The 67,663-nt window shown below is 38.4% G+C and overlaps 1 protein-coding gene across 1 annotated transcript; it reads left to right on the forward strand.

Moving 5' to 3' along the window:
- Positions 1–1,767: 1,767 nt before the first annotated feature.
- Positions 1,768–58,220, forward strand: LOC134383202 (ATP-dependent RNA helicase A). Its single transcript, XM_063104092.1, has 28 exons — positions 1,768–1,866; positions 4,457–4,589; positions 5,220–5,360; positions 19,361–19,475; positions 20,442–20,554; positions 21,156–21,304; positions 23,702–23,748; positions 31,150–31,286; positions 31,781–31,870; positions 31,966–32,127; positions 32,272–32,349; positions 32,889–33,080; positions 39,949–40,090; positions 40,502–40,584; positions 42,310–42,466; positions 44,562–44,662; positions 45,980–46,193; positions 46,372–46,466; positions 46,736–46,809; positions 47,987–48,139; positions 50,023–50,183; positions 51,364–51,475; positions 52,055–52,216; positions 52,321–52,448; positions 53,900–54,129; positions 54,298–54,413; positions 55,254–55,454; positions 57,736–58,220. Exons 2-28 carry the CDS (start codon positions 4,479–4,481, stop codon positions 58,124–58,126), a joined length of 3,855 nt encoding a protein of 1,284 aa, XP_062960162.1. The 5' UTR covers positions 1,768–1,866; positions 4,457–4,478; the 3' UTR covers positions 58,127–58,220.
- Positions 58,221–67,663: the final 9,443 nt, after the last annotated feature.

Below are 67,663 nucleotides of genomic sequence, written 5' to 3' on the forward strand. Positions count from 1 at the left end.
TCTTATTTGATTTCCCAGCCCTCCACCCTTTGCTATTTGAGAAACAGAGGAAGAGCGATGAACCTCCCCCATTTGAAAGATAGGTGTCGGTTCTAACCATCCTATCCTCTTTGCCAGAAACTGCTTCAGTCTGTTGGATTAGCAGAAGTAACAAATGACATGAGAGGCTTTGTCAGCCTCTCACTACCAATACAGGCCACAGATTGAATTTAAGATACATCATTATATCCCTTATTTTCCACCAAACTGAGGAACTAAGTCAGCACTTTCATAAGTTATTCTAGCCCAAAAAAGTAAATGTGAAATGTTAAGTAGTCCAGTTGAAACAGCCCTTTCAGTATTTCATCATTAAGAGTGACCTGTAACCTTAGTTCCAAATTCTTAGGTAGGAAGAAAGTTACCTATTTTCTTATTAAGATTAAAAAATTAAAGTCCTACCCTGTTCTGTCCTGCTTTGCAACCCTCTGTAATCTCCTAGATAGTTATCTACCGGGAATATGCAATGATTGTACTAAAAACTGTCCATTTTCCATACTTCTGGAGCATGTTTTGAGGCTTCATCTGCAAATGTTAAGGAAGATCTTAAAGGATGCAAGTTGTCAGGGACAACCTACAAGGTAATGCCAGTCACGGGACCCAGTTCCCTGGGGCTCTAGGTCTCAGGGGCAAAGCCTAAATTAAGAACTAACTTAATAACAACATTCTCCTTTTGGAGGCTAAAGATCCACCTCTGAAAAAATTTATCATGTTGACACTTTTCTTGGTTCATAATCTACTACAAAACACTCGAAATCCATTTATGCTAGTTGAGTCTCTGTTATCATTAATAACTATCAGGCACATGCTGCTATTAGCACCCTGAAGGGTACAAAAGACATATAAGGTCTTTCCCTCAATGATTTTACTCTCAAAGAGCATAAATGCATTCTGATTTTAAGCACAACAGAGTTTTAAAGAGATTGATCACTATGAGTAGAAGGGTCAAGAAAAACGTAACAAAAGAGGTGAAAGATAAAGGTGGATAGGCATAATGGGCCCAGGTAACTGACTGGTCTGGCTTCTCTGGAACAACCTGAACTTGAAATATTTTGTATTGCTGCCTTCATGGGAAGCACTAGAATTTAAAAGTTTACAGTGACTACTATAATAATTAAGGAAACAAATTATTCCAGAGACTTGGAAAACAAATGGATATCATATTTAAGCAAAAAACCTTGCAGGTTTTATTCATACATTAAACTAGTATTTACTGAGCAGTTAAAATGTTCCAGGCACCGCAGTGAGTGACCTGCATTAGCCAGTCGCACTCCCTGACTTCGCTGAGCTTATTTCTTTCAAGAGATGTTGGTGTTCAGAGTACCTGAGTCACTACAATAACACCACCTGTTATTGTACCAGGTACTGAATTAAGCCCCTTTCACGTGCCATGTCATTTAATCATCTCAACAACCCTATGAAGTTAGCAACAAGACTCTCACTCTGTCTTCGAAGGGCATCTCGTCTCACCAGAGGTCCCTATGACAGAAGCTGTGAAACATTTTGCTGCATCAAAATGGTACAGAGACTAAGCTCCCTAAACTGCTCAGAGGCGGGTGACGAGTTACAGGAAGAGGCGGGACCGGGGCGCGGCGGGCCAGGATCTCCCAGGCGACCCGGCGCGGGGCGACGCGAGGTTGCTGCAGCCCCGCCTCCTCCCGCGGCGCACCCTCGCCCCCGCCCCCCGCTCGCCTTCTGCGCATGTGCGTGCGCGCTGACCCCCGCCCCCACCGCGCCGCGGTCGAAGCCATTTCGACTCCGCTTTTATTCTGTGCAAGGCCGAAGCCACGGACCGTCCTAAGAGGGCTGAGCTCTCGGAAGCGGAGGCCGGTAAGGGAGAGACTTCCTGGGCACCATGTGGGCGGAGGGCCGCAACTCTGCAGCCGGCTTTGTTGCGAAGCGCTGGCGGTGGCAGCAGGTGGGGGCGGGGACAAGTCGCCCGCCGCGTCCCCGGATTGCAGGATGCGTGCGCGGCCCGCCGTGGTGCGCTTGTGCTGTCCGGGTCGCCTGCGGCCTGCGTTCGCTGGAGCGCTGTCGCCGCTGAGGGAAGGGGCGCGGGTCGCCGGCGTAACGCCTAAGGCCTTTCATTCATTCCTGCCGCAAACGTCCGGCACTGTCCGGCAGGCCCCGTGGGTAGAGCAGAACGCGGGTTAGGCACACTCCTTGCCCTTCCTTCAGAGAGGGTGCGGTCGGGTGGGGGTTGCGGGGCAGGAAGTGGGAGGATAAATGCGGTTTTGGAAAAGATAGGAGGAATTAAAGAGTGTAAATGGAGAAAGCTTCCTTAGGGTGGCGAGTCAGGAAGTTTGAGTTGATATCTCGGCGTCAGCTGCGAAGAGGAGGAGAAACAGAGCTGCGGAGGCGGAGGGATTAGTTATCGCCTAAGGCCAGAGACTGGGCAGGAGCTGAAAGACGTCCATGTGACGGGAGTGTGGCGAAGAGGATTTAAGATTTAAGAAAAGAAAGTTCTAGAGTGGCAAGGATGGGAATGGGGAAACCATTTAGGAGGTTGTTGGAGCACTTCAGGTGTGCAGTAGTGGTGGTAGGTGGAGCTGGAGAGAAGCGAATGGATTGGAGACATTTTGGAGGCCGAATTGCATAGTGCGGGAGAGTAGTAATGTGGAGTCAGGCTACGTTGCTTGGAAGTCTGGCTCCTCCAGTTAGGGTCTCTGTCATCTAGGGCAAGTTATTCTTTGTTTCCTCACCTGTAAAAAGGGAATAATAGTAATAATGTTTCTCTATGCAGTTGCTGCAAGGATTAAGTAAAATAGTTTGTATAGGTGTTTCACTGAGAGTATTGTCTGGCCCACAATAAGGGCTCTACTAAGGATAGCTGTGGAGGATCGTCAGGGAGTGGATGACGCTCAACCTGTGAGGTGAGTACTTGGTGGATATTGGTGCTGTTTATGGAGATGGGAATGTAGAGGTAGGGATAGAGAAAGGTTTGGGGAAGAAATTTAAAATTCGGTTTTGGCTGAGATGCCAAGTTTGCATGCAGATGGGTTCCTTAGTGCCACAGTTGGATGAACTTGATTTTTTTAACTTAAAGAGAAAGGACTAAACTTTCAACAGATATTTGGGCATCATTAGCATATAGTTGGTATTGAATACTAAGGAGTTGCATGAGACTCCCTAGGGAGAAAGGAATTTGATAGTGTAGTCCTTCGTGTGTCTTGTTACTCATTCACCCTGAGGGCTTGTTTTTAAAGTTAATTATTCAGGGGCGGAATTTACAGATAGACGTCTTCAGCTTTCCACAGCTTTTCTGTAAATAGGATTTTCCCTTAAGCAAATGACTGACCAGGGTTAGAGTAGCCACAGAATAAACCTAACAGGTTTATGCTTAGGTCCAGTTTGATGACATTAGACTTAGGTGCTAACAAAATGTAGTAAACGTGAACAGAAGACAGAGATTTAATGCTGGTAATGAGATTCCTTCTCACAGCAAACTAAATTGATAGCATATTTTCTGTGGTTCTAAATTTGGTCTCAGATATTAGGTCCCAGATATCTTGCTTATAATTTAGACTCAGCTTTTAGACTCAGGATCTGTATCTTTGTTTTTTATAGACTGGGGTATAAGGGAAGTTCCAACAATTATGGTATGTTACACTTCAAGGAAACTCATATCCTAAAATTTTAATGAATAATAAGGCTCAAAAGAGATTTGGTACAGAACATTTATCAGGTCACTGTCCTCAGTTCAAGAACTGAATGCTTAATGTATTTGGGCTTAATAATATATTGTTTTGAGGATAATACAACTTTGAGGATAGTCTGCTGGCAGTCATAATCAGAATGAGAATAAACTGTTGGATTTAAACACAAAATGGTTGGTGACCATTTCTTTGGTTTGAATTTAGGCCTCACCATGGATGACCTGGAAAAGTTACTTAAACTTTCTAAGCCTTAGTTTCTCCTTCTGTAAAAAGACAATAATAGTGTCAACCATAGGAGAGGTCTTCAAAAAGTTCATGGAAAGATTCATATTATCTTTTAATTTTATTTTTCCATGAACTTTTTGAAGTACCCTCATAAATGCTATTGTTGTAAGGAGTAGATGAGTTAAAACGTTAAGGTGCCCATGGTAGAATGTAGGACATTACATAAAATATTCTTTAAGAAAAGATAAAAATCACTCATAGTCCCCAAAGATAACCATTTGGGGGGATATTTTTTTTTCCAGTATTGATTTTTGCCTATGTACTTTTATGTAGTTCAATTGTGCAGTGTTGTATCCTTTTTCTTATAATATGTGAACTTTCCAATTATGTCATTAAATTTTTTTATAGGCAGTTTTATTAGCAGCATGATAGAGTATCTTATACTTAACCTAGATTTTCAGTAATTTCCAGATAATGGTCACTTTCAGGTTTTACTGTTGTAAATAATGCTGTTTTTAAACTAGCTTTTGTTTTCTTAGGTCTAAAGAAGACACCTGAATCATGGGTGACATTAAAAATTTTCTGTATGCCTGGTGTGGCAAAAGGAAGATGGCCCCATCGTATGAAATTAGAGCGGTGGGGAATAAAAACAGGCAGAAATTCATGTGTGAGGTACTAAAGAATGCTGGGATTTATAAGGCTCATTTTGGGGTTAAAAGAAGAATGTTTTCTGTTTGGAAATTTTAATGCGTTGCATGTCGGAAGAGTAGTTCTTTTGTTGTGACTTGACCACAGTTCTATTTCATTATAAATTGTTTTCAAGTATTACTTTTAAAAGAAAGAATTCTAGTTAGAGCCTGTATCTTTCTAGCTCCCTTAGTACCAGTAGTGAAGAGCAGAAAAGTTGGATCAGCTGTTTGCAGTTTTAGTACTGCCTTCAGAAAGTGGAGCAGCTCTTGATTACTTTAAATCAAAGTGCTTAAAATAAGTACAAATGGAGGGTTTGTTCTTGTATATTATAAAATGAAATTTTAATGTGAAACATTCTGTCATATGAGAAGAGAATATCTGAGCCACTTAGATTAGATTAATATTCTTATATTTGGATTAGTTTATCACTGGACAACACAATTTAAGCTTTTCCATAAGATAGCCCATGAATTTGCTGTGTTATTTTCAGTGTATTTATAGAGTATATCTCCAAGTTTGTTATCTCTTAATGGACTATTGAATTATGAATTTTTAAAATCCCGCAATTACCTAGGTTAGTCTCTTAATACATTTTTTTCTTGGCTGTTAAAGGTTCGGGTGGAAGGGTATAATTATACTGGCATGGGCAATTCCAACAATAAAAAAGATGCACAGAGCAATGCTGCCAGAGACTTTGTTAACTATTTGGTTCGAATAAATGAAGTTAAGAGTGAAGAAGTCCCAGCTATTGGGGTAAGTACTTATGGTCAAGCAGTTGAGATGCATGTTGTGAGTTTATGCAAACCCAATATGTATAGAGTCCCAGGGTGATCATTTTTCACTGTTTTCAAATATATTGTGTTCCTTAGTGAAACTTGGAATCTTGTTTTCTCAGAACACTGGATTAAGTTTCTGAAGATTTGAGTTTCATTCACATTATGTATCTGTCTTATGAGCCTAAGGAATTCCTTTAATGTGTATGTCTTATGGCTTTATATATTTCATTCATTCATACACCAGATTTTTCAGAGCCTATTATGTTCATGCACTTCCAAAGACAACATTTTAAATAGAATATAAAAATTAGTAACACTTTAGACACATTTGCTCCCATTGACACTTCCTTATTTTAGTAGAGAGAAAGTGGTATTTTGTGCAATGGAGCATCATTTTTGTCTTTTTGGTACCATGATTGTTTTAATTGTATTATGTAAATATGCAACGAATACCCCTCTCTAGCACTGTTTTTAAGGAATAAGCTTTATTTCTCATTTAATTAAAAAATAAAAATTTGAATTTTCACAAAAATAGAGGGATTATTGACAAAAAGATTCACACTGATGTACGTAAATTTCTTAGGTAACTTAAAATGAAAGATTTAGTTTTTATAAAACGTTTAGGAATAATGTCTGTACCAGTTTCCACAATTTTAATAGGGTCCTTATTTTCACTGAATTTTTGTATTTTGACTTGTTCATGAAGGTAGAAATACATGTTTTATTTTGTTCTATTGCTTTGACCTAGAAGTCAAGACACTTACTTTCCAATAGATTGTTATAGGATCTTAAAGTCTTTAATTTTATTGGTTTGCACATCTGTAAAATGAAGGGATTGGACAAGATGATTTTGACAATAATCTGAAGATCTGTGAGAAGAATTTTGTAAATATTTTTTAAATATCTGAAGTCATTGGAGTTTACTCAATCTGTTATGACCCATTCTGTATCTTTTAGCCTCTGTCTCTATTATAGTGTAGATCTGCTAGTGACAAATTCTCTTTAATTTTCTTTCTGAAAATGTTGTTATTTCACCTCCTTTCTTGAATATTTTCACTGGATAAACGATTCCAGGTGCCAATTGTTTGGGTTTCTTTTTCTTCTGGCACTTTGAAGATAATGTGTCTTTGTCTACTTCCATTGTTTTCTATGAGAAGTCAGCTATAATCAAATCATTTTCCCCCATATGTAAATGTGTTTTCTCAGGCTGTTTTCAAGATCTTCTTTTCCTCATTTTTGGTTTTCAGCAGTTTGACTCTGATGTGCCTGGGCATGATTTTCGTTGTATGTAACTTGCTTGGGGTTTGCTGAGGTTCTTGAATTCATAAATTTATGTTTCACCAAATTGGAGACTTTAGGCTATTATTTTTCAACTATTTCCTCTGTTCATTTTTTCTCCTCTCCTTTTGGGACTCATGTTAAGCCTTTTTATATTATCCCACAGGTCCCTGAAGCACTCTTCTTTTTTCTTCTTTTTTTTTCCCCCTATCTTTTTTTTCCCCTGTGTTCTTCAGATTGAACAGTTTCTATTGATTATCTTCAAGTTCACTGATGGTTTTCTCTGTCAACTCCATATTGCAGTTAAGTCCATTCAGTGGGGTTTTTTTTGTTTCAGATGTCTTTTTCACTTCTAGAGTTTCCAGCTTTTTTTTTTTTTAATGGATTTCATTTCTCTGGTGGTATTTCTTATCTTTTCATTCATTATAAGCATATATTTGTAATATGAATATGGATTTTCTTTATGTTCTGGAGCATAGTTCTGGTAGCCACTTTAAAATCCTTGCTTACTAATTCCAACATCTGAGTCATCTCAGGGTTGGGCTGTATTGGTTGTATGTTTTTCTTGAGTTTGGATCACTTTTTCCTCATTGTAGTCAAGTAATTTTGGATTGTATCCTGGGCATTGAAATATTATCTTGTGGAGACTTGAATAATGTTATGTTCCTACAAAGAATATTGATTTTGTTGTTTTATTAGGCAGTTAATTCGGTTGGATTTTAACTGCGAGCACTACCTTTTGAGTGTTAAATCTGACTTCGGTTTTCTGATCCTTTGATAGTGGCTTAGAGTGTGTCCTGTTGATGTGTGATTCAAGGATTAGCCAGGGGTTTGGGCAGCGTTTATACACAGAATTTGGGGCTCCTCCTTCCTGGCTCTTTTTTTTTTTTCTGGGATTCCTTCTCACTTTCTAACAGCTTTGGTTTCTCTAAACTCTTATCCTCCAATTCTTCAGGGAAAAAAGACTGGGTTTTCTGGAGTTTTAGCTTCCTCGAATGGCTTACAATAAATTACATCCTTAATATTCCCTGCTTCTCCATTTCAACTCCCCCTCCAGAGTTTTTGTTCACTGTTTAGTGCCTGCATATAGTTATGGGAGTTTTTTTGTATTTTTTCTCTAAAGTTTATGTTGTTATCTGCAAGAGGGTCAGTCTTGTAGGAGCTTTCTTAGCCATACCAAAAGCAGTACCCTACTGTATTAGTCCATTTTTGTTGCTTGTAACAAAATACATGAAACTGGGTGATTTATAAAGTAAACGAAATTATTGTTTACAGTTTCTGAGGCTGGGAAGTCCAGAGTCCATCTGGTGGTGGTGACAGTGACCCAGGAGTGTCACATTGCAGAATGATGGAAGCAGAGAGAGAGAAAGATTCCTTTCTTGTTTTAAAGCCCTCAGAACCATGCCCCATGACCACCATTTTTAATCCATTCACTACCGCATGGTCCTACAATCTAATCACCTCTTTAAGGCTCCACCTTTCAGTCACCGTAATAGGATTTCCCACCCTCTTAACAGTCACAGTGGGGGCTAAATTTCTAATACATAAAAATTGGGGGACACAATTCAAGCTTCAGTGAGGTGGGGGGGGGGTGGGCATAATTCAATCCGGTACACTTACTGTCATTTTTTCACTAACATGCTCAGCTCTTCCCCATTAAATGCCCTGACTGTGCATTTCCTATTTGCTCCCTCACTTCCTTTGTTCCAGCTAACACTGGCCTTCTTGCAGTTCCTCAAACATGCCGTCATCTTTCTGCTTCAGAACTTTCGTAGTACTTAACTGTTCCTTCTGCTTGGAGGACTCTTCCCCTGCCATCCTATTTAAAATTGTAAATTCACTGCCACCCTTGGTACTTCTTATCTCCCTTCACTACTTTATTTTTCTTCCTAGCACTTAATAACTTTTAACTGAGAGCTTCTCAACTGGAGACCATTTTGTCCTCCAGGGATGTCTGGCAATGTATAGAGACATTTTTGTTGATATAACTGGAGGGGGTCAATGGCATCTAGTAGGTAGAGGCCAGAGATGGCTGCTAGCAGCCTACATGTATTGGACAGCCTCCTACAACAGAGAATTATCCAGCTTAAAATATCAGTTGTACCAAGGTGAGAAACCCTGTTCATACCTAATTTAATTATTTTTGTTTCCTGGATCCTTGTATTAGAATGTTAGTTCATGAGGGCAGGGGTTTTGTCTGTTTTTAGTTTGTTGCTGTGTTCCCAGCATCTAAAATAGGTCTATATCAGGCACTTAATGTTTTTTGGTTGAATGAATGAATTAATAATGAATGGATGAATTTGGAAAAAACAATCAGAAATTCATTTTTACTTTTAGCCACCATTTTTATGCAAAAGCCTTGTTCATATCATTTATTTCATCTGTCACTTGCCCTTTCACTGCACAAATTCTTGTCAAAAGTGACCTGTGCAAAGGATACTTTGAAAATTTTTTATTGTGAACAATTTCAGATGTATATAAAAGTAAGAATAATATAATGAATCCCCATGTTCCCATCATCCAGCTGCAACACTTTTCAACATGACCAAACTTGATTCATCTTGATATACTTCCCTTCCTTCGATTACTTTGAAGCAAACCCCAGACATCCTATCATTCATGTGTTAATATGTTAATATCTGTGGTGTCATTTAACATGTTCGCCCCATCTTAGATCTAGAGGCATGATCAGATTCAGTTTGATTGGGAAGGAGAGGTGGGATCATGAAAATTTCAAGGATAGTGTTGTATACTTGGAGGAGGTACATAATGTGATGTTAGTAGCCATTGTTGATCACTGTATAGATAGATTATTTCGTTAGAGATTCAATGGTTGTGATCTTTTTTTTATTTTGGTAAAACAACACATGATAAAATTTACCATCTTAACCATTTTTACATGTATAGTTTAGTAGTGGATATACATTTGTATGTGAAATAGGAAAAACTAAGTTGTTTTTGCTACTCTCAAACCACAAAACACAATACAGAACAATTATGGTTATTAAAATGTGTGTGGGTTTTCTCCATCACCTTGGTGTCCTACAATTTAACTCAATTTGGGTACTACTGTGTGGAGTTAGATCCCACAGGTTAAGGTCTCAGTCCCACAGGACTGCCCCCATTTCAGACGCCAGTCACCGGCCCAGGTTGTTGTATTTGTGCTTCTGATATTGTAGGTTCCCAGGACCACCACCTCAGGTTCAATTAATTTGCTAGAGCGGCTCACAGAACTCAGGATAACTCTTTACTATATATTAACTGTTCATTACAAAGGATATTCTAAAGAATACAAATAAACAGCCAGATGAAGAGATACATAAGGTGAGGTTTGGAAAGATCCTATTCACAGGAGTTTCTGTCTCCATGGAGTTGGGAAGCGCCACCCTCCTTCACATGGATGTGTTCTTGTTCACCAACCTGGAGGCTCTCTGAACCTTGTCCTTTTGGGTTTTTAGGCTTCGTTGCTTGGACAGGATTGAGTAAATCATTGGCCATTGGTGATCAACTCAATCTTCAGTCCCCCTGACTCCCCAGAAAGTGGGATGTGACTGAAAGTTGGTTACCCTGGAAACCAGTGCCCATCCTCAGGCTATCCAGTAAACCCCAGCCATCAGTCTTCTCATTTGCACAAAACATACAAAAAGATAACTTATTGTGGAGCTTCCAAAGGTTTTAGGAATCGTGTGCCAGCAAACAGACCAAATATATATTTTTATAAATTATAGTATTACAGCATTCTTGTGAAACATACCTCCAGAACTTTTTCATCTTGTAGAATTAAAACTATATCCACTTAACAATTTCACTTTTCCTCTTCTCAGCCTCTGGTAAAAACCATTCTACTTCCTATTTCTGTGAATTTGACTACTAGATACTTAATATAAGTGTAATCATACAGTATTTGTCTTTTTGTGACTGGTTTATTTTACTTAGCAGAAGGTCCTCAGGGTTCGTCCATGTTGTAGCATATGAGTGTTTCTTTCCCTTTTAAGCCTACACAGCATTCCTTTGAATGTATATACCATATTTTGTTTATCCATTCATCCATTGATGTACATTTGCTTTCATCTCTTGACTGTTGGTTTCTTTGTTTTTTAGCCAAAATATTTTTTTAAAGAGGAATCTCTTTATCAATCACATAGTCACCCTGATGTATAATGCATACAGGAAAAGCAAGATATGTGTTTGATTCTTTACCTTTTTTTAACAGTTAAAAAAAAATTAGTTTATACCTAGCATCCTCCAAAGGTGATCAACTAGTTTTTTTTTAATTTTTTTTTTTTCCCCACAGAATCGTTATAAACTCATTGTTGGGAAAATAGAATAGTTTAATCAGGCCCCCTCACCTCAGGTACGGTTGGGTGTTGTACAGCACATTCTTTGTAAACAAATTGTATGTGTAGGTAGAATTGGTGGGCATGTGAGCCAATGTATCTTTTTAGTTTTGTTGCTATTTTTGTGTGTTCGAGGGTTGGTGAAGCAGCACTGGCCAGCAGAGTTCACATCTAAAAATGGAGCATGTTTACTTTGTTGGCAGCTGCTCAGTTTTTCTTTGGACTTTGCTGGTAGCAGTTGAAGTTTGAGTTTCTCTTTGGACTGCCTATCTCCTGGATGTTTGTGTGCAGAAATAAAGACTACTTTTTCTTCAACCAAGGCTGCAAGGACCTTTCTCCCTGTTACCTAGCTCGTAGACCTGTGTGTGAAGGGTTTGTGACCCAGTCTGGACAGCGGGATTGAGGATTCTGTGAGCTCCAGACCCAGCCCTAGCTCTACACTCTGATTCAAATATATAACATATTTTATTCTGTTCTTTTTTCTATTAATGTTTAAGTTGTCTCATTTTTGGCCAGTGGGACCCTCTTCAGATTGATTCATGAGTCCTTTTAACCTTACCCCATAGTCTTTGATCACTTTCTTGCTTTCTGGTATACAGTGTGTTTGGCTCAACTTGAATTTTCCTATCCCAGACTTGGAATCAGCCATTCCTAAAGGAGCCCTGGTTTTATTTTTTTAGCAGGGGTTGTTTTTAGAGGCCACACATTGAGGGCTAGGAGTGCTCATTACTACTGGATTGGTCATTGTTTTAGCCTTTTCAGTGTACAGAACTTGGGAAATATTTCAAGATGAAATGTTATGAGTTCAAACTGATGCTTCCAATTTAAATTAAAAACTACAGCACTTTTGCTTAACCTCATTATACATCTGTATGTTCTTTTCCCCCAGACCAAAAACCTTGGTTCCTGGCAGTGCCCTGACATAATCCCCTCTTTGCTTTATTCAGCAGTACACGCATAAGAGAGTCTTCATACTATGAATTCCACTACTAACACCAACAATATTACTGAAAAGGTTAATTTTTTTTTGTAATTCCTTTCATACCCAAGTTATATCCCACTAGAGATCCACAATCAAATTACTGTGCTTTAAAGCTCTCTGTAATTGTAAAATTATTGCTGTACATAGGTTCATTTGTTTCACTTTTGCTTTTGATTTTTAGTGATTGCCTTTTTAGTATATATGCTGCCAATGAGCACTGGATTTCCTTTTTAAAATTAGATAATTAGATTATATATTTACAGGGGTTTTAAGTTAAATCTACAAAACAATTATATTCAGAAAAGTCTGGCTCGTATCCCTGCTTCTTCCTTTCTTGTCCATATCTCTTAGTTTCTTATTTTTGTTTTTGTTTTTTAATTTTTGGTCAACCTTCCTTTTCTATTTATAAGCAAGTAATAATGTAAATATGTTAATATCCCTTACCTCAGCTCTCATTTCTTTTTTTTTTTCCCCAGCTCTCATTTCTTACACTAACAGTATCATACACATTTTTCTTCCTCTCCACTTACCTGTTTTTCACTTTCATGGTACTATAGCTTATTCAACTATCCTCTGTTACAGACATTTGTAGTTCGTGGTGTTTTTGTATCTAAAGACTTCATTTTTTTTAGAGGAGTTTTAGGTTCACAGCAAAATTGAGAGGAAGACAGAGAGATTTTTCCATATATCCCCTGTCCCCACACATGCACAGCCTCCCCCCTTATCACCATCCCATATCAGAGTGGTACATTTGTTATAATTGATGAACCTACATGGGCACATCGTCATCACCCTGAGACCATAGTTTTACATTAGGGTTCATACTTGGTGGTGTTTATTCTGTGAGTTTGGACAAATGTATAATGACATGTATCCACAATTATAGTACCATACAGAGTATTTTCACTGCCTTAAAAATGCTCTATGCCTGACCTATTCATTCCTCCTTTTATTTTTTTACCCTCCTTTTTTTTACTATTACAAATGGTACTGAAAGGAATAACCTTGTACATATGTATTTTTACTAGTGTATTTGTGGGAGAGATTCCTTGAAATGGGATTGCTGGGTCAAAGGACACATGCGTATGTGATTTTGCAAGCTTTTGCCATTTTCCTTTTCATAGAAGTTGTATGATTTTGCGTTCCAATCAGCAGTGTTTCTCAGCAGGGGCAATTTTGCCCCCCAGGAGACATTTGGCAGTGTCTGGAGATGTTTTTAACTGTCAGAATTTGGTGGAAGAGGTGTGCTGATGGCTTCTAGTGGGTGGAGACCAGAGATGCTGCTACACGTCCTGTCGTATTCAGGATAGCCCCTTACAACAAAGAATTATCTGGCCAAAATGTCAATGGTGTTAAGGTTGAGAAACCTTGGTCTGTAACCTCACCACTCATGTATAGTATTTTTTATGCATCTGTGTTAGATATCTCGGTGTACATTTAATTTGCTTTTTCTTTTTATTGTGAGCAAAGTATAACATATTTTGGCATTTAAGGGCAATTTGTGTGTCTTTTCCATGAACTGCTGTTTGTATATCTTACCCATTTTTCTTTTGGAGTCTTGGTCTTCTCTGCGTTTAAGTTATTTATATATTAATGATGTTAACCTTCTATCTGTGATATGTCACAATTTTTTTTCTCAGTTTGCCTTTACTATCTTATTTTTGCTTGTGTTTTCTGCCATACCAAATAAATTATTTCTCAGTGTAAAATGGACACTTTCATCTTAGGTTTTTTTTAACCTCATCAGCATTCAGCTTTATTGATCACATCCTCCATCTCTTCTTCTGTCTTCTCTAGCACTGGATTCTCTTGATTATTTTTCTGTCTCTCTAGCTGCTCCTCCGTTTTGTTTTTCATCTTCCCTCACTTGGTAGGTTTTGGGACCATACCTTAAGTATAAATATTCCATACACAATACTACTCTATAAACTTGGGCATTCTGTCAAATTGGTACTCATATATTTTATGAATACATCAATACTTGACTATTAACTAGACCAAGTCATAATTAATCTTTTACTATTACCTGATAGGGGTCTGTATAGTTCTTCATCTTGAATAAGACCTTCAGTTCCAGTAGATCAGCTTTAAACAAACAGGCATTTTTTGAAAAAATGACTGCAGTGAGATTTCATACGACTTCACTGTACAACTTCTTTCTTTTCTTATGCTTGAATTTTTAAGTTATATATGGTGAGCCATTTCTCTGGCCTTGCTTCCTTTTATTAGGTGAAAACCTTTTGGTTTTTGATGCAGATTTGTTTGATTTATTCATGGGAACAATGTGCCCTCTGAAATAGTGAACCTATTTTGTTACCAGTTTTGGGCAGGGGGATGGTCACTTCAATCTGTTGGTGAGTACTATTGAATATCTACAACACATTCTTAATGTAATATTGCAAGATTATCAGAATGCTTCAGTCATTTACATTTCAGTGTATCAGAGACCCTATATTGAGAGATTTAGTTTTTCATAAATGCAGCATTTCTTCAAAATGTTAACTATTTCCTTCCTCCTCTGAATTGTGTATCTTTACTTATCAGTAGTTCATGCTTTACTACCTTTATATTCCTTTTTTTATCTTTTAAATCTTTGTTTTATTAAAACATAATTGATTATACATATTTGTGGGGTGCAGAGTAGAATATCAGTACCTGTGTACCATATGTAATGATCAAATCAGGATAATTAGTGTATTCATCATTACCAAATGCAATCATTCTTTGTGATCCTTAACCAATTTCTCACTAACCACCCCCACCCCACCCCTTCTCCACCTCTAATAATCTCTCCTTTTGAAAGTTTAACATATTTTTGTGATTGTTCTTTTTACTTTATTTTTACTTATTATTTTTATTTTATTTATTTATTTACTTATCAGTAGTGCATGTTTTACTGTGTATTCTTTTCCAATTAAAAAACCATCATTTTTACAGAGTAATATATGTTGCCGAAATTTTGGCAAGGAAATGATTTTATAAAGAAGAAATAAAAATGAACTATAATGTTGCTAAAATCTATTTTTGTTTAGATATTTAAATGTGTATTTTAACGTGCTAGAATATATATTACCTATGCTATTTTATAACCTGCTTTTTTTAATAAATATTTTCTCATGTTTCTAAATCCTCCTTAGGCAAAGCCAAGTTTATACACTATGGCACTTTTAATACTCTTTCCTCCCACCCATTATTTTAATTCATCATGAAATGTTTAAAAAGGAAATCTTCCCCATCAACTGAAAATAGGAAGATGTCACACTCAAACACCTCAGTTTCTTAGGAAGGAATTTTCTGTTAGGTTGGTATAGGTAGAGAGGAATTGTGGCCCTGGGGTGAATGAGGTGTTGGAAAGAGGAAGAACACGTTAGCCTTATGGCACCAGTGCTGCCCACTGAATTTTTCCTGGGACTTGGTTATTAGGGCTGTCCCCAGAGTACTCTCTGCTTTACCTTCACAGCCCCAACCTTGGAGGAGCACTGTTTCTCGAGCTATATGCTGTCTATATAAAATAGAGAGTATATGGAACAATTGAAAATAAAGGCAGGAATAAAGCTGTACTAGGCAAATTTGGTACAAAATAAAATAGGAGTAGCAATATTAAAAGTCAACCTTCAAGAAGAAAGCAAATATCAGTTCACAGTGTACCAATCTACGTAGTGTTAGAAATGCTATTGTATATATTGACCAAAGCAAAGTGAATGTGAGAAAGTAACGAAATGACCAAAAACCCTAAACATTGGAAATTGGAATGCTTAGATCTAAATGAAAATTTATTTTTTTAATTAATTAGCATATTTGTTATTACAAATCATAATTATTCTTTATGCCCCTTACCCGACCGATCACTCCCCAACCCCTCTCCTTCCCCTGCCATCTCTAGTATCCTTGGGTTTGTTTTCTCCTTCTGAACGCTCAACATATTATGGTCTTTTCTTTCTTCCTTCCTTCCTTCCTTTCTTTCTTTCTTTCTTTCTTAGTGAAAATTTAAATTACAATTATAGACTGTTTAAATAACAGTGTCTATTAAAACTAGAGTGATCAGAGGAACAGTCATTTATTCAAAAGAGCACTAAATACTTTTATTATTGCACAAGAAATAGCTTTTTAAACAAATGAACTAATAAGCTTTCAACTGAAGAAAATAAAAATAGGAAGAAATTAATAAAGTCAGAAATTGCTGAATTTGAATTTATAAATGTTCTTTGTGACAGAAAAAATAGTCTGTTCCATCTAGTTAAGAAAAAAAAGTAAATACTGTAGATCCTAAGCCTTCATCTGAAACCCATGTGGTTAGATGGGTTAGAGATTTCAGAACTTTTTGTAATTTAGAAAAGTAATAAGTCCATCTTCTATATCTTGTATGAAGGTGTTTCAAAAAGTTCACGGAAAGATTACTGTTATCTTTTAATTCCATTTTTCCGTGAACTTTTTGAAGTACCCTTATATAACACCTGAGGCAAACCCTGCAATGAAACTTTTTAATACATCACATTAATGAGTTTATTAGAGAAAAATATGTACTCAGTGATCATCTTAATAAAAGATTTAAGCTCTTATTACCAATAAAGTCCTTAAGAAATGGAGTAGAAAAATACTTTCTCGACATACTAAAAAGTATGATCTAAAGTTAGTAGTAACCACTTTAATAAAAATGAGCCCTAGAGCAGTGTTGTTTCAAAGTGTTAACAGTTTATGAGGAGGTAGGTACAGAAAAGAGTAAACATTTAGAAATATAGTATTGTGACAGCAATTTACGATTTGTTGGATCTAATCATTAAAAAACTTGGGTTTGTATTTTGTGTATCTCTCTATTTCATAGTATATTTTACAAAGATATTGTTCCCAGTCGATTAGTGGGGAGCACTCAGCTGCTTCGTCATTGCAGATAACTTGAGATGCACTGCCCTAGGGAATTTCCTATAAAGTTAGGAAAGGTGTCTGGATCACTACCGTTACTCAGTCTAATACAGTAAAAAGAAGAGGGATACATAGTATGAGAAGAAAAAGAAATATCACAAATAATTTAAGTGGAAAAAATCCTATTCACAATAGCAATAAAAATTATAAGGAGCTTAAGAGTGTGTCATTTGTGGGACCCATAAGAATGATACAACAGATTTTTACCAAAGGAGAATGTCAAGAACGCCAAAGAGTCTGAGATTATTTTTTCTATTCTCGCAAACACAGTTTCATACATACTGGCAGAAGACCCAAGTCTTCCGAGTCTGAGACAAATGATGTTATTATTTAAGGCATAGTAGGCAGCATGAGCTTCATGTTTGCCTAGGTTCCCTGGTGCCCAGATCTCTTGGAGATGATGTAGAGCAGGCCCAGGTGGATGTTGAGAACACAATTGGTTTATATCACAGCTGAGGAACCTTGGGCTTAGGAAGGTCCAGTCTTTTTTTTTTTTTGTCTTTTTCGTGACCGGCACTCAGCCAGTGAGTGCACCGGCCATTCCTATGTAGGATCTGAACCCGCGGTGGGAGCGTCGCTGCGCTCCCAGCGCCGCCACACTCTCCCGAGTGCGCCACGGGCTCAGCCCGGAAGGTCCAGTCTTACAAGGGGGCTCCTGGGAAATCTGCCACCTAGGATAATATCTTTCGTAGTCTGGTTAGGAGTATATCTCGTATTTTCCAAGGCTATTTACTATTCAGACACTCTTGAAAAGATGTCAGACAAGAGTTACAGAAACAAGGTATCCATGGAGAGTTGTCTCAACAGATAGAAGACTTGACAAAATGTAGAGCCCTACCATATTTCTGGATGGAAGGTTGCATTATTTTAAGATGTCAGTTTATTATGAGGAAGGTAGCTCTGAGTAAATATAACATTTTATTTGAGAAATTAGACAGAAAATGTTAATCAGGAAAAATAATTGAAGAATAGCAAGAAGAATTTGAAATTTAAAAGGGAGACTAATCCTATCACTAATAAAGAATTTTAATTATTTTAAGATTATAGTAACTAAATTAGCTCCAAAATAAAAAGAAACCATATATATTAGAATATAATGCAGAGCAGGTCTTAGGATAGGAAAGGCCATATTATGGAGAATCCAAAGGCAGAAACTAGAAAATACCTTTCTAGGGCAATATGCAGCACTAACAAAGGTAAAAAGAAGAGGACAATTTTTCTGCAACTTATTTGACAAGGCAAATAGTACAAAATGTTAAATTCTTAGAAATTAATGAGAACAATTAATATCCAGGTAGACTAATGGGCAAAGAAAATGTAAATTGATGAGATCAAGGTGTCAGCTGGGATAAAAAAAAAAAAGAAAATGCAAATTGCAAAAATAGATTGTTGCTTTAACAAAAAGCAGAGCTGATATTGGTAAAGATGTAAAACCATGCTGTAATGCCCAGAATTGGAGAAGTGGATATAAGGCTCTAATTTACAGTGCTGGTATGAGAATGTAAATCAGCATCCTTTCTGTAGAGCAGTATGGTGCTTTTTTAAACCAGGAATTTCACTTCCATGAATTTTTCCTAAAGGAAATATGCCAAAATACAAAGTTTGTGGCAGTGTTGTTTTCTCATTTGTTAAAATTGGCTACAGTCTAAATGTCCATCAACATGGTATTGCTTGAGTTCTGTATACAGTACATCCATACAATGGAGTAATAAGTCATTAAAGTTAATGTAGATCAGTATTTAAAGAAGTAGAAGTAGTACATAAAATCTTATTGTGCATTCGTCTTGGAACTTGGTGTTACCGCTCTCTGGAATGCTCTTCCCTCGGATGTTCTCTTGGTTGGCTCCTCACCTGCTTCATATTTTTTCTCAAATGTCACCTTATGAGTGTGTTTTCCCTATTCACTTTATTTAAAATAGTTATCTATATCACAGTCCCTTATTTTCTTTTTTTGCTTTATTTTTTCCTATAGTATTCATCACCGCTTGACATATTATGCATTTATTTATTGTATAGCTCTTCCCATTAGAATATAATTCTGTGAGGACAGAACGTCTGTCTATATTGTTCACTGTTGTATCCTCAGCACGCAAAATGATGTCTAGCGTGTGGAAGCTCCTAAAAGATACTTGCTGAATGTTAAATGTATTTACGTATTATTAAGTGGAAAATGTGATTACCTGTTCAGCATAAACTGATCCCACTTTTGCGGAAAAATGATATTTGCATACAATTATATATATAGATATATATATCTCCAGATCAAGGATTATGAATAATTTTTACTGCCTTTTTTCTGCCTGAAATGAGAACTGAGTATTTTTATAGTCACTAGAAACAAAGATGGTAATGTTGTGGGGAAAGAAGGTGTGACACTTAGGTCTCCATTAAGTATTACAAGAATTTACTAATCCCTGTGATGGCAAAAGCACTGACACTGCCTGACTTTTCCTCTTGCAGCTCGCACCTCCTCCACCTCCACTTACCGATATGTCTGACACCGCTGAAAATGCTGGAGGAGGCTTACCAACAACGATGGGAGGACCTCTTCCTCCACATCTGGCTCTCAAGGCAGGTGAGGGACTTGATGTGTACACATGACTGAGAATAAGATACACACGATCTTGTTTGGTCATCATCTCTTTTCTCATTTGGATAAAAAGAAATAACTACAGTAGATTCTTGATGTTAAGATGGACAACCCAAGGCCTTCATAAATTTGCAAATGCCAGCAGATCATTTAATGTTTCTTAGAAAGTGTGGTGCAGCATCATTCTTTGCTGTTGTTAGCCTCTATTAAATTTTTAATCTCTGAAGAGATTTTCTTGTTTCCAACTTATTGCTACCAAATATATAGTAGATTTGTTTGTTTACCTTATAGACCCAAGTCATTGCTGAATTCTATATATAGTCAAAACTTTTATTGGGTTGTTTACTGTAGGGTAGATTAACTAGGATTTTCGTCAAATTGCCTAAGTCTCAGATCTAGTATTTATGAAATAACAGTAATATCTACCTCATAACATTGTTTTGAGGAGTAAGTGGAAAAAATGCATGTAATAAACTTAGAGTTAAATTAGTCATTGCTAACTGCTATTTTTAGTTATGCTGCTTTGTCATCAACAGTCATCACTTTCTTACTCCTCTTCAGCTTCACCTTTTTTCCATCATCTTAGCTTTCTTTTCAGGGTCATAGTTAGCAAAGAAAAATTTTATCATTTAATCTCATGTTACATATGTACAAGTTTAAAACAAAGCTACATTGATCATATATACTGGATTGTCAGTCACTTTGATTCACTAGTGAATTAGCTTTGCCCCATATATCAGCCATGGCAATTGCAATGTAGACCTATACTTCAGTGATGTAACACTTTGCAAGTTAAGCCATGGACTTTCAGGCCCCTTTTCAAATAATTGAAACCTTGAATTTCTAAATGTGGAGTGCCAAAATATAAATTAGGAAAACTCTTTAAAATATTTAGGATTTTTCTTCTGTTTAATTCATTAAGAGAGAACAGTCATTTTCTTTCATTAACAGAAAATAATTCTGGAGTTGGGGCCTCTGGCTATGGGGCTCCAGGGCCCACCTGGGACCGGGGAGCCAACTTGAAGGATTACTACTCCAGAAAGGAGGAACAGGAAGTACAAGCGGTAAGCTAGCACCCTGTGCTACATCTCTGGGAATGTGATTTGGGACTTAGTTCACAGCAAGGTTAGGATATTCATAAGTTAATAATTTAGTGATTCTTTTAAGTGTTTATTTGAGACTGCTTATTCACACAGGTCACCATAAAACAAAACTACCCATAAATTTGCTCATATGAGTTATCTGTGAAAAAACAGTATTTTTCCTGGTGGTAATAAAAAGTCTCCTCATCTGCTTTATAGGAAATGTAATTATCTCAGGAAACTTTGTTTCATGAGCATGTATAGTAAATATGTCTTAAAATAGTGCAGCTTATTTTTCCACTTAATATATTTAAAGTGTGAGAACAAGTATGAAAAAATTTGTCAAAAGTTTCTTAGGAACAGTTTAAATATAATATATTGACTGACAGCTTGATTATACAACAGGACCTTCAGATGCAGTGAAAACTAATTCTGGTTTAGTTTCGACCAGGACTAAAAACTATTAGAAACAGCTTTTGCACTATAAAGGATGGTACAAAGAAGGTATTATAAATTGCTGGACCTTAAGTATGCATAGCTAAACTATAATTAGTGCAGCCTAATTTAATTATTGATTCCACAGACTCTAGAGTCAGAAGAAGTAGATTTAAATGCCGGGCTTCATGGAAACTGGACCTTGGAAAATGCTAAGGCTCGTCTGAACCAATTTTTCCAAAAAGAAAAGATCCAAGGAGAATATAAGTACACCCAAGTGGGTCCTGATCACAACAGGTTTGCTTGTTTCGCTCTTTTCCTTCTATAGTAAGTTGAGGTTGTTTTGGATATTCATTGTTGAATGTATTCTGTTTTTGTACATGGTATTTGCTTCATTGTGTGGATTGGCAGTGAATTGTGAAAAGAAGATATATTACTTTGCACATGAAGAATTGTCATTGATTTGTAATGTGAAGTTTACTGTGGTTTTCACCTGAGTATGATTTTAGCTATGTAAGAAGTTCTGCAAAAATGTGCTGTTTGTGATACTAGACTTAAGCTTTTTATTTGAATCTGAGAGGTAAAAGTCATAGCCGTTAAGTGGTGGTTTGTCCTGAATTGACTTAAAAACCAGCTGGAAGTGGTGATTTTGTTCACTGTGGTATCATTAGAGGCAATTCAAAGGACTGTTTCTTCAGTGGGCCAGGTTGGACACTTAAGTTTCAGATTCTCACAGGTAGATTGTATTGTGTCTAGATCCAAATTTCACTTCAGCTTTGAAAGTTGCCAGCTCCTATGAGTCCTGTTGTTGAAATTTAAGGGCTTATTGTAAAGTTTAGGAGGACAGCCTCAGTCTTTGTGAGATAAATTAGCGTTCTTTTTTCTGTTAAATTTATAAAACTGAACTAAAGGGAGGTCATTTTAACAGTGACAGTATGTTTCTCAGCCTGCTTGCTGTTCTTCCTGAGAGCATTCCAGGGTGTAGTAATTATTACTCCCAGGAAGGCTCATATGGATTAGACTCTTCAGGGGGCACTTAATTTGTATTGGAAGTGGGGGGAAGGTTGTAATGGAAACCTTCTGAATGATTCAATATGCTGTCCTTAATTATACAAAATAATTTTATTCAAAATACATTAAAAATATTTTTCTTGAAAATCAAAGTGCTTTCCCTTGGATGGATTTAGCAACTCTAAAATAATTATTACTAAAATAAAACTTCAGTACTTTCAAAATGATGTTCAGAGCTTACTTTCCCCTGCTTCCCACTGTTTTGTTCAATCCTGAATTCTCAAATATTTTATTTCTGGTGTTAGGCTTTTTAAAGCCCTCGGATTTTAAAGGAAAGATATACATTTGTATATAATTTGTTTTCTTTAATATTTTGTCCTTCTGAACTGATTGGGCTCAGTAGCACTTGGTTACTCTAAGAACAATAAGATACCTAGTGCACCTGAAGCTCATTGTCGGAAACATCTGTTGATATCATTATCTTTATCTTATCATTGGTTTCCAGTACAAAGAAAAGAAGAATTCAGGACATGACAGTGTGGGAAGCAAAGACATTTAGGGGATCTAGGACAGCATTGCTCCTTGTATGTCCTTTATTTAAAGGCATAACAGACAGCGATACCAGAGGTCTGTATTCATACACACATGTGCTGCTGCTTAGGCTGAACTAAGCAATCACATGGGATACTATTGTAAACTGATTTCTGGTGTCGCTGTTCCCCCTAGGTGGAGGAGAATGAGATTGAGTGCTGACTTTAAGCCTGGCTGAGAAACATACTGGCATCGGTGTCATTAATGAAAGGGTGGATGTTGTTCCCCTGAAAGCCAGTGGCCTTTGACCCCTGAAGCCTCTGTGCCTGAAGGTCAGTTCACAAGAGGTATAGGAAGGAATCTAACATTTGTTCTTTTCTTAAGCCTCACATAACCTTTTATTCTATTCACAGCACAAAGTCAAGATTAGAAAGTACCTGAGCAGTGGAAGGACCAGAATGCATAGTTTGGGAAGGGCAGTTTTTCCTTTGCTAAAACCTATATTCATTCCCTAGAATCTGCTAGCAGTTTTAGCTATGATGCTAAAGAATGTGTGTTTTTTCCTCCGAGACGTGATTTAAGTAAATGTGATACAAATAGGCTAAATTTTTCATTATGGAGGGCTGCTTCCAACGGCAAGCAGATATCAGAACCCTGCCTCAGGAGCCTCTGATATGTGCAAAGTGTTTGAATGTGTATGTGTGAGTTTGCATAACAGACTGCAGTCATTAATGGGTGGTCTATGCACAGGAATCTTAAAATAATCATAATATAATTGAAAGAGATTTGGGCCTACTTTATTTTTTGGCTCTAAGCTAAATGGAAAATTCCTTTTCATTGAATGTGTTCTAGCTAATTCAGACTCCATCCTTTGAAATAAGAATAAGTAAATATAGACTTGAAAACCCTAACATTTTCCTTTCATGAACAATTGGCTCATCGACTTTGATTATAGCTGTCTCATGCCATGTTGTAAATTACTTCAAGTTTACATACTTCTGTTTGTTCTAGAGTTGAACAGAAATAAATGTTTATAATGGTTTTTTGCTGTGATTTGCCTTAGCAGTTGGAAAGCCTGCCTGACTTGGGAAACCTGGATTTAGTAATTTCTGACAGTGAAATTCCTAACCTTGTTTGTATATGTTGTTACAGGAGCTTTATTGCAGAAATGACCATTTATATCAAGCAGCTGGGCAGAAGTAAGTGTTACTGCTTCTTTGATGTTCTGAGTCTTTGAATAGAGGAGAAATCTTCACATTAAAGTCTTGAGCCACATGTATGTATGCTGTATTATTGGAAGAACACAGGATATAAGATAGCATCTAGAGTATTTTAGAATATTAGTAATTATATGAATTAAAGGTCCAGTTTCCCAGTTTACATGTGAGAAAAGATCATGCTAGTGTAATATTTCAAAGGTAAGATATGGTAGGATGGTTTAGGAATCTGCCAATGTCAAAGAACTTTAAAACATTTTTTTTTTTTTAATCTTTCTACATTTCTTTCAGTTTATTCAGGTAAAACTAGCTAGGTGAAATTTAGCAAGGTAAATCAATAGTGTTAGAAACCTAAAGGTGGCTGTGTAGTGAAAGAAAGTGAGCCAAAATGCCAGGTACTGATCAAGCTTTATTAAAGGAAAAGAGTCTGCTGGGCTGCACTCAAAGTGGCGGGCAGCCCAGGACTGCCCTCACAATGGAGGACAGCCCCAGATGTGGGGTGAGAGAGCTTGTATAGGGCGCCAAGGGCTGGCTGATACCATCAATGAGGGGCATTATGCTAATGCCAAAGCTTTGCAACCAGGGTGGAGTACTATGCCCTTGCAGAAGCAGAAGGGTTTCTGTTTAAGTCATGAGGATTCTAGTAAAGGGAAGGGGGGAGGTGTTTGGTGCTGGAGTGGAAGACAAGGCTGGCGGCTATTTTGTGCTTATTGTGTGCACAATGGCACTGGTCACTTCCAAAATCCATCATTCCCACCTTTTAAGTATAGGAACAAGGTAAAAGGGGCGAAGGTCTCATTCTTCTGAAGCTACTTCTTGCTGGAGATGAGTGAAAATATGGAAAAAATAAAAGGTTTATGTAAAACAGGTAAGGTAAAACAGTTAGTTGGCAGGGTATTGGTTTCGTGTGGGGAGGCTGTATTCTTCCGGGGAAGAGTTGCTGATTCTGAGGGGCTGATATCCTCGCAGGAACAATTCGGTGACCTTTTGGTTGGTAAAAGCCTGCATTTGTTCCTGCAAGGAATTAAAGAAACACCAAAGAGACAGAGACCAAAAAGGAGGCTGAGTCCCGGCACAGTTAGGGGTCCTAGTAGGGGCATAGTCAGGGGATCCAAGGGTTCAATGACCGGGGCCACCCCCAAGGTGTGTTTGTGTTTTGTAACCCTTTGCATTGGCGATCAATGCTTGCCTTTCAATGGTTTAAGTTGTTTTGGATCACCCTGGACTCATTTATGTAATAACAGCATTCCTCCCCCAAGAAGAGGCAGATGCCTTCCTTCTCCACTGTAAGGAAGTAAAGAGCCCTATGGTTCTGTAAAGCAACTGTCGCAAATGAGGTGACCTGTTGCTGGAGGGAGGAGATGCTGTCTATACTTAGTTCTTCTGAGAGTTTTTGATAGAATTGAGAGGCATAGCAAGGCCCGCTATGCCAGTCCCAGTTGCAGGAAGGACCCCTGCCTCAATTAAAAAAGGTACAATTAGTGCCCTACGGGAGTGGAGGCACTTCCGGGGGGGTGGGGTGAAGTTAGTCCTTGTCTCATCTCCATCCCTCCATCTGTCTGGATGGTGATGTCTGGATAAGCCAAACGAATATGCAAGAAATCAAGTTGGGGGCAGGCAACAGGATAACATAGTTTTACAAAGGAAATATATTCCGGTTTTAGGGCATGGATGAGGAGGGGGTAAGTGAGTGGTAGTGTTTGGTGGTGTTAGTAAGGCAGAGTGTGGGCAGGCCCCACACAACGCTGACAGTCCCCACTGAGGTGAGATTAGAGGAAAGTGAAGAGATGTTTGTGGAAACGTTGCGGGCTCCATTGACAGGGAGCGCGGTGACCACAAAAAGTTTCTCGCAAAGTGGGAGACAGATGAGTTGCTCGGGGACCAGTCTTATTCGATGAGGACTGCATCATCCCTATGGACCTGGAACCTCCATCTTCCAGGTAAGGGGGAGCATTGAGATAGGAGGAGAAGCATGGGAAAGATGCGAAGGGTTAGGGAGCCAAAAGAATTTGAAGGGTACATTGCCACAATGAAATTGCAAAGAAGCATCCTACTGATAGGAGGTAAAGGAGTGCCAGGAGAAATCTTCCTATAATGTTACACTCCTTTAGGGCAGCACTGGCCAATCCTGTAGCAAGTATTAGAACAGATAGTGTAATAAAGGTTAGGGACAAAGGGTGGCATATACTTATCAAGTCCCACGATGGCAAACCTGCAATAGCAGGTCGGGACTAGTCTTGGAGCAGCTCCTGTGTGAAGGACGTGAAGCGGGCCTGCAAGAGTGAGAGGATAATCACTGGGGGAAAGATCATCCTTCTTCTGGGATTGGGGGAAGAGCGGAGGTCCTGGAGATTTTCAGTTTTGTGAGTCCTAAAATGGACAAAGTGTAAGGAGGTGTTGGGTTGGGAGTTGAGCAGAGGGACCCCTCTGGTTTGGTGTCAGCAGGTACTTTGGGTAAAGTCTCATACCAAGGGACCTTTCCTAGTACTTTAACTGCCATGGGAGTGGTGAGAAGTACGTTTAAGGCCCTTCCCAGCATGGTGAGAGGGGCTTTGGGATTCAGGTCTTATATACTATACACTTGCTGTCCCGGGCTCATTTTAAAGTCTGAGGGGGTGGTGGGAAAGGATGAGATAATGGAAGGTTGGCCTGTTCCCTAAGAAGATCCCTAATGAGTGAAAGAGTAGGGAGATACTGGCCTAAAGGCGATAAGCTGGAAGGGAGCGGTGTGAGAGTGAAGGGTCTACTGTATATAAGTTCAAAGGGGCCGAGGCCAGTGAGCATGTGGGGGCAGCTCACAAGTGAGCTAGTGATTGTATTAGAGTGCTAGAGGTTGGGAGAAGTTCAGCTAAGTCTTGGGCTAAGGCCTGGCCAAAGAAGTGGGGGCTATCCTGATGTCCCTGGGGCAAAACTGTCCAAGTAAGTTGTTGGGAACAGCGCGTGTCAGGATTAGTCCTGTACTAAACGGTATGAGCTGTTAGTCTTTATAGCTGGATGGATGGGTGTATTAAAAGGTAAGTGGGTGGGTTATAGAAGATAGGAAGAAAGGAGTTTGTTTATAAGGGGCTTTAACCCTATTAGGTGTTTATTAGCAATGGGATATTGTGGGACATTAGGGGAAGAAGAAGGATCCCGCAGCCCCACAAAGATGGGAGGGTGATGAGTAGCAATGGAGGGTGAGGAGGTATCCCATACTATAGGATTAACTTTGTCAGGGGGAAAGGGGAGGATAGAAGTTTCAGGGCCCAGGTCTGGGGCTGCCTGTAACAGGAGCATAGTAGCTGGAGTTAAAGTGTTAAGGGTAAGAGTAGCTTTGAATTTGAAAAGAATGTCCCATCCCCAGTAAGGGGGTTGGGCATTGAGGCATTACTAAAAATTTAGGTGTGAAATAGGGTGCAGGAAAGGGGTTGAGTGATTCATGGGCAGTATTCTAATCCCATGACACATACTATTGTGATAGAGGATAGGCTTGTTGGTCCAGCATATTCAGGAACGGTAGAGTAAGTGGCCCCTGTATCGATGATTGGCTTACCTGCTTCGAGGTGAGTTACCCTGGGCTCACATGGTGGTCTCTGTGGGGGTCTCAGGCCCTGGGCATCATCAATTCTCCTCCTGGGTGAAGCCAAGTAGCTTCAGTAGGGATATCCGTGAAGCCAAAGGCTGTGGGTTGGGGACTGGGCCACTCCCTCTCTGGAGAGTGGAACAGTCAATCCCCCAGTGACCTGGCTGTTTGCAGTGAGGACAGGGCCCAGGAGGGAGCTTGGGGTTACAACACGCCTGTGCCCATTGGCCCAATTGACCGCATTTGAAGCAGTTCCTGGGTGGCTTGCCCCTAGAGGCAGCCAGCTTAGTGGTATGTGAGCCTCAGGTGGTGTTAACCAGGAGCTGGTATTTGGTCTGATCTCTTTTGTAATGATCCTTTTTTTTTTTTTTTTTTTTTTTCTCCTGTCATTAAAAACTTAGAAAGCTGCATCGAGGAGGTAGTGTAAAAGAGCCATGCCTGCAGGGGAGTTTGGGTCTATTCGAGTGTATTTATGTAAAGCCTCAGAGAGGCGGGTTAGGAATTAATAGCCTTTTGGAGGCCATGATGTAGGTGTGTGATCATGTTATCCCGGAGATCCCAATCCCTGTGGCCAGCCTGGTAGTCCAATTTGAGTCTGTGCAAAGGACTGCAATGGCTCCCACTGGCTATCTGTTATTTTGAGCAGGTACCTCATCTGCCTGTTGTTGGACTGTTATCCAGACCTGTTCTCTGTCCTCAGAGGACAAAGTAGTAGTGAGAATCATACAAATATCATGCCAGGTGAGATACTAAGACTGGTATTCTGTAAGGTATGTGTCCATGTCAGACTGGAAAGATCCCAGTTGTTTTTTGATTTGGGAGAGAGATGGGAAAGAAAAAGGGGATATGTACCTGGATAGTTCACTCTGTCCTAGCCACTTCATGGATGGGAGTGTAAAGGAGCCAGAGCTGAGGCAGGGTTGTTACCTGAAAAGGGGGAGAAGAAGAGGGGGGTTGGGTGGCTGAGGATGAAGAGAGAGAAAGGTGAAGGGGCTGGTGAAGGATTTGGAGCATATGGAGGTAGTCGAGGTGGCCCATACAGGGAGCAGAGTAGTCTGATGGATTAAAAGATTAATCTGAGTCCAGAAGGAGAGGTTGGGCATGAGCCAGGAGAATTTGAGACGTAGGACAGTTTTGACAGAGAGCGAAGGACAAGTTGGAAGATAGAGGAAAAGGCTTGAACGTAAAGAATTTCTCCAGCTTGCTGTTTCAGCGACAGAAGTTGTCTAGGAGAGTATCTAAATTGAGAGTGCCGTCTTGTGGCCACTGGGATCCATTGTAACGAGGCATTTGAGTTTTAATGTCTCCCTGGAGGCTGAGAGATTGGCCAGGAGACAGCCTGGAGGTCTAGAGCACAGAGTACAGTAGAAAACAAGACGTTTAGGTTTAATGTCTCCCTGGAGGCCAAGAAATTGGCCAGGAGATGGCCCAGAGGCATAGAGCATGGAGGTTTGGATTGTGAGGATCCCATTTGGATGGTGAGAAAGGAAACGGGCAGTCCTGGTAGAATAATGCCAACAAAGAGCACCCTCTTTGTTGTACATCTTCTTTTCGAACAAGAAGCCACCAACCGGCTAGAGGAGCATCCTCCAATAGGTGGGGGGGCATGAGAAAGGTTCCCTCAGCCAGGCGCCTGGGCTTTGCACGCGCAAGTCAGGAGAACCCGAGGCGAGAGAAGACTGACCGACTGACTCACCTTGAATTGAGGCCAATATTCAATGCTGGTCTGAAACAGCAAAAGGAGAGAGTCCCAAGTGTACCCAGTTTGGCAGCTTTGGGAAGGGCGGCCGAGGGCCAGTCAACCCAAGTGGGGATTGTCCAACAATGTCAACCAAAACCTTTCCCAGGTTTAGGCACCGTAATGAAAGAAAGTGAGCTGAAATGCCGGGTACCAATCAAGCTTTATTAAAGGAAAAGAATCTGCTGGGCTGAGCTCAAAGTGGCGGGCATCCCAGGGCTGCCCTCAAGATGGAGGACAGCCCCGGATATGGGGGTGAGAGAGCTTTTATAGGGCACTAAGGGCTGGCTGATACCATCAAGAAGGGGCGTTATGCTAATGCCGAAGCTGTGCAACCAGGGTGGAATACTGAGCCCTTGCAGAAGCAAAAGGGTTTCTGTTTAAGTCCCGAGGTTTCTCATAAACGGAAGTGGGGAGGGGTTGGGTGCTGGAGTAGAAGACAAGGCTGGTGGCTATTTTGTGCGCACAATGGCGTCAGTCACGTCCAAGATCCATCATGTAGCATTTAAGAATCATAGATTCAGGAAGTAAAATGTGAGGGCCAGCCCGTGGCTCACTTGGGAGAGTGTGGTGCTGACAACGCCAAGTCAAGGGTTAAGATCCCCTTACCAGTCATCTTTAAAAAAAAAAAAAAAAAAGTACATGTGGGAAAGTTACCCTGAGGAAACACTTAAGAATTAGACTGGGATTATTCATTAAGGAAGTTAGAAGGGTAAGCTATAATGCCTGTATTCTTTGTTCTTACGCAGTAAATTTAAGACAGGCAGTGTGTTATGTTTGAAAGATAAGGAGGTAGCCCTTTGTGCCTGGTTTTGTTATTGACCTTGAATCACACTTTACGTCACTGCAAATAGAAACGGCCTAAGATTCTTACCAACTTGAGAATTCTGCAACTTACTCTAATTATTTAAATTTAATATATGAAAGACTTCTGATAGAATCAAACTTTTGAATGGTTCATCAGGAGATGATAGTGAATTTGTTATCTTAGACTCTAAAAGTGAGTTATTTTGAGTGGATGGGGGGTGGGGGAGTATAAAAGGGTAGAGGATAAAAGCAGTCTAACTTGTCAGCCTACAGATCTGATCATTAAGATTAATCTGACTAAGTTAGCTAGTTAGGCAGAAAGGAATCTTTGTGCCCACTTTTTGCTTTATAGTCATCTCTCATCTCTCTCAAGCTGAATGATCCTGGAGAAGGGGAAACTTTCTATTGGTTTTATTTGTTTTTTTGCTTAATAGAGTATAAGTAACTGCTAGCTTCAGTCTAATGCTGAGGTCAGCAAACTATGACCCTCTGGCCAAATCCAGCCCACTGCCTGTTTTTATAAACAAGGTTTTGTTGGAACACAGCTACACCCATTCATTTATGTCAGGGAATGGCAAACTTTTTCTGTAAAGGACAAGATAGCAAATATTTTAGGGTTTCCAGGTCACATATGTCACACATGGTTATTTCTGGTTTATTTTTACAATTCTTTAAAAACTAAAAGTCATTTGTAGTTCACAGGCTTGTAATTTTTCAAATGTTAGTTTAAGTATTGTCAGTGGCTGCTTTCACAAATTAAAGGCAGAGTTGAGTAGTTGTGACAGAGACTATACAATCTAAAATTTTCCTTTTTCTTTTTAGCCCCCAAAGTCCTACAGACAAATACTTATTAATTGGCCCTTTTTAGAAGATGTTTTCCAACCCTTGGTCTGGATAGCCACTTTGGACCTAATTCCTTTGATGGTTTTGGGGGTTTTTTTGGCTCTTTTGCTTTTCAAAAGTTAAGCTCTCTAAGTTTTCTTATCCTGTTTTTAGTGCCAAATCATATTAATAATGTTGTTGAAATAGGTTATTTGCTTTCATAACAGTGATTTGTATGTGTTTTAGTATCAGCCTGTAATCAGAATGGTTGGTTATTAATAAGCTGTTAGGGAATTCCTTTGGTTAGCAGGTGGAATGAAAAGGAACTAGAACCCATGGCATACTCTGTATTTTAGGGCTTCTTTTGTACCTAAGCCCCTAGTTGCTTGTGATAAGGTATTTCTTTACTCAAGTTTATGGTTTTGTCTTTGGTAATCCTGACCTTACATTATAGGGATTTTTGCACGAGAGCATGGATCAAATAAGAAATTGGCAGCACAATCTTGTGCCCTGTCACTTGTCAGACAACTCTACCATCTTGGAGTGATTGAAGCTTACTCTGGACTTACAAAGAAGAAAGAAGGAGAGACAGTGAGTCTTTAGACTTTAAATCCCAGTGAAGTATTTTAAGATTCAGTTTAGCTTTTTTTTTTTTTTTTTTTTTTTTTTTGTCTTTTTTTGTGACCGGCACTCAGCCAGTGAGTGCACCGGCCAGTCCTATATAGGATCCGAACCCGCGGTGGGAGCGTCGCTGCGCTCCCAGCGCCGCACTCTCCCGACTGCGCCACGGGCTCGGCCCTCAGTTTAGCTTTTTCTTTAGTATTTGGCTAAAGAAATTTAATTTATAGTTCTAGGAATCTTACCTCAAGAAATGAAAATGGCCCTGCTAATCATCTCTGTGGCTGGCTTGGTGCTATGTTCATGAGGAGTAAATAATCATGGAAGTAGTTTTCTCACTGAAGTAATTGACTCTGGGTTTAGGAATATTGAAGATTTATTGTCAACTATAGACTCTTAGCTCCACTGTAGTAGATTTGAGTAGTGTATATGTGTTAAATGATTTTATGGTCATCCTTTTTCTGTAGGTGGAGCCTTACAAAGTTCACCTCTCTCAAGATTTAGAACATCAGCTGCAAAACATCATTCAAGAGTTAAATCTTGAGATCGTGCCCCCAGTAAGTCTACAGCTATTTAGATCACCTTTGATTAGAACTTCTCTCTCATCAGACAAGCAACTCATACTACTTTTTTTGTTTTTATTTTTTAATAGCCCGATGATCCTTCTGTGCCAGTTGCACTCAACATTGGCAAATTGGCTCACTTTGAACCATCTCAGCGACAAAACCAGATGGGTGTGGTTCCTTGGTCACCTCCACAGTCCAACTGGAATCCTTGGACTAGTAGCAATATTGATGAGGGACCCCTGGCTTATGTGAGTGCAACATTGTTTTTGAGATCAAACTCTTGTGTTTTATTCTTGTAGTGTATTTCATTAGTATGTATAGGTAAAAAAAATGGATTCTGTTTGAAGCTGAGTTATGTGCATCTGTTTGACTATTGCCTTCCCATTTTATAGGCCACTCCAGAACAAATAAGTATGGACCTCAAGAATGAATTAATGTACCAGCTGGAACAGGATCATGATTTGCAAGCAGTAAGTCTATGAAATATTTAAACATATGGTGCCCAGAGCTTCGGGTATGGTCAGGGTTCTAGGTATGTCAGAAGGAGAGTGAATAATCTGTTTTGTCCTTTTTAGGAGGGTAGATCAAAGATATATATCAAACTGCTAATCCTAGTTACCCTTAAGCGTAGCTGTTATGGGTTGAGGGCCAGGGAGAGAATTTTACTTCTTAATGTAATTTAATGTAAGTGGAGAGATTTGGGGGTAATAATTTTTTGTCTTGTTTTTTTAGTATTTTCCAAATAAAACATTAAAATGTTAAAGAGAATGCATGTGGAATGTTCAGAGGGAAAGAGACTACATCATAGTCTTCAGAAATAATAGTTAAAAGAAGCAGTTCTTATTAGAGATATAAAATATACATTTTTATGAAAAAATATTTTGAGTACTAAGCCAGTGGAAAGGAATACGTTTTTGTAGAGGTGGTGGGTTTTTTAAAGGATTAAGACAGTTGCTTCTAATGTACGTGTTGGTAGATATTTGATTGAGATGTAACTTTTCTAATACAGATCTTACAGGAGAGAGAGTTACTACCCGTGAAGAAATTTGAAAGTGAAATCCTGGAGGCAATTAGTCAAAATTCAGTTGTCATTATTCGAGGGGCTACTGGGTGTGGTAAAACCACACAGGTTCCCCAGTTCATTCTAGATGACTTCATCCAGAATGACCGTGCAGCAGAGTGTAATATTGTAGTAACTCAGGTAAGTACCAAACAAACTATGAGTTGTATGGCTGGTATAGATAAAGTTTCAGAGTTTGAGAGGTGGAAATACCTAGGACAGAGTACTCCTAATTCTTTTTTTTTTTTTTTTTTTTTGGCAGCTGGTCAGTACAGGGATCTAACCCTGGACCCCTTGGTGTTATAAGCACCGTGGTATAACTGAGCTAACTGGCCAGCTACAGCCATGATTTTTAATTCTTTCTTTGATTGGCTTCCCTTCATAGTCACATAACGTTCTGAGAGTGTTAGAGCATTAGCCCCTTTAAAATTAAAAAAAAGAGAATAAGAACTTAAGTCTTTTTCTATCTCTACTATTCTACATTGGCAAGCTAAACTGGGGTTCTTTTTATCTGGGCTAAAGGAGTCTTTGGGCCTAGAATCAAACTCCCAAATTCATAGTTCTTTCTCCTTAAGTTCACATCCATATCTTGGTCCTCTCTATCTTATCACCTTTATATTGAGTAACAACCAGTCTGGGCAAGCCAGCAAAACAGATAATGGACTTTTACTGAATGCTTACTGTATGCCAGGTTCTAGTCTTAACAGTTGATTTTTTTTTTAAACTCGTGAAGTTCATAATGACCCCAAGATGTAAGTACTATTTTATTTAGTATTTCTCTTTCAATAAAGTAAGGTTCAGAAAAGTTAAATAAATTGCCCAAGGTTAACACAGTAAGTGGTAGAACTAGGATTCAAAACCAAAGAATCCACCTTCAGGATTCTTCCTTTTAACTACTGTATAGTATAACTTTACCAGCAGTAAGTGCCTGCAAGTTTGTCCTAGTGCGTAAGGAAGGACTAATTAGCTCTTCCAAACATTCTCAGGTTAAAGCAGTTCCTATCTGCTCTAATCCTGAACTTCTGGCACTTGGAGTAAAGCATTGCACATAGCCAAATAACCACCTCTCAGGCAGATTCAGACCTTGACCTAGGAGGGATTCTTAATCTGGAGAGCATAATTGATACTTGGGAGGGTCATGAACTTTGAAGTAACAAAAAATGTTTGTGCATGTGCATTTATGTGTACATGTACAATGCATATTTCTGAAACATTTTTTGATATTTCTGAAACTGAAATATATTTTATAATCGATGTCTATATTTTATTTGAGTTGGGTTTTTTTGACCTGAAATTATTTAAGGAATTGAAAGTTGCATTTTAAGATTGATTACATCTTAAAATGAAAAAATATGATAGATCTACATTTTTCTGAGAAAGGATTCCTAACTTTTTTCTTGTTCTTAAAATGTTTGTTTTTAAATTCCTCTTTCTACTCCCCCAAACTGGCTATGGATCCTTTGCCTTACAATGAAGTTCCAATCCCAAGTACTGTGGTTGAATAAAATATCCTTGGTCCTAATCCTTACCCAGTATTTCAGGAGGAGTCTTTGTTCAGGAGGGCTCCATTTTACAGAAGAGGATCCTTGAGCTCTGTTCTGCCTTCCTCCCCACTACTACTCTCCATTTTTAACCTCAGAAACAGTTCAGATATATAGGCAGAAATGCAGGATTTAACAGTGAGCTTAAAACTAGTGTTCTCAGTCATAAGTTGTCTGCGTGTCACAAGTAAAATAAAACCAATTCCTGTCCAAGTGAGAGGGGTTTTTTCAATGCCGATCTAAATCATCAAAGCTGAGTTATCCAAGCCAGACAAAAATGGCTTTAGTGTTGTGGTCTTCAATTTTGTATTATTTGCTTACTAACTTGTGTCCCTTCCCAAGTAATTTGTCCCTTCCCAGTGGTATCATTTGTAAAATGAGCAGGTTTCTGTATATAAACTGTAACAAATATATAGCAGTGAACTACAGGGTGGAATGGTGGGTCAAATGTTATTCTACTTCTTTTGAGTATAAAAACAGCTCTCATCCATTAGTACGCCTTTATTTTTATTTCTTCATAAAGTGACAGAATTATGAAGTTGAATGATACTTCAAAGAATTACTCCATTTTCCTACCCAGGATGGAGTGTTTATAATAGATGGTTATCTAACTTCTGCTTAATAATTTCCAGTGGCATGGAAATGTATTACTTAGCAAGGCTATGTCTTCTAATTTTAGATGAATGATTCTTAAAATATTAAGTCTATATTCTGTGGCTTCCCACTTTTGTCCTAGTGTTTGTGCCAGAATCAGTCTCTGGTACCTCTTACCTGTAACAAGTCTTCAAAAATTTAAAAACCTATGTAGTGTCCTAGTATGAACTTATAGTTTATTGATCTGAACTGTAAACATCCATAGTTCAACCTTGAAGAAGGGGTCTAAGATTCAGTTAACCACATTTGAATGCATCGGCATCCTTCCTACCTGTAATATGAAAGGTAGGCTTGAACACACTGATTGGTCGTTATAGAATACAGTTTTTAATAATTGTTTTTAATGCATATAGGACTTCTGTTAATGCAGTCTGAGATAGTATTAGTAATTTTTGTAGTAATATCACTGTTACATCATTTTTCCTTTTTCTCTTCCACTTATAGCCATCTATAGGAAACCACGTGAAGTCATTATCTGAGTATTAGAAAGTTTTTATGTGCCTTGTTTACGTGTATTGTCTCAAGTCAGATTACAGGTTTAGAGTTGTGGACTGGATTAAAACAGAATGAGTAAACTCAAACCATGATCCCTAACCTTATCACGAGCTATAGCATAAATTCTCAGCCAAACTCAAGGAATTCTATCTATGCCTTTAGGCTATTCACACCCAAGCCAGTTAAAACTCCAGGGCTGCATGCAGAAAATTTGAAAATAGGAAATAGTTATCTTCTGACTTTAAAGATGTTTGAGAGAGATGAATTATAATTGTTAGGATGTATCAAGCATTAATACCTTCTATGAATATTAATTCTGTACCCACCCTATATTACCATCATTTGAGTATACTGCTGTTTCTCATATAAAATAAACTCATAACTTAGAGACAGTACAACCTTATATATTATGTAGTATCTAGTAATTGAAGAATCTCGAAGTATTGTATTGTAGCTTAGTTCCATTACCATGTGTTTAATACCCGGATGAAAAATACCAGAGCAAACTTCTGGGACCCTTCAGAACTTCAGCTGGAGGTCCCTGACATAGAAGAAATGACTGAAATGCTGTATAAATGTCAAGAGGTGTACAACAAAGTTTTGGATCCTAAAATACTACAAAAGAACGATTTGGGAGAGGTCTTCAACCTCCTGTGGTATAGAAAGTGTTACCCAGTACCTGGGACATAGTAATCTCAGTGAGTGCTCAGTAAATATTAGCTATTTCAGTTAAGTTATAAACCAGACAGAAGTATGAGTGTTTATCTCTTGAAACTACCTACTGCTGTGGCTGGACTCCAGGCAAGGGTAATAAGATTCTGTGGAGAAAATAACATCAGCAGATATATGCAATAAAAATTAAAAGAAAAGCTGATATCCTAGAGGAAAATTTGAAGTATTCTGTTGGAGTGATTTAAGAACATTATTCCTTGCTTTCATCATCAGTATGAGGGTACTTCAAAAAGTTCATGGAAAGATTCATGTTATCTTTTATTTTTTCATGAACTTTTCAAAGTACCTTCATACTTTCTAACTAGTCTTACTTAAGTTAGTTATTGTTATTTTTAACATATTTTATAATCCAAAGGCAACATGAGAAAAGATTAGATTGTGAGTGGAGAAAATTTGCAAGTCTTAAGTCATTTATATCTTTAGGCAAAGTCTCTCTAAGCTTGAGTTTTTATGTTAGAAAGGGGATAAAAGGATCTTATTGTTCTGGAACACAAATAAAATAGTATACGCAGCCATGGTTTTTACTGTTATGTTACACAAATATTATTTTGGAAATTTCTATACTCTTGCTGATTGTATTTGTGGAATACAGACTATTTCTGTATTCTGTAGAATAATTAAGAATATGTAAGCCATGTGTGGAAAGGTAACTCTGCAGGTGTACATGAAGATGTTTGGCCTGTGAGTCTTGACTTGTATTTATTCACTAAGGAAGAGTGTGTAAAACAATTATTGAAGTACAGAAGATCAAGGGAAAAGAGATTATTTAAGCAACTTCATAGGCTACCAGTGGCATGCAAGCTGAGTTCACTGGTAGTCTTTCACATTAAGCAGTGTTATTGTCCCACACAAAATGCCTGTCCTGTGAATATTTATAATTAGCTAAGAATTATAGTAAGAATTAAAAGATTGGTTTTTTTGCCTTTTTTCACTGTAAAAAATAATATGTACACCTTGGGAAAAATAAAATGGAGTAAATCTTTTAAAAGTCAAAAAGCCCACTCGGGGTCCCACTGTCCACAATTAATATTTTTACTTTTGGTGTCTATCCTTTCATACTTTTATATGTACTACATGTACACTACCTTCAACCTATCCCCTTTATGTAACAAGATATTGTGATATTAGAGCAGTAGCATGATTTTTTAATGGTTCGGTGATTTTCCATTTTATGCATATTCCCTTATTTTGTTCTTAAAAAATGGAGTTTTAAAAGATTGTATCTAATATTTTGATATTACATATGCTGGGGTGAACATACTTGTACATACAGCTTTATATATGCATTTGATTATTTCACTGAAATAAATTCCTAGACATGGAATTGTTGTATCAAAGCGTATGTGTATTTTAACTTTCATGTACTTTGTTCTACTCTCCTCAAGAAAAGTTACACTGATTTTCAGTTGAATCAACTGTGAATAAAGGAAGCACTTCCCTTTTTACTATGTACTTTAAATGTTTGATGTGTTTGTTTTAAAGTCAGGGCTCTTGAGGAAACTGGAAGCTAAGTCATAGAAGCATATAAAGATGGGTAGGAGATTGCAAGGTCATTTGTTTCCTTGATGTTTGAATAATCATCTTGATTTTAATGTCCTGTTCATACTCAAGTATAACATAAAGGGCTTCTGATAATGGTGGTTATAGCACCTTTTGTATTAATTGGTTACAACCTGTATCATGACTTCCTTTCTTTTTAAGACAGTTGTGTTTGGGGAGCAGTAAAGTTAAGGTTTAAGATAGATAACTGCTTAGGGAATATGCCATCTCCTGCCCATATTCATTTTAGGAGAAGGCTGGAAACTACAAAGATAGTAGACCTGGAAGTAGCCCCAAAGTGATAAAGCAATCTCTGAGTACCGAGAGCATATGAACACACTTCAGGGTCAAATATCCTAATAGGTTTGAGATTTTTCTAAAAGCTGGCCATTAGTGGAAATGCTAAAAACTGTAGGAAAAACAATAGTAGCAAAAGGGGATGATGGTAGTGTCAGGCATTTACCTGTTGCTTACAGAATGCAAGCAACTTTTTGAAAGGGCACAGAAAACTGTGATTATATTTTGTACCTTTAGTGGAATATCATTTTTACATCCCCTGACTTAAGTGTGTAGTGTAACTCTTCTCTAGATGGACAGATACAGAGTTCATTTCTTCATGTAACACTTATATGGGGTTAGTGAGCTGCGGTCCTGAATCTGTCCCTCATTTTCACCTCATGAATTAAATCTGTTGAGGATGTTTAAGATATCTTATTTAAATACCTGGTCTAGCTTACCAGGAATTGAACCTTCAGAACTTGTGTAATTTCTGTGAAGCTGAAGTTATGGAGAAATTCAAAAAAATGGTAGCTTGGTGGAAAAATCCTTATTCGTTGTCAAATAAAGTTATTAAAATGATAGTACATGTAAGGTAGTGGTCAGTAAAGGCTGACAGTTGAACAAGTCAAGGCACATAAACCAGACGGAATTACAAGCTCAGGATAATTCTACACAGTATGTTCAACGAGGCATCTTTCAACCTGTTTTATTGTTGTGAGCAGGATAAATATGAACTAGGTGATTGTGTACTTACCTGTATTTGTTACTGACTGTATACCATATGGACTCTAGTATTAGGGATATAGAAATCAATAAATTTTTATATTAGTTCAAAAGATATTGATAACTCTAGTGAAGTTGTTGGGTTTTTTGGGCCGTGTTTTTTTAAGAGATTTTTGTCAGCCTCTGATTTTCTAAATAGTCATGTCACAACATGGTGTATCATATATGTACTCAACTAAATATGAAACTAGGAAAAAGTTTTCTCAAGTGAGGAACTGAACTACAACCTGTCATCAGGAACTTTTTGACAAAGTCAAATACATGGCTACTGAAAAGTATTCTGTCTGTAAATCTTCACATTCCTCTTTAGCTGCACCTTAAGTGTGTCATGATAGCCATAATATCCACCAAGTAAAGATTGTTTTGTGTACTGAGAAGATATGGAACATTTCAGGAAAGTTTTCCTAAAAATCAAGGTTTGACACTTAAAACATTAACGTATAGCATCCCCCTTAGGGTTCTGCAGGCGTATTGCTGGAAACAGTAATATATGCTGTTTTCTCTGCTGCGTAAGCTTATCAAAAACAATGGGAGTGATTTCATTGTTTCCTGTCTCTATCACTTCTGTGTTACCTGACACAAATGTGCAATGAATGTTTGATACGAAAGGTGGTCGCAGTAGATGTGGCAAAGGAGGAGATTGTTCACTTTCCTGATTCCCATGTGCGTCAATTAAATTTTCCAAAAGTGGTGTTTTCCGTGTGACAAGTCAGTTACAAGAACAAGCTCCCTACGTGTGTTATACTCCCCAAAATGTAAAACAGTATTTTTAAGTGTCAGCCACAGAATTAAATGGTAATATTTTTTGTCCTGATTTTTTAAAAATAAGTTTTGGAGCTTACTAAGATGATCATTGCTGTTAAATATTGTTTCTGTCAGTTACTGAGCTGGCAGTGCACAGATTTACAATAATTAAAAAACCCTAATAAAGAAGTGTAACTATAATTTTGTAGTTTTTAAATCACTTTTCTTTTTTCTTGTCTCAGCCCAGGAGAATCAGTGCAGTTTCTGTGGCAGAACGAGTTGCCTATGAGAGAGGAGAAGAGCCTGGAAAAAGCTGTGGCTATAGTGTTCGGTTTGAGTCTGTACTTCCCCGCCCTCATGCCAGCATAATGTTTTGTACTGTAGGTCTGTGATGTGTTTTGGTTTTTCATTTGGGGTTTATATTGTGATGTTTGCAAAGAAAACCTGGCAACAGTACAGAATGGCTGGAAATAATGAGCCAGTCTTAGAATGACTTTTTAAGTAGAACTTTTGGCAGCTTTTTTTTCTTCATGGAGAGTATAATGTACTTGCTGGTTTCTATAGCTTACAGAAAATGAAATTAGTAAAAAATTAATGTATTTCAGAGTACACTGTCACCTTTTTAATAACTTAATATACAAGTGATTATTTCCCAAAATGATGCTGGGGTTATATTAGTTGTTGTGTAGTTGATTGTCTAGAAATTTGCTTCTTTGGACTTTTCCATACTGCCCTACTTTTCTCTGATTAACATAGAAACACATCTCCAGTTGTTGCTCTGCTTTTCTTTTCAAGGTGTGCTCCTAAGAAAATTAGAAGCAGGAATTCGAGGAATCAGTCATGTAATTGTAGATGAAATACACGAAAGAGACATTAATGTAAGTAGTTTGATAAGATACTGACACCACTTTTTCTAAATGGTAAGAAATCAAAGTAGAATACGTCTTTGCTTTATTTTGTTTCCCCACTGCTTATATCAAAGCTGTGATCTTCAGTGACTAAGATGTTGAACACCTTTTTTTTAGCAACCATTCACCCTTTTTTTTTCTTTGTTAAACTCAGCACTCTAAAAGCAAAGACTGCAGTGATCAGTAAAAGCTGGCATAATTCAGCAACTGAACTAATGAATAGATGATGGCTTTTTAAAATGATTAGTTTTTCTTTGAATTGGAAGTTTATGATAAATTTTATCAGTTTTTTAATTTTAATTAACAATGCCTTTTTGGATGTTTGGAGCTGTGATCTTTTCAGATGTTAATGATAAATAATCATAAAAGCATTAGGAAGGAACTACTATTTTTATTTCCTATCCTACCCTCTTTTGATCCTTGGCAAAACCTGTATAAAGTGAACTTACTGTGTAATTGTGTGATTTCAAGGTTGATGTCATGAAGCAATGACTTGTTTTTATGTTACTATTTACATATATGAACCAAGTATAAAATACACTCTCTTTCAAAGGTGTCAGTGCTTGGACAGTATGTCACCACCCCTCTGTTATTCAAAACATTCTTTGGAGTTGCTCCTCTGTAGCAAATATTTTTATACCCATTGTTGTTAATCATCTTTAGTTTTGGCAAAACTTTGGCCTTTGTTGTTGAACTAAAGCAAATAAGAATAGTTTGGATGGCTAACCGAGCACTATCTCCTGAGATTCAACATTTACAGGCCCTATAGCATGGCAGTTCCACCATACCCACACTTACCTGGAGAAACTTGCATAGTAGCAAATGTTCACAATAGTAAAATCATGGAAACAACCCATGCACCTACGAGAGTAAGTGAATTAAAGGGTATGTTCACACACTGGGACATTAAATTGTCATCGGAAAGAATGAGTACAGTAACGTGTGGATGATTCTTAGCAACACTATACTATATGAGAAAGGAAATCCCAAAAGATAACATAAAATATGCATTCCCATAAAGTTAAGAATAAATAAAATTTTAAAACATGTATGTATGTTTTTTAGGTATTCGTGCAGATGAGGTGGAAACTATAGAAAGGAATAATAAACATAAGATTCAGGATAGTGGTAGCTGGGGGAGGTAGAGAGTGATGGAGGAGAGGACCACACAGCCAGATAAAAGTTTTGTCAAAGTTCTGGCTTTCCTATTGGTGGGTTGATGGATGATTTACATTTTTAAAAGAATAAATGTCTTGGTCATTATTTGAATAAACCAAATATGTCCTTTCCAACATTTTAAAAATTAGCTTTACAGATGATTGGGTAACTGATATTTGGCTTATCATTCATGTCTTTTCCCTTTTGCTCGTAAAAGTTGTACGTCTGCAAATTTAAATTTCACTGAAAAATTGGAGGTGAATTCTTTGCTGTTATTGATTTTTTTTTTTTTCTCTCTCCTTTCCTTCCCCTATCCAAATAGCACTCATTTCTAATTCCCACAACTATTAGGCTACAGCTGTTCTTAAAAACTGTTACTGCATCCCACTGTAACCCTTTATATTGCACTTCTATAAGCCACCTAAGAAACTGAATTTCACTGATGTCTTATGGCTGTATAACACATTCTTTTAGGCGTATCTCATTGCACGAACTTTTAATGCAATTTTTTTTTCATTTGTGTTTGTATTTTAATAGACTGACTTCCTTTTGGTAGTACTGCGTGATGTGGTTCAGGCTTATCCTGAAGTTCGCATTGTTCTTATGTCTGCTACTATTGATACCAGCATGTTCTGTGAATATTTCTTCAATTGCCCCATCATTGAAGTTTATGGGAGGACTTACCCAGTTCAAGGTAAATATTGTGAGGGTGGGGTAGGAAGGTGGACATGGTTTGTGCAGTAGGGTTTGGATTTTCTTAATCCTAGTGATTGGAGTTATACTTTAAAGGGCGTTTAAAACATAGGCCAAAGTAGAGTACCAAATGCATCTTAGCATTCTTGGGGAGTTTCTTGCCTATGATTTTAGTTAGACAGTAATGAGTACAGTTTGAGGAGAGAGAACACGTGAGTTTCCAGGATTTTACTTATAACTAAACTTTAAAATTATAATATACAGTCAAGTGGAAATCAATATGGTCTGCAAGTGTGTTCGTGGGAAATACTATTAAAAGTTTAAGCAGCTAGGGTCAAATTAATAGGAAAATCTTAGAGCCAGAGCAAGCAAATTTTGAAATGAGATTAAGGATAGTATTTCAAGGTCAGGTACTTATGGTAAGTGAGAGCTTTTTCAGTTTCTTTAGATTTTATCATCACCATTTTCTAGGACAGTCTTCTAGTAGCTTCGTTTTAAAACAATGAATTATGGCGTAGTCTACTTGAGGGCATGAAAATAAGCTGAGATTAGCAGTGTTGGTAGGTATGAAATGATGAATGGGTATGCCAGGGTGCTAATTTTTGATATTCATAAGTAAGGATAACTTTGAAATAAAAGCCAGTGCAATTACATTTCAAAGGGTTACAGGTGAGCAATTCTAAAACTGCTGTAAGTGTGTACTGCTATTAAAAAAATTTTTTAAATGGATGGCAGATGGTGGGAGCCAGGTTTAGTAGTAGAGTGAGAAGTTACAGGTAAGTAGAGGGGAAGGCTGGAATGAACCGTGTGGTACTGGATTACAGTCAGAGACATCAATATGAACTCATGTTTAGCTAAATATAGATATTATAAAATGGACAGGTAAAGAAATAGTTCTGTATGGATACATGCATTAGTACACTTATGTATTTTCCCTAGCTCTGTCTGCTGAGCGGGCATAGAAGCAATTACACTCCAGTAGCAAGGAACGTTCTCAGCTCCCATGTCTTGTTTCTAATACCATTCTCCAGTTAAAGGAACCAGACATCCTTGCAGAAATGGCCGATTCTAGGGCTGAGGCAGGGAGTATACAAGACGAGTCTGGAACTTCTTGGGCCTTAAAGTAATAAAGTGCTTCTAAAAAAAGAAGCCCACAATAATGGGGATAAAGAGCACAGGAACCAACCTGAAAGAGCTCCCAAATGACCAAAGCTAGAATAGTTTTAGCAACAAAAAAAAATGTATTGGACCAAACCCAAAGTATAAAATAAATATATTAAAAGAAAGTGATTGAATAAGTAAAGAGGAATAGTGACATCTCTCTCATACAGGAGAATTCCAAATAATTTATGTAGATGCCCTTCCCTACCCTCAATCAAGTGGGACTCAACTCTCCATCCCTTGAGTGGGCTTTGCTTAATAATTCACATCTAAACAGTACGGTATGGAAACAGGGAAAAAGTACAGTGGAGAAACCTGGCATACACTACCTCAGGTAATCAAGTGTAACATCATCAGGGATAAGTCAGATTGATAGTATGGACCCCTGCTATGATGTGATGAGAATGGCACTTTGAGATTCTTTGGGGAAGTGATTAGATTATAGGGACACTTAGGGGCCCATGAGAGAATCTTAGTGGCCCATTTGATTGGCAGATCTTCCAGACTTTGCATTGAGATCCTTCTTAAGAGTAATAAGTAAAAGGAACCCATTTTATGTGTGCATCCTGATAGAGTAAGGATGGACTATGGTACATTATTGTATTGAAGTTATTTCTTTCCACGTATAGCTCCCAGTCCATAGTAGTATACAACATAGTACATGTGCATATGGGCATTCCATAAATGTTTAGTTGAATATTATACACAGAGGATAGATACTGTGATTGGCTTTGTGGGAACACGTATGAGATACCTCACCCTTCTTCAAGATCTGAGAGAGGGAATCAGTGAGTTTGGTTAGGAAAAAAGGTTATTGCTACTGGAATTTCTTGGCAGTTGTAAAGAATCAGATTGAAGGGTATTAAAGTAATTCTAAACTTTGCATTAGCGACTGAGAGTTGATAGTACTTACCTGATTGGAGTGTCCTTGGCAGAATACTTTCTGGAAGACTGCATTCAGATGACCAACTTTGTTCCCCCACCAAAAGACAAGAAGAAGAAAGATAAGGATGATGATGGTGGTGAGGATGATGATGTAAGTGGATTTCATGTTTATTATGGGCAAATTATTGCAGAGGAGAGAATGATAAAAACATGCAATGAGTTTGCATTATAAAAAACTTTTTGAGAAACTGACTATAATGTCTGTCTTTGGGTTAATTTATGTATTTCACTCCAAAGAATTTCAGATTCAGTGACAAGCTCTTTTCTACCATGAGTTAAGTCATCTCTGGGGCTGGCCAGTTAGCTCAGTTGGTTAGAGCATGGTGCCGATAATAACACCAAGGTCCAGGGTTTGATCCCTCTCCCGGCCAGCCACCAAAAAAACAACAGAACAAATCATCTCTGGCATAAAGTTCAAAAGAAAAAAGAAGAGGAAAGAGTAAGATATTTAGAGGCAACATGGTTAGAGACAACTCCATTTTATAAGGTTTTGCTACTCCGTGTTTCCTGTAGACCACAGCACCTGGGAAACTGGTAGAAGGCAGAATCTTCCGCCCCACCCCAGATCTACTGAATCAAAATCTACAGTTTAACAAAATACCCAGGTGACCCATATGTACAATAAAGTTTAAAAAGCAGCAGTTGTAGTCCTAGATTAATGAGGCTATGTGGCAGTGACATCAGTTGGAGAGAGTATTAAATCAGAGTCCTAGGAAAAACTGGAAAGACATTTATTTTGTGATGCTTGAGAGGTGGACAAATGATAGTATAAAAATGGATCTTGCATCTGAAAATTTGAATAGAATGAATGGGCTAAGACAGCTAGCAATGTAGAATTTGATAGAAAATAACCTGAGATTGTATATTTCAATTCAGAAGACCTGAGGATGAATAACAATTTAGAAGGTTTAACAGGAAAAAACAACCAAATGTAACAACTTTGTTTATTACCTAGGTCTTGGTTTATCGTTAGATTCTAAGTCTAAGGCAGACCTTTTGGAAAATTCAGACTACATTATTTCAGAAATAGATGAAGATGACCCAAGATTATTAGATGATAAGGAGGAGTTCATTGATCAGTAAGGAAAATATTTTTTAAAAACCAAGAGTTAATAGTCGTAAGAAAGAAATATACTCAGTAGAAGGAGCCATTAGAAGTTTCAGAGTCAAATTTAAAAGTTTGTCCTTGAGTCTTAGTCATGTCCTATAGAAAACATTAGTCTGTAGAAAAATTCTATATGGATGTAGATTCTATATTTTTGGAAATTCTGTATGTTAGTATATGATTAGTCAGCTAGAATTATTAATGACATTCTATTTCATTTGAACATAAAGAACAAATCTAGAAGACTTTTCTTTTGAGCTGTAGTAATTGAGACAATCTAAAATATGTCACTATTTTTTGCAGGCTAATTGCAACCTGATCTGTGGTGACGAATATGGTCCAGAAACAAAGATGAGCATGTCTCAGTTGAATGAAAAGGAAACTCCTTTTGAACTCATTGAAGCTCTGCTTAAGTACATTGAAACCCTTAATGTTCCTGGAGCTGTGCTGGTTTTTTTGCCTGGCTGGAATTTGATTTATACTATGCAGAAGCATTTGGAATTGAATCCACATTTTGGTATGTCTTTGAATTCTCACATATTTGAGAGTGCAAATGAATGTTTTTGTGTGCCCTTGTCAGTATATGAAAACAGAAAATTTAGAGTTGTCCCTATTATTGGATAAAAATATGTGTAATGGAGAGCAGTTTTAAACAAGCCCTATTTTTAGTCCTTAACCTTTCTGTATTGTTACAGGAAGTCATCGTTATCAGATTCTGCCTCTGCATTCTCAGATTCCTCGAGAGGAGCAGCGCAAAGTATTTGATCCAGTACCAGTTGGAATAACCAAGGTAAATATTAACTGTTACAATGATGAGGTTGTAAGTGACATAGCCTGCAAATGTTACCAGCCTTGTAACCCATCTCAATTGAGGAGAGAAAAAGGAATCTTTTCTTGCTGAACTTAGTAAGTTTCTCATTATCCAGTTAAGGGGTGAGTGATTTTTTAAGACTTCTGTAATTCTTTCGTCATTTGTTAAATAAGCAAGCAAATCAGTCCTTTCAGGTACGGAATAGGAAAATTTTCTGATATAATTTTTCTTATATCGTTTTTTCACAGGTTATTTTGTCCACAAATATTGCTGAAACAAGCATTACTATAAATGATGTTGTTTATGTCATTGATTCCTGCAAGTAAGTTCCCAGGGAACCTGTTTGACTGTCCCATTGTTACCAACTGGAAACTTCTTATCAGTTAACAGACTCAAAAACACCTTATTTTTAAACTCTTGTGTTCTGTACTTTCAAAATTATTGTCCATCTATAAATAGGTAATTGATAATTAAGAGTAATTGTTCATGTTGATCATATCTATCATTTATCATGGTAGAAAGTGACAAACCTTAACACTGTAACTTCTGACTGCTTCCTGCTGCTTTTGTCTGCTGGTGTTTTGCTTATTTCCCGTTGGGTGTTTCCATTGACCACTGCCACACAATGGATGCTGTTTGTTGTGTAAGGATGACCAATACTTAGTACCTGACAGGTGTCCTACCTGATGGACACTCCTTTAAGAATTCAGTGACTTTGTATTTGGTATGAGATGACCCTGGGAAATACACAGGGAGGTGTTGTATATAAGGTAATTATATGGAAATTGATACGCATAGAGGACGACAAAGTTGAAATTTGGTTATATCTAACTGTGTCCCATGTCTTTTCTATGTAGTTCCTCAACCTGTCCTGGCAACTGAAAATAACTTGCCAATGCCCATTTTAGGGAATGGTGAATAAATAGCATTCTATACCAATGCCAGTCATTTAGTAACAGCTGCCTGTGTGTGCGACGTTGAAGGAATCTGAAGTTGCTTAGAGATTTCAAAAGGACCACACAGGCACTGCTTGATGAGGTGTGGTGTGACATTGTCCACATATTCCGGTTCAGCATATAACCTTTAGATCATAGATATCCTAAAAATTACATTAAACTTTAGAGTAGAGATGGCTTGAATAATTATCATGCACTTACATGTATGTACCAGATCCTACGTGAATGCTTTATGTTTACTAATTCATGTCAATGTTTATAAATACTCATAAAAACCTGTAAGGTAGATAGCAGTAGTACACTCATTTTCAAATGAGGAAGATAAGGCACAAAAAGGTTATTTAACTTGGCCAAGGCAATCCAGCTCGTAAGTAGCACATGTATGTTGACAGCTAGGAGGGTGTAGAGTCAAATTGCTGATTCTTAATTGTGCCATTCACAAATAGGCATGAAAGGTAGGTATGGAGAGTATCCACCACTAAGTGGATTTACTCGTGTAATAGTTATTGGTTGTACATATGTTAACCGCTCTTTACTATTTAGACAGAAAGTGAAACTGTTCACTGCTCACAACAATATGACTAACTATGCTACAGTATGGGCATCCAAAACAAACCTTGAGCAGCGGAAAGGGCGAGCTGGCCGTGTACGGCCTGGATTCTGCTTTCACCTCTGTAGTCGAGCTCGTTTTGAGAGGTAAGACCAATTCTTCAATAAAAACTGAAGTTTTATACTAACACTTTAAACGTCCTCACAATGTGCAGTCCCCCCAGCCCCCTAATATAATACCCAGCTGTGAACTTAATTAACTCAGTGCACAAATACCTCCAGTTAAATATATTGGAGGAAGCTTAGCTTGGATAACAAGATTGTGATAAGAATGAAGAGAAATCAGAAATTTTTGATGGTGCCGTGTTTCATACCATTTTACCTACTGAAAGTACAATATATGGACATTTTTTTGGTTCCACATAGCTTTGTCACTTTGGAATTACGGATATTTATAGAGTGGTTAACTTCATGAAAAATGTAAGTTAAAATAATATCTTTGCATTTATAGAATATTTCTTTTTTTTTCTCCTCTGTGTTACCACTAACTTGTCTCATATAATCTTCATCATGTCCCTGGGAAGCAGGAGGCATTATTTGGATAAGGAAATTAAAGCTTAGGGAGTTTAGCTGATTTCCCCGATACTGTACCAGAGCCAGGACTGAAATCCAAGTCTCTTAATTCTGTCCATTTCCATTTATACTACAGGGCCTTCTTGGGAATGTTGGTGGATGGAACCTACTGATTAAAAATATTCTTATCTTTCTGAATTATAGATTTAAGATATATTTGTAATTATATGTTTCTGGACATCCACGTGGCATACGTCAGTAAAGTAACATGGGATAGACTGATATAGGTGACCAGATATATAAAATATGCTGAAGAAAAAAATCAGAGATGCTTGATTTGCTTTTATGTTGGTAACATATGGCTCCTTGGCAGTTGTAAGTATAGATTTACTTGACCATCAGAAGTTAACTCAGGAGACTGGCTGTAACATTTGGAAGACATCTCGTTCTTTTTAAACATTAGATTGTCCCTTGAACTGAAGGAACAAGTACTTACTCTTTAACATCTTGGAGTAAAACCACCTGCTAGTTAGTAACGGCATGAATTGACCCTTATTAAGGGATTTTTGTATTTTTCTCTATAGGATGAGAAACAGATGTCATGTGCTGCATGTATGTTAGCCTGATTTAAGCTGATCTAAGTCTTGCGAGCAGTGTTTGGAATCACATGTAAATGTTCCCCATGAATCTTTATCATGAATGGTTTATAGGGAACAAGCCTGAATTAGAAATGTAGATACCTGAGTTTTCATAGTGTTTGTGCCTAATACAATTCATCATAAGTATTTACACTCATTAGGCCTCTGTTTCTCCCATTCTATAAAATGACATTAAGTTACTTAACCTGTTGTCTCACTTGTAAAAGGAAGATGGTAAATAATACCTAACCCAAAGGGTTGGCGTGAGAATTAAATACGTTAATGCAGAATACTTAGAACAGTGCCTGGCACATAGTAAGCTCTCAGTAAATGTTTGCTATTATCGTGTTAATTTATTATAATAACTTATTTATTAGAATTTTAAAGGGTTAGATTACCTGTAATATCCTTTCCAGTGGCACTAAAATTATATGGACTAGGAAGATGGGGAGGTTGTGGAGGTTTTGTCTACCACAAAAAGTCTCGTTACCATTTTTAACCCGTGTTTGTCAGCAGATGAGACCTGAAGAAGCCATAGGTGGGGGTAATGACATTAGGGACTTTGGATCATTTTTTCATCCTCCTTCACTCCTCAGCTGAAAATGCCATCAGGTTGTAAGGGTAAAGTCAGAAGCTGCTACTCAGCCAGCTTAAATCTTGTGCAGAGAAAGTGTTTGTAGTGAGTGATAAAAAGCTCTGTGCTAAGGGATGAGGAAAAGGTAGCTCTGTCTCCCAGATTATCTTTCTGCAAAGATCTTATTAAACTACCATCTGCAAATACACAAGGAGAATTGTTATTTTATGCTTGTTTTCTCTTAGACTTGAAACCCACATGACACCAGAGATGTTCCGAACACCACTGCATGAAATTGCTTTGAGCATCAAACTTCTGCGTCTGGGAGGAATCGGCCAATTCCTGGCCAAGGCAATTGAACCTCCACCTTTGGATGCTGTGATTGAAGCAGAGCACACTCTCAGAGGTACTTACAAGTGCAGACATACTGAACACAGGTGTCCATTTATGCTGTCTGTCTTATCCTGGCAGGTAACATTTAACAGAAGAATCAAGATGAAGGTATAGGTGAAGGTACAGTCAACAGGACTGTGATAAGAAGGCTTCCAGTGTTACCTTAGGGACTTAGTATGGTCACTATCTGTTATAAGAACCCCATGAGAGAAGGGGATAATGAGTTTTATTTTTAAAAAGTATTTTTAAAAGGTCAGGATGTCATTTTTCAGTTAGTACTTAAATATTAGAACATGAATTACTCATGATACCCACACCATTTTGTGTGCATGTCTTAGAACATTTATTTTTTCTTTTCAAACTTTTTTTTTATTTAATGTTTAGATAGCAAATTATTTTCTCAACGTAGAAACGAAGGGAGACATCACAAATTAAATTTGAAGTCAGTTGATAAGTAACAGATTTAACACTCAAAGATTTACATCCTTAATGCAAAAAGAGCTCTTAAAAATGAGTTAGAAAAATCTAATCAGAAATTTGGTGAAGGATATGAGTAGATAAGTCACACAGCCCAAAGAAACCCACGTGGCTAATAAGTACATTCTAAGATGTTGTTGCGGGGCAGGGGTGCGATGGGGGAAGGATCGGGGCTGAGGCCCATGACTCCTGTCTCTGGACCTGAGCAGCTGGCTTAGTTACTTGCCTGGTTGTTTGTCAGACTTATTATAGAAGCAGTAAAGTATAGTGAAAAAAATAAGGCCCTTGGAGCCAGATGGATCTGCATTTGAATTTGCTATGTGAACTTCAGATTTTTCTTCTCCAGATTTCATTTTTTTCTCTAAAAGTCATCAACAGATGCAAGTCAGATTTATGGCGTGTAGGTACTTATGCTGCTTTTACAATTACTACTGTGTTTATAGACTTTTCATGGACTGTTTTCAGCTTTACAAACTACATGGTCTGGTTCTAATCCTTCTTTGTATTATGCACTCCAGAGTTTAGTTTTGTTCAGTATTTCTGTGTTTGAGTGGAGAGAATTGTTGGCTGTGGACATAGTGCTAACAGTCGGCTTGACCAGTGATGAAATCTTAAGTGCACTATCTGTAACCTTAATATACAAAGAAATGTTTCATCTTTGCATAGGTTAAAGTGTTTATTACTATTTCTGCTCACCAAGGAATATCTCCCCACAGAGCTTGATGCATTAGATGCCAATGATGAGTTGACTCCTCTGGGAAGAATCCTGGCTAAACTCCCCATCGAGCCCCGTCTTGGCAAAATGATGATAATGGGGTGTATTTTCTAGTAAGTGCTTTGTTTAACTGGTTATAGTTGAGTGGGTAGGACAGTTTTAGAAGCTTATCCCCTTCTCCATAAAAGCAGGATGGGCTCAGACAGAAGAAAAAACTAAATGTTATTAAGAGAAGTGGCGTACCTAGGTACCGAGAGAAGTATGAAGTAAGAAACACTGTGGGAGAAGGAGCACTGATTTCTCAAAAGGGAAGGGCATTTTCTCCCAGGTGGTTAATTTAGTTGTTCTTGAAAGAGAATAGCATTAGGAAAAAGGGTATATTTTATCAGAAAGTTTTGAAGATTAAGAGATTTGCTAAAATGGAGGAGAGAGAATAGGAAAGGAAAAATATAATACTTGGTCATAATTTGTGTTAAATATGCAGCCATTAATATTAGAACTCATTACTTTTTCCCTTTCTGCTTCTGGAGAGAGCAACTGTAAAGTTCTTTGTTAAGCCAATTTCAGTGCTAATAAAAGCAGTATCAAAGCCGGTAAAGACTCTGAAGCACATGACCCACAGTTGTCAATACTGCCCAAGCTGCTGGCAACAAGATTGTAGTCTAGTCTGAATTTAACTGTTTGTGTTTCAGTGTGGGAGATGCCGTCTGTACCATTTCTGCTGCTACCTGCTTTCCAGAGCCTTTCATCAGTGAAGGGAAGCGGCTGGGCTATGTCCATCGAAATTTTGCTGGAAACAGATTTTCTGATCATGTGGCCCTTTTGTCAGTATTTCAGGCCTGGGATGATGCTAGGTATGGGCTTGAAAGAGAATTATTGTGAGATTTGGGTGAACTGTGTCTAGTGTCTAGTTCTCTGGCCTGTGAGAATAACTCCGTATCATACCAATTTATTTTAGAATGGGTGGAGAAGAAGCAGAGATACGTTTTTGTGAGCACAAGAGACTCAATATGGCTACACTGAGAATGACTTGGGAAGCCAAAGTTCAGCTCAAAGAGATTCTGATTAATTCTGGATTTCCCGAAGGTAAGACTTTTCCCATTCTTTAGATGATATTTGAAGTGACATTTATGTACTACATGCACATTGGCAGTGCATTATACTTGAGCTTCAAACTTTAGACCCTATTATTTTTCTGTGTTTCCAGCTATTTCTCAGTTCTTTGAATTGTAGCAACATCAGTTTTTCACATTAATTCAGTTTTTAAAAAAAGGAAGCATAAGGTTATGATGCCTAAAGGCAGTGAAAGCAATTGCGGTGTAGTAGACAGATGATAAATGTTTTAAGCGTTGTGCTGCTTCGACCAACAGAAGTTTTTTTAAATCTCTCTATTTATCTCATAAACACTGCTCTTGCTTTCAGAATGAGCACCTTGTTGAATAACCTCAAGTAATAGTTTGAGAAGGGATTTATCAGTCCATTTTAAATGGCTTTAATTTAAACTTGCAATGTAGAGACAATTACAGAGGACCTTGTGATGTAGAAAGAATAATCCAACTATTAGTTTCTTGATATAAAGTTGAGCTTTATACTTTTCTTTTCCAACTGTGTTAAGAGAATTATTTCCTACAATGTCAAGAACCGGAATGCATTACCAGAATTAGGATCTGTTTAGTTGAGAGACAAGGTTTTTGGGCAAGATGGCAAGTTTTATAAAGATATAAGCTAAATAACTAAACAAAGTAGTTCTCTTCTGTTGTAAGCTTTTCTCAATAATCAAGAGAAAGGGAAAGAACATTTTTTATATGATAGAATCTTTACAACAATCCTGAGATGCAGATGTTATTACCTTATTTTGTAGATAACAAAACAGACACAAGTGTAAATTACTTGTCCAAATTCATTCAATTAGGAGGTTGTAAGACTAGAACTCGGGTTTGCCTGAAGCAAACTATGTCTGTGCTCTTCACGCGTCAACTCTCACAGTTTCTAATCGATGATGTAGCACTCATGAAGTGTACTCAGGATGAAAACAGCCTTCATTACCGTGTGTGTCCTCTTAGACTTTCACTCCATCTTCTCTACAAGCAACAACTATTTAAGGGTGGCAGTTGGTTAGAGCACAGTTTTACAGTTTCAAGGTCAAGGGTTCAGATCCCTGTACTGGCCAACCACCAAAAAAGAAAAAAAAAAATGAAAAGAGTAGCAGATAAATACTTTGACTGTGGTCCTTTCATTCTATTATTCTGAGAGTAGATGGCTGATTGGGATATTTTTTAAAGTAACATCTCAGTCTTCTGTTATGGTTAAGTCTGTAAGAGAATAGAGACATTTTAGTTTTCTGATTGTGGAGATTCAGCAAAATTTCTCCTTGAACTTAATTGGGTGCAAGCGTTCTGAGAAGAGAGAAAGTTTTATAGATGGGTTATTTGAAAATGAGGGTTGGGGGAGAAGTCACTTCTCTTAATTCTCTTCAGTGGAGTGACGTGAAGATTAGCTAGTTACCTGATTTTTTTTTTCTTCTTCTTCTTCAACAGATTGTTTGCTAACACAAGTATTTACTAACACTGGACCAGATAATAACTTGGATGTTGTTATCTCTCTCCTGGCTTTTGGTGTGTACCCCAACGTATGCTATCATAAGGAAAAGAGAAAGATTCTCACCACCGAAGGGCGTAATGCACTTATCCACAAATCATCTGTTAATTGTCCTTTTAGCAGCCAAGACATGAAGTACCCGTCTCCCTTCTTTGTATTTGGTGAAAAGGTAAGAAAATATTAGTTTAGAAAAGTTTACATTGAAAATACAAGTTGTCTGTATTTACTAATAATTGGGAACATGAGTTTTAATGTCTAAAGCATAGTTGTAATTATATGGCAATATTGGCAGTTGGAATGTCGATCGTTTCCCTCTTCCTTCTTTCTCCATCCACAGATTCGAACCCGAGCCATCTCTGCTAAAGGCATGACCTTAGTCACCCCTCTGCAGTTACTTCTCTTTGCCTCCAAGAAAGTCCAATCCGATGGGCAGATTGTGCTTGTAGATGACTGGTACGGATTTTCAGATGTGAACTCCAAACTGAAGTCTTAGAATTGAGATGTGATGGAATTCAGGGGCTCATCTAATTTGTGAAACAAACATGGCAAAATATGATGGCTCAAATGTAGTGCTTTATAACCTCTTTTCTTGGAGAGTGGCAAATCTTGGTAGTATGGTTTGTTATAAACTAAATTCTTAAATTAACTATACCAGTAGAAGCAAGTGCATTAGGAATTTGAGCTGCCTCCACCCCTGTGAATACTGTCATCATGGAATTAGAATCTAACTGGATCTTGGGTACCTCTTTTGCGTACTCTCTACATTGGTCAGAAACTTGTGATAAGCACCTGGCAAAAATGGAATAGTGCTTAGTGGACAGTCAATAGGTTTAGCCATAGTCTTGAAAACCTAGAAAACTCCAACATTCTGAGTTTCTAAATTTATTCTTTTATTGGAGGCTGATCTGTATTGATAGCCATATTTGGCTTGATAGACTTAATGGTTTAAGATTCCTGCCAATAACTAGCAGTGAATTGCAAGAGGTTGTTGCAAATTATTGTTTCTTTTTTTTTTTTTTTTTGGCAGCTGGCTGGTACAGGGATTGAACCCAGGGCCTTGGTGTTACCAGCACTGTGCTCTAACCAACTGGGATACCAGCCAGCCCATTGTTACTCTTCATCCTTGTTAATACTTGCCTAAGTCTGAGGCTATTACAATAGTTTAAAGAATTCATACTTGTTAAGAAGTTAAATTTATTGCGTGATTGCCATGAGTGAAATTGAGAAATAATAGTCTTTTTCTGCTTGTATTCCCTCTCTTATTTTTTTTTAAGTTGTTTTTCTCCGTTTTAGGATCAAACTGCAAATATCTCATGAAGCTGCTTCCTGCATCACTGCTCTTCGAGCAGCGATGGAGGCTCTGGTTGTTGAAGTCACCAAACAACCTAATATCCTCAGTCAGTTGGACCCTGTAAATGAACGTATGCTGAACACAATTCGCCAGATCTCTAGGCCTTCGGCTGCTGGTATCAACCTTATGATTGGCAGTACACGGTAAGTACCGCATTAACTTCTCTTTGAACCGAGCAGAAGATAGAAATCTTATGCAGGCCTAGAATACCAGAGTTCATTGATAGAGGCAGAATTCTAGACAAGCACTAACTGTGGAATTTAGTTCTGGCTAACGCATTCAGAACAAAAGAATGTAATTTACTTTTGTTTGTCTCTGTATTAATAACCTGTCTACTACATCAGTGCATGTTAAACATAGAGAATGACCTTATTAAAAGTATATACATAGTCCAGAGTGGGTCACATGGCTTCGAAGTGACAGCCTATACAGTCCTCAGTCACATCTCTAAAGAAAATATTGATGAGGGGTTAAATTACTTCTTCCTTAAGTGAAAAGCATCAGGGTTTATCTTTGGAAAATAGAAGGCCATTGATATATTAAAGGAAAGAAGTATGAAATTTCTCTTAATTTTTAAAATGTTTTATTTGCTTCTGGTTTTTTCTCTTCTTTTTTTTTGGCCTGTAATTTTTTATTTAGAAATATTTGATATCTACAGAAAAGACAGAAGAATAGTACAGCGTACACCCATATAGTCTTTATTTAGGTTCACTAACTTTTGTCATTTTGTGACATTTGCTTAATCATTTGTGATGAAGTTGCAAACACTTACATTTTACATCCATATATTTCATTTGTCTTTTAAGAACATGGCCACACTATCACAGTCACAATCTAAAAAGTTAAGTATTCCAATAATACTATATAATATACAAATGTATTAAAAATTTTCAAATTATTTATCCATAAATGTTCTTTAATCTCCTTATCAACGATCACTTACTGTATTTAGTTGTAAACCATTATAATTTTAATATAGCAGAATTATTAAGTACTTTATGGATTCTGGTTTTCCATTTTTGTTATAAGTGAGTTAATTACTTTTTAAACTTTATTTATTAAACACAAAGTACTTAGTGTGTTCCAGGCACTCTGCCTAGTGGTTTTCTAATATAAATTATCATTCCCTTTAATACAAATAAAGAAAATAGGCGCAGATAAGTTAAGACCCAAGGTCATCCAGCTGCTAACTGGTATATCAAATTCAAACCCAGGCAGTGTGGCTCCTAAAACTGTGCTCTTATGCCATATTGTGGACCTCCCAGTTGGTCAGATGTATGGAAGAATTCTTAAGAAGGGGAATCTTCAAAAACAAAAATAGAAACTAAGTGTCATAGGCAGTTACAAATGAAGTGCTCGTGGGTGTTCAAGGAAAAGAGAGATTATTTTTGGCAGGAGGGGTGGTGAGCAAAGAGGCTGCACATATAACCTACTTCTATGAAAGACAAAAGTCCAGAGACTAGAACAGACAGGACAAATACCAGAAAGTTTAGGGTGTACAAAAATGATGGTAGTCCAGATTACAGTAGAGAGAATTGAATGGGGGAAGTGACTGGTTTAGACAGGTTCGTGGTCGATTCGTTAAGAATTGGTTACCGATGGATTAAAATGGGGGAGCAGTGCAGTGAAGGGATGAAGAGAGAGATCACAGGCATATTTCTGATGTGGACAGCTGCTGAACTGTAGTGCTAGTCTCTAAGAATAGCTTCACGTTACGCTGAATTGGGTTGTTGGTAGAATACTCAGATTTCTGCAGTTTTTCGGGGGTTTTTTTGTTTGTTTGGTTTTTTTTTTTATGTCAGTTGGCAGATACAGAAATCTGAATCTGAACTCTTGACCTTGGTGTTATCAGCACCAACTGTAACCAACTGAGCTAACCGGCCATCCCTGCAATTTTTCAGTAGTCCGCATTTTATTTGTCATATGAAACAGATTTAGGTGTGAACAGATTACCAAAGACATTTTTCAGAAACATATTTCAGAGTTAATGCAAGAAAATATTTGGTAATAAAGATCAAATAGTTTATTGCCAGCTCCGGGAAACTCTTCTAACGTATTATTTAATAATACTTGCTTTCGTGCTCGCTTCGGCAGCACATATACTAAAAAATACTTGCTTTCTTCAAACACTATATTGTTGAACTGAGCGAAAGAGGGTTATCCTTAAGTTGTGTTTTGTGGACATACTGCCAAGACTCCAGACCTTTGATAATGAACCAGAAAGAATTTTTAAAAAACATTGATGTCACTTTCTGTGTCTACTTTGGAAAAGCAGATTTATTTCATTTCAGTTTGTATTTGTGCATTTGACTTCATTCTCTTTATGCCTTAAATTTTCAAATATGACTAAATGTGTGTGTTTGGTGACTACTTGAGATGTATCAAGAATGCTTTGCTGAAGTGTTGGTTTTGTGCTTTTCCCAGGTATGGAGATGGTCCACGTCCTCCCAAGATGGCTCGATATGACAACGGAAGTGGATACAGAAGGGGAGGTTCTGGGTATGGTGGTGGGGGCTACGGCAGTGGCTACAGCAGTGGAGGTTATGGTAGTGGAGGCTACAGAGGTGGGGGAGGCTATGGCAATGGAGGCTACGGTGGTGGCTCCAACTCCTATCGGGGAGGATATGGTGGAGGTGGAGGTGGAGGTGGTGGTGGAGGCTACAGAGGAGGTTCCCGAGGTGGCTATAGAGGCGGCTCTGGAGACTACAGAGGGTCTAGTGGAGGCTTCAGAGGATCTGGGGGATTCCAGCGAGGTGGCAGGGGAGGCTATGGAAGTGGCTACTTTGGACAAGGAAGAGGAGGTGGTGGCTATTAAAGCTTGGTTATGCCTGCGTGTAGACACTTTTAAAAAAATGCATGCTATGTGTTTTCCCAAGGTGTTTATTTGCCACCAGAACGTAAACCTATTTTCCACCCATTGTGGTTCATTGTAGTTTAAGGAAACCAAGCTTATAGGTACATTAGTGATTTTGTTTATATTATGTAAAATATAACTAATATAGAAGAACCACAGTTTGTAGTTTTTGCTTTAAGGAGTAAAGATTTGCCTTTAAAATTAACTTGATATTTTCTTGGCTTTCATTTAGTATAATAGAAAATAAAGTATTACACTAAATACTGGCCGTGTAGTTGATTCTTGATTTTACGTATATACCAAGCGATCTTATCACTTGAAATAGAGTAAGTACCCTTGGAATTGAATTGCTACTCTTGCTATAAATACTGGCCATTGCACAAGTCACATGGACCTCTGCATGAATGAAAGTATTTTGACCTATGGCTGAACATTTTGGCGTCCTCCCAAACTTTGTCTTTGAAAAATCCTAACCCAGGGTCAGCATTTTCTTTGCTAATTTAGTTTCCAGTGTAAAAATTAAAGGTAATCCACAGAACGCTTGAATAAAGATCATATTTAGGCAAAGAACAAAGGTAAGTGAAGCTTCAGCAGTGCATAAAGAGGGGAGATATTTGACAAATTTATCTACATTAACATATACTTTAAAGGTTATTTGTTAAGCTACTTTGTTTTAGTAGAAATGTTTACACATTTCTAACACTTTATAGTTTCCAATGAGTTTTCACTGATTTCTCATAAGAGCGCACAATATAGTGGAGAATGCAAAGGCATTGGATTAGACAATTACATTCATATCTTAATTCTGTTCTCTGCTACTTGGGAGAACTTGGGCAAGTTATATTTTGTCTTAGTGTCCTTTTCAAAGCCCTCTTCTCATTCTGCATGTGTGCTTTAGATGTCCTTCAGCAGTTACTGTTGATAGCTGGTGACTCCTGTCTATTTACAGACACTCAAATCTGTATCTCCAACTGAGATTTCCTTTCTGAGCATCAGACCCATATAAACAACTGCTCACTGGACATACATCTCTGCTTAGATATCCCACAGGAAAAAGAAAACTCAGTAATTTTCAAACTGAAGAACATTCCCCACTCCCAACCCACTGTATCCCACGTTCTCTGTTCCCTGTTCAACTATTTTCGTTTTATCATAGGAGTTTCAAATACTTAGTTGCTTAAGCCATATATACAAGGGTCTCCAGAAAATTCATGGAAAATATGTACTATGAAAAAACGGCATGGATTTCAAAATTTTTTTCACCAAAATAAACTCATTCTTACTTGTTATGACATCTGAACAGGATCTAATTTGAGGCACTAAGAAGGTTAAGACATCAGTTTGAAAAGAGCCCCTGTCAGAGCAACGTGAATTCTGCTGAAATTGAAGAACGAATAAACAACAACTTTAGGGTGAAGCTTGGGAGGAAGAATGGTGAAATCATTAATGCTTTATGGAAAGTTTATGGGGACAGTGCCCTAAAGAAATCAACACTTTACAAGTGGATAACTCATTTGAAGGGGGTGAGATGATGCTGAAGCTTGCAGCAGCAGAATACCAACATCAGTTTGCAAGGAAAAAATTAATCTCGTTTGTGCCCTCCTTGAAGAGGACGGATGATTGAAAGCAGGAACAGTAGCCAACAGCACAGACATCTCAGTTGGCTCAGCTTACACAATTCTGACTGCAAAATTAAAGTTGGGCAAACTCTTCACTTGATAGGTACCAAAACTGTTGTGCCCAAATCCGCTGCAGACAAGAGCAAAGCTTGCAATGGAAATTTTAAACAAGTGAGATGAAGATCTTGAAGACAAAGCACAATCAAGGCAATGGCTACCAAGAGGAAGTGGTCCAGTCAAAGCAAAAACGCACTGGTCAAGAACAAAGGTCGTGGCAACCGTTTTGGGGGATGATCAAGACGTTTTGCTTGTTGACTTTCTGGAGGGCCAAAGAAGGATAATATCTACTTAATAGGGGAGTGTTTGGAGAAAGTTATCCAAAGATTTAGCAGAAAAACAGCCAGGAAAGCTTTTCCAGAGAGCCCTTCTCCACCAAGACAATGATTTTGTTATTAGCATATTGATCATAACATCATAATCCTTCCCCATGCCCTCCACCTGACTTCTCACTCCCCAACCCTCCCTTCCTACTCATCTCTAGTATCCTTAGCTTTGCTTAGCTTTCTTCTCTCCTTCTGAAAGTTCAACATATTATGGTCTTGACTCTCTCTCTCTCTTTCTCTCTCTCTCACTTTCTTTTTATTTCTATCCTCCATGTTGCTATCGTTTTCTTTTAAGTTTACTACTATTTTTTTTATGTTCTAAGATGTTGCAGAACTGTTGTGGGGGAGGGGGCGATGGGAATGGGGAAGGAAATAGGGTGGGAGGAGGAAGGAGAGGGGGCGTGGTTGAGGCCCATGGCACCCCCCTGATTCCTTCAGGGGAAACCAAGGGGCTTCCAGTGGTGGCTTAGTGGTCATGGCCGGGCTGGATGCAGATGTTGGTGGAGGCATGGCTGAGGCTCTCGGTCCCCGAACAACAGGCTCAGGAGCCCAGGGCACTACCAGCCATTTCTCAGTGGTCATCGCTGGGCTGGTTGCAGGTGTTGGGGGCATGGCTGAGGCCCCCAGCCCTCCCTGTCCCTGGCTTGGTAGCCCAGGGGACTTCCAGTCCTTCTAGGTTTTATAGGTGTTCTTTGGTGATGTGAGCCCTCTACTAGTTAATATCAAACTCTATCTCTGGTCTGTGGGTATTTTGTTTTTTCTTTCAGTTCTGTGTTGGATTATTTGCTGTTCCTACCACTTAAACTCTGCACTGGAACTAATTAGTTGTCCTTTGCTTACTTCTAAAATGGGAGAACTTCCTGTGGGGACCAGCGCTTGAGCCCTGTAGTTGAGTTAAGCTAAATTGCTGCTTTGCTGCTGATTCCCTAGGGAAGGCTTTGGGCAGCTCAGGTTTTAATTGTTGACCTTGTATGCACTTCTGGGTCTTGTGAGGTCTGATAAACCTGGGTTGTGTGGAAACTCTGGTCTGGGCCTGAGTCTTGTCAGCAAACTGCACCCCTGCAGCTCTATATTCCTGACCAGTCTCCACTGTGGTCATGATTGGGGGGCAGATCAGCTGTCCTGGCTGTGCCCCAGTGTCCCTCCGTGGGCCCTTCTCCCCCACACCCCTCACTCCAAACACTTCCCATGGGATAGGCCATGTGCCGGTCCTTTACGATGACTCACTGGCCTCTGAGTGGCTCCTTTTTTCAGTTGTTCTGGCTCCTCACTCCTATGTTGGTCCATGGGAACCCTGATAGTGGTCTAGCTGGCCTGGGGGCCACCAAGGCCCTCCTCCCCTGCCACCCACAAGCAACTTCATACAATGGGCACAGCTGCAGCTTTTGCCAGCTCCTGCTCCATGTGCTCAGCAGCTCCAGCCTTGAAGCAGCCAGGGCTCGAAATGGTGGGAGCGATCCTTTCTCTCATGGTGCCTTCTCCCACCTTCATGCACTCCATAGGGGTCTCCCCTTCCCCTGAGCTCTAGTGTCCCCATCTTGGCTGTTGCTTGTTAATCATTGTAAATTGGTTGATTTGTGGAAGAGAGTGATGCTGGGGACCATCTATTCTGCCATCTTGACCGGAAGTCCCATGTTGCTATCTTTTAATTCCATTTTTCCATGAAATTTTGAAGTCAAATATGTCACCACATCCAGTCAATTCAAAACATCTTTTGACCTGTGCTTTTCTAACCCACTGCTTCTGTTCTAGTCAAGCTGTCATTAGCGTGGACATAAATGCCACAACCTCAGCCGGTCACGCTGCAGTCCTGCCTCCGTCTTCACACTGCAGTTACTCCCGTACAAATCTAATGCCACCCCCTCTGCTTCTGACCTAAGCCAGAGGTTCCTGTTGCTCTCCAGGTAGAGGCTCAGCTGCCTTCTTACCCCCACTCCTGCCCCACCCGCAGTTCTGTACAGCTGTAGCTAGCCCCGTGTATGGACCCTGCTTCTTTCTCTTGCCCTTTACACTTTGTGAAACTCTCATAAAAGGTATAAAATCGCTAATGCGTGCCTCACGTAACTGACAGTCATCCCTCCGACAACTTTAGTTAGAAATGAGAAGTTGAAAGATGGGCAAAAATGGCCAAAAAAGTGTCAAATGACATTCTCTAAAGTTTGAAAGAACCACTCAGGCATAGTTCTTAAATTCTTTTAGTATTTACCTAAAGACCTGAGGAGGTCCCTATGCAGGTGTTTGGAACTCTCTGTGTAGCTCTCTGCTCTGTTCTGGCCCACAAGTTCCAGCTGTCCTGCCTAAACTCCAGTCTCTTCAACTCACTGAGACTCTAGTGCTGTGGTTGGTGTTTTCTCCCTCTGCCATGATCCAGAAAGTGCTTCCACACAGAGTTGGAAAACTCATCTCATTTCTTACCCTTATTTGAGGGATCACAGTTCTGCATTGCCTGTTGCTCAGTGTCTGAAAGCCCTTGTTTCACTCGTTCACACTGGAGGGAATATCAAGTACCAGTTAGACTGACATAGCTGTACATAGAAATCCAGTCAGTCTTAATTGTCCAAGAATTTATTATAAGATCCAGAAGTCATTTATTGGAAGGAATGATGGGACTTACGGAGCAGAAGGCTACATGGGCTATTATCTTGTAGCATATTAACCTTCCCCCTACAGCCTGCCTATGACAGACAGTCCGTTTAAAGGATATCACAGCAGGTGTGAGATGAAAGGTTCTTCAAGACAAGAGCTGATCACATAACCTCTCCCAATCAGGAGATGAAGTGAAAGGGCCTGGAAACAGAATGGGGTGGGGGGATATGTGGAAAGGTGTAGCACGTCTCACCTCCCTTCTCTCACCCACACAGAGACTGGGGTTGGGGGTTATAATGAGAGGTGGCACTGACAATTGGGTCTGCCTTTGCTACAAGTTCAGTCAGGGATTTAGAGTGGATCTTATTTGCACCTGCTCTGTCCACGGTTGGCAGCTTGCATAGCTGGCATCTTCACTGCACTTCTAAGCGTACAGGTTCTGGCAGTGAGAACCCAACTGCTTGCTTTGGGGCTGAGAATGGTGTGGACAGGATTTGTGTATTTCCTTTGGTACCAGAGAGATGCTCAAAAGTTAACTGGGAGAAAAAGCTCTTGTGCCAGTTCCAGGAAGCCTTGCTCCAGAGCCTTCTGGTTCAAGAGAATATGTGGGCATGGTGTCCTCGAGCAAGCAGCCACAATTTGATGGGATCTCCCAAGCTGTGAAGCTGAACTTCAAGCCCTCAGCACCACTGTTGCCATAGGAACAGCTCAGGAGGATGTGAACCACCTCAGGGTCAGTCCAGACAACTAGAAAGAAGACATCATCTGCCATACCCACACACACGTTTTGATGCCAGTTTCCTCCCTCTGAATCTGGAAGCAGAATGGGGACGAAGATAGAAAAGAAAATCGGAAATGGAATTTCTAATTGAATTGGTACTGACTTATGAATTTTGGTTTTGACTGGGGAAAAAGTTCCTGGATTGATTACACCGTACTTACCTGAAAGATCTAAATTTGAATTACTGTCCAGAAAACAGGAAGGAAAGTTTTTAAAAGTTGTATTTGTGTACCTTTGATTTCGGGTCCATGTAGTCTAAAAGATTGCTGGACCATGTGGGGAAATTTTGCTATTGAATCTTTCAAAGTTAATTTAGGTCACCTGAATTAATTTAGCTTTTAAGGAAAGATGTAAAAAGAATCTTTATTTCCTGGAAACTGACTAGGATGACCAACTGTCCCACTTTGCCCAGAACAGTGTGATTTCCTGAGACAGAAAAAGTGCTAAAAGTGGGAAAGTCCTGGCAGATTGGGATGAGCTGGTCATCCTGGGATTACTCTTAAAGATAAGCACTTTTGGGAATCTTCACACTTTGAAATTCCATATTTCTTTCAAACCTAGAAATACATTTAAGCCAATGGTAACAACAGAATTGGTTCCATGATCCACTGTTTCGTGTTTCCCATCTTAACTGGGATAGCTGTAAAACATTTTTCATGTTAATCTGTTAAAGTGTAAAATAATAAACTTTTACCGGAAAAATGGCATAACTTTTAGTATAAAAATATATCCTGAGTTATAAAGTTTGTGTAAGTTAAATCAGTGTTCTGTAGAAAAGGCAACATGTTTTGTTAAAAAGACAAATGGCTGTTGAGGCTTCAATTGAATATTAGAGAATATGAAAAGGAAACTTAAAATATTATCTAGGTCAGCGATCTTAAGCTTTTGAGGGGTGAGAGGCTTCTTTGAGAATAAGATGAAAGCTATGTACTGTCTCCACCAAAAGGCATTGTGAAGCTGGGGGCTTACAGACCCCTCGAGTCTGTCGCACAGACTGGGTCACAAACCCTCCACACGCAGGTCTGTGAGCTAGGAATAGAAAAAAAAGGTTGTGGGAGCCGTGGGTATAGAAAAATGAATGGGTGTTATTCAGATCTAGGAGCAACTGTCCTAGTGGCTTCTCTGGGAGTTCTGAGAAGCACTGTGGATCAGAGCTGTTAGTCTTTTATACTTAAGTCCACAACCCTGGACACCTGGGTGCCCATAAGCAATCACATTAATTTGTAACAAGGAACACCTGACAATATTTACATCAAATGCTCAGCAGGGTTCTGAACGTCCGAGGGGCCCTGACATTTTCCTATTTTTCCCAACAGGCATGTACACAAACTTTTTATTTAAAATTTCAAGTTGTTCTCAGTCTTCAAACTTGGCTATTATACTCCAATTTAAAAACAAATGATTTGGTCCAGTCACTGAATGTATAATGTATACAAATCCATGAACTTTTTGAGGTGCCCTTTTACAGTTTTCTCATTTTTCACTTTAATACTTTGGGAAAATTAGGTCCCTGTCCTCAAATTTACTGCTTTCTGGTTGACATGACTGTTAAATCTGTGAGATAATAAGCATGCATCTCCCAACTTGGGTGTCCCACAAAGACTGGCAACTCCATAACAGTTTCTGTACTCAAAGAAACCTCGTGTATGCCTTTCAGCCACTTGCCACTTTCACTGCTACTTCATAAACTGACTGTGATTCCCATTCTGCTGTTGAGCTGAGGCTCTACCCCAGCTGCTACTGGCATCCAGGAAATCTTCACTCCCACTGCCAGCCCATCACAGAAAGGAAAAAAGAGGTTCTAACTCATCCCTTCTCATCCCACTCCCAAGGCCACTCTCCTAACCTAAATTTGTCCAGTCTTCATCTCTAGAATCAACATTTCCGTCCTTAGCACATGTGACAAAATCTTAAAAGTTCTGAATTGTAAAATCTCACTTCAGTGTTTTGCATAGGCAGAAACCTATTACATTTTTTGACAAAAACTATTGAGCAGTATTAACTTGCAATACATAGTACAGTGTGGGATATAATGGTTACTTAGATCCAGTGCTTATACTTACACTGTGAGTAATTTAGTCTAGTATGAAAGCTTTTTTTAGTGTACATGAGCTGTGTATTGGATAGTTGGTCCTAGTGGAAGAAACTTCTTAAATCCCATTTGAGGAGTAAAATTAGGATTTATCTTCCCTTGGCCTAGAATACTGGTTAAGATATAGGCAGTAGGCAGAATAATGGTCCCCCACGTTTAAACCCCATGTTGAAATCCCTAGATTCTGTGCTATACTTAACATGGCCAATAGGACTCTGCAAATGTGACTAACATTAAGGACCCTGAGGTGGGAAATTTAACCTGTATTATCCAGGTGGGCTCAATCTAATAATATGAGTCCTTAAAAAGTGGAAAAGGTCGGCAGAAGAGTGGATCAGGGAGGTAAGACAGAGAAGAGGTAAGAGGAATTCAGAGGAGAAAGGCTTGATCCACTATTACTGACTTTGAAGATGGTAGAAGGGGGCCATGAGCCAAGAAATGCAATCAGCCACTAGAAACTGGAACTGAGCTGACAACCATCAAGAAAACTGGTCTCAGTCCTAGATTGCAAGGAACTAAATTCTGTCAACAACCCAAATGAGCAAAGAAATACATCCTCCCTGGAAGGATCCAGAAAGGAATGTGTAGACCTGTCAGCACCTCGATTTTAGCCCAGTGAGACCAGACCCATGTCAGACTTTTGATCTACAGAAAAGTGAGTTAGTAAACTCATGTTAAGCCTCTAAGGTTGTAGTAATGTGTTAATAGAAAACTAATACAACATATAAATTCAGTCTTTCGTTATAAGATATGGGGGGAAAAGTAGGGGTGGGAAGGTGGAAGAAAAAATATGAAAGATCGGAATTCTTAGATAACCTTTAAAATGCTTTGTGCATGCATTAGGGATATGAGATTAGGAAAAAACAGTATCACTGTATTTTGAAGTTGACCTGGGAAAAGAGAAATTGGTTAGAAACCAGTGGCTGCAGCAGAAAGGAGGCAGATGACCAGTGAGAAGTTTGTTCACACAAAGCTATTGCTCTTTCCGCTCACCCCCAAAGATTCTTATTTTTGCCGATTACCTCTTTCTGAAGCTAAAAACTGAGGAAGTTGGCAAAGGAAGAGGATTGGAAAGGAAAATTCCCACTATTATCGCTCACTAAATTCATTATAAAAAGATTGTTCTTGTTAATGCCCCCATGGACAATTGCTGGAATTATCTTTTATAACATGCTAAATAAGATGTTGTTTAAATAAAACCTATGGAATTACCTATAGATTTTCTTCTTTAAACAAAGAGGGGGGGCTGTTCAATGAAACCTGGTAGAACAACCACGCCTTTAAAAATAAATTATCAGCTCTTGGCCTCAGGAGATTCTCTATGGCAATTCAGAGTCATCTTTGCTAGGTTACATATAACATGAAGAAGTAAAAGTCAAAGGTTGAAGTGTTTGAACCTGAGTGCTTACTTCTTTTCACATCCTTAAGTCAATATAAGTTCTGCTTAGTGAAAAAGACCATTTGTTGTTTCTTAGGAAATTAACCCCCTATTTTAGAGGACACATGGCCATCATGTAAAGATGATTATTTCCTGGTTTCATTTGCAGCTAGGTGTATCCATGTGATTAGATTCTAGGTAGAGGCATGAAAGTTGAAATAATGTGTGCAACTTTGTAGAAAGGTCCTATCCCTTCTGCTTAGCTAGAATTTGGACATAATGTTTTGAGCAATAATCGCTGTCTTGGACTCTGAGGTGATTTTTGACAGAAACCATACAATGGTGAAACAAGACAGAAGAAACTTGGATTTCTCACAACATGAAACACCTACCTACCAGAACTGCACTGAGGACCAACACTGAACATCTATCAGCGTTGAGTACCTCCACACTTCCTGAATATGAGTGAGAAATACATGTCTACAATGTAATTACCTCTCATTCTGGATTTCCTTGTTTCTTGCAGTTATACCTAATTCTATTTTAATATAGTGCCATGTTACCTTATTCTGGTGACTAGTACAGATAACTGGGAATTGTCTATAAACTTAATTTTGTCTACTCTCTACATAGAACACCTAATGCTTTCTATTGGAGTA

This window comes from Cynocephalus volans, chromosome 8, assembly GCF_027409185.1.
Source record: "Cynocephalus volans isolate mCynVol1 chromosome 8, mCynVol1.pri, whole genome shotgun sequence".
NCBI classification, from domain to species: Eukaryota; Metazoa; Chordata; class Mammalia; order Dermoptera; family Cynocephalidae; genus Cynocephalus; species Cynocephalus volans.

Bases quoted from the DNA above. Each gene is read 5' to 3' on its own strand.
- LOC134383202 (XM_063104092.1), top strand. From the start codon at position 4,479: ATGGGTGACATTAAAAATTTTCTGTATGCCTGGTGTGGCAAAAGGAAG. The intron at 32,128-32,271 runs GTGAGTGCAACA...CCCATTTTATAG, and splicing joins ATGAGGGACCCCTGGCTTAT to GCCACTCCAGAACAAATAAG. The intron at 51,476-52,054 runs GTAAGTGCTTTG...TTTGTGTTTCAG, and splicing joins ATAATGGGGTGTATTTTCTA to TGTGGGAGATGCCGTCTGTA.